General features: G+C 46.9%; 5 protein-coding genes across 5 annotated transcripts in view; 1 reads left to right on the top strand and 4 right to left on the bottom strand.

The window, feature by feature from the left end:
• The first annotated feature begins 20078 nt into the window (after window positions 1-20078).
• LOC124672194 (uncharacterized acetyltransferase At3g50280-like) lies at window positions 20079-21476 on the top strand. The gene has a single exon (XM_047208467.1). The coding sequence runs from the start codon at window positions 20079-20081 to the stop codon at window positions 21474-21476; it is 1398 nt and encodes a 465-aa protein (XP_047064423.1).
• A 4169-nt stretch (window positions 21477-25645) lies between these two features.
• On the bottom strand, window positions 25646-27230 carry LOC124674916 (60S ribosomal protein L35-2). Its single transcript, XM_047210969.1, has 4 exons — window positions 27163-27230; window positions 26934-27069; window positions 26686-26839; window positions 25646-25869 (listed from the first exon to the last, which is right to left on the bottom strand). The coding sequence occupies exons 1-4, from the start codon at window positions 27164-27166 to the stop codon at window positions 25795-25797; spliced, it is 369 nt and encodes a 122-aa protein (XP_047066925.1). The 5' UTR covers window positions 27167-27230; the 3' UTR covers window positions 25646-25794.
• Window positions 27231-27598: 368 nt separating this feature from the next.
• LOC124676111 lies at window positions 27599-31589 on the bottom strand. The gene is made up of 4 exons (XM_047212192.1): window positions 31469-31589; window positions 31227-31340; window positions 30086-30190; window positions 27599-28231 (listed from the first exon to the last, which is right to left on the bottom strand). Exons 1-4 carry the CDS (start codon window positions 31572-31574, stop codon window positions 27960-27962), a joined length of 597 nt encoding a protein of 198 aa, XP_047068148.1. The 5' UTR covers window positions 31575-31589; the 3' UTR covers window positions 27599-27959.
• Window positions 31590-35568: 3979 nt separating this feature from the next.
• LOC124675648 (3-oxoacyl-[acyl-carrier-protein] reductase 4) lies at window positions 35569-39646 on the bottom strand. The gene is made up of 11 exons (XM_047211709.1): window positions 39466-39646; window positions 38711-38853; window positions 38508-38561; window positions 37665-37745; window positions 37519-37564; window positions 37338-37432; window positions 37216-37248; window positions 36293-36427; window positions 36120-36213; window positions 35864-35946; window positions 35569-35765 (listed from the first exon to the last, which is right to left on the bottom strand). The coding sequence occupies exons 1-11, from the start codon at window positions 39629-39631 to the stop codon at window positions 35733-35735; spliced, it is 963 nt and encodes a 320-aa protein (XP_047067665.1). The 5' UTR covers window positions 39632-39646; the 3' UTR covers window positions 35569-35732.
• Window positions 39647-70473: 30827 nt separating this feature from the next.
• Window positions 70474-70954, bottom strand: part of LOC124672193 (nod factor hydrolase protein 1-like) — a 1490-nt gene continuing 1009 nt past the window's right edge. Inside the window, exons 1-2 of the mRNA XM_047208465.1 lie at window positions 70799-70954; window positions 70474-70706 (exon numbers count right to left, since the gene is read on the bottom strand). The exon at window positions 70799-70954 is cut by the window's right edge and continues 1009 nt beyond it. Of these exons, the coding sequence (XP_047064421.1) occupies window positions 70477-70706; window positions 70799-70954 (386 nt within the window). The 3' untranslated portion in view covers window positions 70474-70476. The remainder of the gene's footprint in view (window positions 70707-70798) is intronic.

The following is a 70954-nucleotide window of genomic DNA, read 5'->3' as shown; positions in this document are numbered from 1 at the left end:
TTGAATATTTGCTAAGGTCTCATGTGTGATGAATTTTGATCAATTTTTGTGATGTATGTGTTCTAAATGATGTTGTGCAGCAATGTGTGGCATTGGTTTGAGATTTGGAAAGGATTTGTGACAATTCTAAAATTTGAGGGAATCTAGAATCTGTTTCAACATAGCATCTTGGCTTGACTATTTTGAGCAATGGTCAATGATCTGGTCAAAGTGGTCAACACCAATGTTGTTCAACTTTATGAGTTCTTGGATGAGGTGCAAAGAGTTGGGGTAGTTTAGTTTAAGAATCTCTTAATAAAATGGCTCAAAGTGGGTAAGATATTAAAAATGGCTCAAGTGACCATTAGTGTATGTGGGTTGGTTTTTGATTTTTCTTTATTTGATTTGGTTTTTCTTGGTTCAAAATTTATTCTTATTTATTTAGGAAAATTTCCAAACCATTGAAACCATTCCAAAAGGCCTAGTTCAAATATTTTCAAAAATGGCCATAAACACATAAGAGGTGATATTCCAATTTTTCTTTTCTTCTATTTTGTTCCTCTTGCTTTACTTGGGCATGGTCTAGGGTCCCTTTAGGGTTAGGTGATGTTTATTGTTGGTTTCAAACCCTTTGGGCAAGGTAGTGGTGCTTAGGTCAAGTTTTGGTAATATGGCTATGTGCCACATATGCCTCTATGCATATGTTTATTTTATTTTTATTTCTCACTTGATTTGGTTGGTAAGTACTAGGTTAGGTTTGTTGATGTTTTCAAAACCTCTAAACGAGATAGAAAAGCCTAGGTAAAAGTTTTACCAAAAATAGCCATAGGCACATAGGCCCTTTTCTTAATTAATTTCTTTTTATTTTGTTTTTATCTTGGATGGTGAAAAGAGGGGTGAGGTTTAGGGTTTAAGATCATTTCAAAATACTTCAACAAACAATCATGGAAATCACACAAGACTTAGGCATGAGTACTATGCATAGCATCATATATAATAAATTTTTTTGTTGGTTCTCATTTTTGGAAAAAGGAAATTCATTTTCTTCTTTGTTTGAAATTTTGGGATGTTACAGCATTCAAGACCAAACTTGGTCTCTATGAATGGCTTGTCATGCCATTTGGTCTTTCAAATGCTCCATCTACTTTCATGCGTCTCATGAATCACATCTTTCGACCTCTCATTGGCAAGAGTGTGGTTGTCTACTTTGATGATATTCTCATTTATAGCAAAAATCTCGAGGACCAAGTGCAACATGTGAGAGAAGTCTTATGCATCTTGCGCCGTGAAAAACTCTTTCCAAATCTTCCCAAGTGCACCTTTGCACAAAGAAAGTTGGTTTTTCTTGGATTTGTGGTTTCCGCCAATGGGATTGAAGTTGATTCTTCCAAGGTTGAGGCCATCCACAATTGGCCCACTCCTACAAACGTTGGTCAAGTTCGAAGTTTTCATGGACTTGCCGGTTTCTATAGACGTTTTGTGAAAAAAATTAGCACCATTGCTTTCCCTTTAAATGAGCTTACTAAAAAGAATGTTCCGTTTGTTTTGGGCAAGGCACAACAAAACGGTTTTGATGAATTGAAAAACAAACTCACCGAGGCACCACTACTCGTTCTTCCCGATTTTGCAAAAACTTTTGAGATAGAATGTGATGCGAGTGGACTTGGAATTGGTGGTGTCCTTATGCAAAATGGAAAACCCGTGGCATACTATAGCGAGAAGTTGGATGGCGCACGCCTCAACTATCCTATATATGAGAAGGAACTTTATGCTTTGGTTCGTGTTCTTGAAGTTTGGCAACATTATCTTTGGCCAAAAGAGTTTGTCATCCACTCTGACCATGAGTCTTTGAAGTATTTGAAAATTCAACACAATTTGAACAAAAGACATGCAAAATGGGTTGAGTTCATTGAGTCCTTTCCATATGTAATCAAATACAAGAAGGGCAAGCACAATGTAGTTGCGGATGCTCTTTCCCGCAAGCTCACCCTTTTACTCACTCGTTTGGATTTCCATGTTTTGGGTCTTGATGAAATCAAAGACCTATATGCCTCTGATACCTTCTTTGGCCCAATCTTTGCAAAGTGTTCTAGTGATAAGGGCATCGATGATTTCTATTAGCACCAAGGATTCTTGTTCAAGGGAAACAAACTTTGTATTCCCATGTCTTCGCTTCGCCTTTTGCTCTTACAAGAATCGCATGGTGGTGGTCTTATGGGACACTTTGGACGAGAGAATACATATGCCATGCTTTCAACTCACTACTATTGGCCAAGAATGTACCGCGACGTGCAACGCCTTTGCCGACGGTGTACAACATGCTTACAAGCTAAGTCCACTTCCAACCCCTATGGCCTTTATACACCGTTGCCTATTCCTTATGCTCCTTGGTCCGATATAAGCATGGATTTCATACTAGGATTGCCTCGAACCAAATATGGTCATGATTCAATTTTTGTAGTGGTTGATCGATTCTCTAAAATGGCTCATTTCATACCATGCTCCCGAACGGATGATGTTTCACATATTGCCTCCTTGTTTTTAGGGAAATTGTGAGACTCCACGGTGTACCAAGAAGCATTGTTTCGGACCGAGATGTCAAACTCATGAGCTACCTTTGGAAGACACTAATGGCCAAGTTCAACGTCAAGCTTTTGTTCTCATCATCCTCACACCCACAAACCGATGGGCAAACCGAAGTGGTGAACCGAAGCCTCTCCACACTACTCCGAGTTCTTGTCAAGAAGAATTTGAAAGCGTGGGAAGATTGCATCCCGCATGCGGAGTTTGCCTACAACCGCGCCAAGCACTCTACAACAATGAGAAGTCCATTCATGGTCGTCTACGGGTTTGAACCACCTACGGCGATTGACCTCCTTCCTCTTCCGCTACATGAGCAAGTAAACATGAACATCGACAAGCGAGCCCAATACATGAAGAAGCTACATGAAGATACAAGGGCAACGATCGAGCAATAAGTTCTTCGTCAAGCCACTAGACTCAACATGAAGAAAAAGGCACGGATCTTCAATGAAGGAGACCTAGTGTGGATACACCTTCGCAAGGACCGCTTCCCTCAAGAAAGAAACTCCAAGCTCAAGCCCCGAGGTGATGGTCCCTTCAAGGTCCTCAAGCGCATCAACGACAACTCCTACGTCATCGACATACCAACATCCAAGTACTTGGTGAGCAACACATTCAATGTGTCCGACCTCTCACCCTATCATGGCGATGAGGAGAACATAGAGTCGAGGACGACTCTTTCCCAAGGGGGGGAGATGATACGGGGTGGCCTTTGGACACCGCCTCCTCAAGACCGACAAGCCCTCCTCGTGGTCCAATGACACGAGCTCGTTCCCAAGCCCTACACCAAGAGGTGAACTCGCTCCTTTCCACGTATACATTTGATACATCATTGGATGGCATGCTACTTCATGTGAATACCCTATGTTCAATCAGGTACATCGACCAAGACACAAGCCATGGAGACCAAGCCAATGGAGAGGGAGCTGGAAATGAAGAAGATGGAGCTACAGCGCCCCAGCCGGAACTTCCGCCCCCCAGGACCGGAACTTCCGGCCAGATGCCTCCCAGATGCCTTCCATCGCCCAGGAAAAAGGATCCAGCCGGAACTTCCGCCCCGAGCGACCGGAACTTCCAGCCACCGGAACTTCCGCCCAAGTTCCGCCCTAGTTCCGAAAATGCGCCAAAACAACCCTAGATGTTACTGCGAGAAAATTAGCCGTTTCCGGAACTAGACCGGAAGTTGGCCGGAACTTCCGCCCCACCGGAACTTCCGCCCAGATACCTCCAAGATGCTGTCCAGCCCCCAGTGAAGGGAATCCAGCCGGAACTTCCGCCCAGGACGACCGGAACTTCCGCCTGCTCGACTTTCAGCACAAACAGCACTTTTCAGCATGTAACTTACCCCTTCGCCCCACCAACTATAAATAGCCTTGTTGGCTCAGATCTGAGATTAGACTTGATGTGAAATTAAACCTGAGCTTTGCTCTTGCCCCAAGAGGGAAACCCTACCATAGATCTTAGATCTTGTATCACTCGATCTCCTTGTCGAACCTTTGTGATCTCTTTGGTGACTTCTACCGATTGTTGGTCTTTTGCTTGCACTTCTACCGTTTGGTCTTTTGCTTGCACTTCTATCAACCTTCCGGTCTTTTCACCCTTCTAGATCTCCCGGGTTCGATTCGTCGATCTCTTTGCGGGACTTCTACCGGAAGGTCTTTTCTCGCAACCTCTATCGAGTTGGTGGTTCGGGCCAACGAGGACAAACCGATTTGTGTGTGTGTGAGTTTGTATCCCACGATTCCCCTCCGCGTTCTTCGTGTTCATCGCGTTCTTCCACCTCCCCCACGAATTCCACCCAAATCCGTGAAGATCGGGCACACCCTTGGGCTTAACCCTTAGCTGAACTTCTGGTGATGTTCTGGTGGTGTTGAGACTGTTGTTTTAAGGAGTGGATCACTGTAGCGAGACTTTTTTTTGTAATTTTTCTTTCTATTTTGGATGTGTGCATCGTAATGCCGCTAGGGCAATACGTTATTGCAGAGGCTGGGTGTAATTGGTATCTTCGCGATATTAATATATGCTCCTTATCAAAAATATGGAAAAAGACAAGAATACAATCCGACTATATGCAATTAAGTTTAATGGTTCCCCTCCTTCAGCCGGCTTCGTCGGCGTTGGGAGGAGTGGGAAACCCAATCTATGCGTGGCATTTTCATTAAAAGTACTATTTTCAGTAGTCTATGTTAGGGTTTTGGTAGCCGTTTTCTTGTTGGTTTCCCCTCAATGGAGATGGCATCATCTGCAATAAGTGATCTTTGGCCTTTTCGTTCGATGATGAGATCTCCTTCCCGACGTTAATGGTGATGTTGAAAGATTACAATTATCTAGGTATGGGGGTTCAGATCTTGCTTCGCCAGATCGATTTTGGATCTTTTCTCATTTTTCGCAAGGAGGATTATCCTCGCAGTTTTTGTCTCAGTTTCTACATCCTCGACAATGGTAATTCATACTCTCGGCTCTCCATCGATGTTGCAAGGCTGATCGGTTGTTATTCTCTATCATACTGGTATTGGTACTCTTGCCGATGTTGATTGACTACTTTAATAGTTGCGCGCGTGAACGTAGCCTTGGCATTGTGGGTCAAATTGAAATTATGGGAGACCCTCTTTGGCTGTTTTTAGGAAAGTACAAGATTGTGTCTTGAAAGAAGAAAGAGTTTGAAGACCTCGAAGCTTTTTTTTAGTATCTTTTGAACTTTATTTTGTTATCGTTGGAGACAGCTCGTGTATCTCTGTCATGTATTATTTGTTATTACGAATATATGTGGTTTGATTGTCAAAATAAAATTAACGGTATATATAGAGCATGATTGGTTGTCTCGCCAAACTTTGAAACTCCTAGGGGCAGGTGATGGCGCCATGTCCAACGAGAAATGTGATTTGAGTCATATTCTTCACTTCGTTTGTTAGGCTGGCTTGCATCGGTGGGTATCTAGGTGTCTTTGTTTGCTTTCATACGACCTCAGCTTTATCCTCACCTCTTGTCCACATGGTGATCTTATCACTCACCTCCCACCTACCACAATATGCCCCACACCACCATCTAGGAAGCCAGGCACCACGCGAGCGCACAGAAACGACACTATGCCGCCGTCCCTGACGGTGACCGAGGAGGTTACGCCACCTACGTACAAGACACCTCTCACACTAGAGAACCTAAATTACTAGACAACCTCAGAGTTTCTAAAATGTGAATAAACAAAAACTTGAGGTTTGACCTAAATTGTGGGTAAACTAAAACTTGAGAACCTAAATTGTTTGTTTTGAGTGTGAAAACTTTGTGTGATAATAACCTTAACCCAAATCAACACAATTTCTAAGTTTTTGAATTCAAAGTTGAGGCCCGACCTTGGTCAAATTTAATTGAAATTATTTGAATCAAAAACCTAAATATTTGATTTAAATATTCCTAAATAACCATCTCATGCTATAATACACATTCTCAAACTTGAACTCAGTCATGATCGAATAGAACACTCGCAAAAATGAGTTTGGAAAAATTCTAATTACCTATTCGGAGGTGCGGGTGAGAATGACCTGGAGGTCTCGACCCATTTATAGAAACCTTCCCTTGTAGCGTTTTATGAAGGCTTGGAATTTTCTACCGCACTAGCTTTGGTAGTATCAAAAGAAACACATACTTGTATAAATGCAGGTCTCTGTAAGTCTCTCAACTCACATGTTCGGTTGCACCGCACACCTAGAAATATTTGTGTTCCCCTATTCTTCCTCTTTTTCTTAATGTTGGTAGCTTGGGAGCATTTTTATTTCCCTAGAACTTGTGGGAATTTTTTGCACCATGTTGGAGGCGGAATCTCCCTTGGTCCTATAGTGTGTTATCTTGTTCACATGCGTTCTTTTCAATGTCTAGAGATCCAATGAGACACTCTTAACAAATAACTTATGGCTCTTGTGTTTCAGAGAAGTAAAAAAAAGTTCATACATGAGGAAGCTTGGACATAATGCATCCCATGAAGAACTTGATTGTCAGTACACACTTAAGGAACTTGAGTTCCTTAGCCATAATCTATATCTCATGAACATGTTGTACGAAAACTCTATTGACAACAATCTTGTAGTCAATCAACTTCTCGTAGCATACAGTTCACCACCAACATCAGTTGCACCAAACTAGGAGTCTAGTGCATCAAATAATTCTTTGGGATCACAAATATACATGTATACATCAACCGACATGTCTCCAAGCACACTTAGAATAGCACCCACAACGACTATTGGCCTACATAAACACGTTACCATGTTCATGAGTAAGTGGACCTCTGGAAGTGACATTTGTGACCGAGTGCATGTTCGTAGCCGTGAGCTACATAATGGTTTTGGCCTTACATCTCTTAAAGTGAGCACCCTTAAACAATCTCAGTTTCAGAGCATCGGTTTCGCCAAACAACAACAAAAATCTTAATGAAATAAGGTTTTGGATTGTTAGAATATTAACAACTTCCATGTGAGTCTAATTAGCGAACACGAATCCACAGATCCACTAGTAAATTTAATCACATATAACAAACTAGGAATATCTAGCGGATCTGCATATGGACTAAATAGTAAATACTAATGCAAACAAACAAATGAGAAACACATATGTGTTGACCATGAATACCACCACCACAACATCACTATTGTTTTTGTCGGCCATGTTGATGAAGAGGTTGTATCCATATGTCAGATTCATAGAAGAAGTAATCATATAGTTGATGCAAATCTAGTCAAACAAAACCAAGAAGTCATGCTGAGACGCTAGCAAAAAGACCCCCATGCGAGACCTCAGGGGCGGGGTTTTAGATGGTCGTGCCAGGGTCGCTAGGACGGGGAAGTGTGGAAGCATCACATGAAAAGGAATTTGACATATGGAGAAAGAGAGAGTGAGTTGTGAAGTCCTGGATCCATCATCTGAACTATATAGTCCGGTACATGCACAGAACACAAGTGTGAAAGAACGAGATGTCACCTAGAAGGGGAATAGGCGTTTTAAAAATAATTATGGATTAGCTTTGTAAGAATGCAGCATTAAATTAATGTTTATTTTATAGGCACAAAACCTAAATAAGCTCGGCTCAACTAAGTTCACCGAGAACAACTTAAGCAAGATAGCACAAGATATACATCACACGTGACAAACAAGATATAAGTACTTCAAACACAAGGGCTTTCACAAGGAATTAAACTCGGATATATAGATAACCGACGCACGTGGATACAAAGATGTATCCCGATGATGACTTACACGAAGTAAGCTAATCATCTTTAGAGAAATGCAGGTTGCCACGATAGCTCACCTTCTTCTCCAAGCCCCCTCACGAAGATAAGGTCAATTTCCTTATGGTAGCTTTTTTTCTCTCCGGAGATGACAAGCTCTCCAATCACTTCACAAATCCCACGAAGGGGAAAGCCGTGGCCTCTTCACAATTCTCCACGAAGAGTTCATTACAGCACCAACTAACAAGCCAACTAAGAATTCACCTTCTAATAGTAACAAGTCATGATTGCTCACTCGAATAAATCGTAATGGAGAGCTCAACATTGTTCAAGGATACTGAAAGGCCAGTAATTCCGCCTAAAGGAGATGGTGAATAGGTGGTTTAAAAACATTTTTACTTTAGTAGCTTGAGCAAGTGCGGAATAAAACTAATGTTTAACTTGATAAGCACAAAACCTACAAACTAGGGTTCATCTATGTGCAGCAACAATTTATTCTAAACAAGACAAGCAACAAGGTCATATCAAGATATAGAACTTCAAGAACGAAGAATATCATAAAGTAAAGGCATAAGTAAAGAAGCTCGGTTTAAAGAATAACCAGTGCACGTGGAGAGGACGATGTATCATGATGTTCAAACCCCTGCGGGTGCTACTCTCCCTTGGAGCGGTGTTAATTGTAAAGACACTGTTGTGGGTATACTTCATGGGTGTACCATCGACAGTGCCTAGATCCGGCAAGCCCGGGTGGCCCACAGACGGTGATGAGGCATGTGGCCCATCGGGCGGCCCAGTTGATGTTGATCATGAAGGAAGAAGTCCAGCCCAGGATCAGTAAGCCGGATCCGTACCGACATAGGAGTAACCCGGATCCATGGAGGCCCAAGAGGGACCCGGATCCAGTACGACGTATATGGAAGGCGGGTCCGTGACGTGCACGGCAAGATATTGTACCGTAGTTAGGATATCTGTAATCCGGCTAGGACTCTCCATGTAAACCCTAGATCCGTGCGCCTTTATAAGCCGGATCCCGGGAGCCCTAGAGGCACAACCACAACTCATTGTAACAACGCGAAAGCGCCCGGATAATTCCGGACAAGCGGCGGTAGGCCCTGTCATCGTGCAGGTGTTCCGAAGCTGGGTAACTCGCGTACCACCGTCCCGTGTGCACTCCGCCCTATGGCCCCTACTTCTTCTCCCCTCGTGAGGATCCCTCCTCCGAGGTACCGTCGATCAGGCAACGACGGTTGGCGCCCACCGTGGGACCTGCGGCGTCCGGAGGCCGGAACCGGGAGGGTTCCGCCATGGGAAGCTACGACGACACCATCGCCGTAGGGCGTGTCCTTTACGCTGGAAATCTGCCGATCGTCCCTCCGGATGAGTGTTGGATTCCGGCTAAAACCGACCCCGTCAAGCTCTCCATCGTCCCGGTTGGCGGCATACACATCTTCATCGGGGAAACCGTCGATTCCGACGGAAACCCACCGGTAAGTAGCGCCGACGCGACCGCCGCTGAGCGGGACGCGAGTCGCGAAGATCCGATCCGAGACGCCGGAACTTCCTAGCAAAGATTCCGCCTTAGATCCGGAAAAATCAAAACCCACCCAATCCGCCCCCGAGCAGAAGTAACGGTGGAAGACCAATGCAGATCCGCCTGGGTCTCCCAGGTGTTAGAGAAGCAAAGGTGTCACTTCGTACACTTCTTGGCCTATACCGCCGGAACCGCCCCTCATGGAGCCGGAGCTGGTCCCGAGCAGGTCGCGGCCCCGGAAAACAATGCTGCTCCGGATCAGCAAGAGGCTGTCGGAGAAAGCGAAACTCCGGTTGAAGAGTCGATCTTGGGAAATCTAAGCCCAATCTCCGGAGACACCCAGTCCATGGACACTGCAGAGTTTGATCGCAAGGTGACGGAACTCGGATACGGTGAACAGCCCGAAGTCGATTCCGTCCAGCCAAAGCAGGTACTTGCAACTGTAGCGGCGCTCGGAGAAGACGGATCCGAAGCGGCAGACACTCAATCCGACCCCCAGCCATCCCACCACGGATCTCCGATGTCGCGGGAACGGCCCCGTAGGGATCCTTCCTCGGAGAGCCTTCTGTCGCCTGAAGAGATAGTTGCACAAGCTCGCATGGATTTGGTCGCAAAGTCAGACGTCCTCAACAAGCCAATAACTCCTGGCGATGCCGCAGATCCGGAGGCTTTAGAAGCTACTAGAAAGGAGATGCTGGCCACAGCCAAAAAGTTTGCTAACACCGCAGCTGCTATATTGGATGAGAGGGAAGAAGCTGCACTGATCATGGATCGCTTTGAAAGACAGGATCGCGAAGTCACCGCAACGCTCGAGCAAGTCAAGAGTATGAGAGCGGAGTGGGAGGTGAAAATGACCTACGCACAGGCGGAGGCTGATAGAATCGTCAGAGAAGCAATCCCTCCCCGCAGGATCAACTTCGCAACCCCTGCCGAACAGCAGCCGCTCGCTACCCCAAAGGACAATTTGGCAAGAGCTGCAGAAATTCTGAAGAAAAGTGACGAGGAGGTTGACATCAACTACTTGCGCACGCTCGTCGCTTCAGCGGTTAAACAGCAGAGCAAGGCAGATACTTCGCGCAAGTTGGAATCTAACCCGGAGCATTGCGTCTCCACTGCGCGAAGGACGCCCACAACAATCGCCATCGAGATGACGAGTCGCGAACCGGATCCTCGGAACGCGGAAGGAAAGCCGGGGAACACCCAAATCCGATCCCCGTACCATCAAAGACGCCACCGTCGGATCCGAGAAAGGGAAAGGATGCAATGTACTACGGACGAGACAAGTACCGCAACGCCTCTCCTCCGCCTAATGGTTACCCGCGTCCCCCTCGTCGCCGTAGTCCAGCCGGAAACACCAGGCCTCAAGGGCATGGTGGAATTTTTATCCGCGACATCGTGATGCCTTCCGGAAACCGGAACAGGGAGCGCACGCCGGAGCCTCGCCGGAATCAGAACAATGATCGTGAGCCCGAGCCTAGGAGGAGCCGGAATGAGGAGCGCGACCCGGAGCCCCGCAGGAGCCGGAACGACCGGGGCAGCCGGCGCCACGGCGAAGGCAGCCACGGGAGCCGGAGCCGGCACCGGGAGGGCCGGGGAGAATCTGTAGGAGGAAGCGAGGAGGTCGGATCGGCCCCCTCGCGAGTCTCCTCACCACCACCTAGCGGTGGCGGCGGAGGTGGAGGCGGAGGCGGCGGCCGGAGATCTCGCTCTCGCTCACGGTCCCCCGTCACGGCTCGCGCGACGCGCGGGAACGCCTCAACGAATACGAACCGACTACATCGGACCGAAGTGCTTTGGCGAGGATGATTCGAGAGGAACCAAAGCCAAGGAGCTCCCTCAAGTTACCCGGAAACCCGAAGCATTATGATGGCACCGAAAGGCCGGATACCCGGATCGAGGATTACTACAATGCGAGTAACCTTCGCCGGAGGAACCCCTAATATCGCCTGCCGCATGCTCCAGCTTGTACCTTGTAGGACCAGCCCGGATCCGGCTCGGCGACCTCGAGAAAAACTCCATCTTTTGCTGGTTCGACCCGAAGACCGCTTTTGAGAAACACTTCAGAGGCACCTACAAAAGACCTGCCACGGCAAGCGACTTACAAGCTTGTATCCAGAAGAAGGGAGAAACCTCAAGAAACTTCCTCACACGATGGTTGGCATGCAGGAACGAGTGCGAAAACGTCGACCACACCACTGCCATGTACGCCTTCATTGGTGGACTGCAGAGAGGAGGACTGCTGAGGCATAAGCTTACCTGTTTGGCTAACGCCAACAAACTGACTTTGGATGAGATGATCTCCATTGCCAGTGATCACACTGCCGCCGATGACGACGCGAGCGGTGATATCGCAGCTACGGCAATCCCCCTGCACCAACAAAAGAAGAACCGTGATAACGGTAACAACAGCGGCCACAAACGCAAAAACCCTGATGACCAGAAGAGTGGCGGATCCGACATGGTCGCCATGGCGTTCCAACGCGGAGGTTCAGGAGGCGGAAGAGGACGCGGCCGTGGAGGCGGAGCCGGCAGGGGTCAGCGGCATGGCACTGAGGTCACCGCCGGCGGATCCCGCGCCCCGCAAACTTACGAGGAGTACGAGAGACATGCCCTGCCCGGCCCACTTGGATCCGGCTACAGGGAAGTCCACTCACACCAACCGCAACTGCAAGTGGGTCAACGACCTAAAGAACGACCCGGAGGCAGGATACAAGCGGGCCCGGAAACACCGCCCACGCGGCAAAGGAGGCAAGGGCAAGAACAAGGACAAGGAGGAGGACAGTTCCGAGGCGATGGACGAGGATGATAACTCGCCGGATCCCAAAGCCGGATCCGCAGGTAAATCCAACCCCTTCGAGAAAAAGAGCGTGGGGGCTTACCACACCTTCCTCGGAACCCCCACGATCCGCGCTACAAAATCAGCTACCCGGATCCCGAACGCCACGGTTCCGGCTGTGCCGCGATATGTCAGGTGGTCGGAAGTTCCGTGCACATTTGACAGGGAGGATCATCCCGCCATTGTGCCAAAAGAATACTACGCCTTGGTTGTGAGTCCCCGCATAGACGGGTATGACTTCTCCAAGTGCCTCATGGATGGTGGAGCCAGCTTGAACATCATGTACCCGGAGACTGCGGAGCGGATGAACCTCACCAAGGAACAGCTCAAACACGAGCACCACCGAGTTTCACGGCGTGGTTCCGGGTAAGAAGGCGAACTCCCTCGGCAGCATCACACTTCCCGTGGCTTTCGGCGATGTTCATAATTTCCGCGAAGAAAAGATCACGTTTGAAGTTGTGCCCTTCAAGAGCTCCTACCACGTCATCTTCGGCAGGCCCACCTACCACAAGTTCCACGCAAGAGCGTGCTATATCTACAACAAGCTCAAGATGCCGGGTCCCAATGGTATGATCACCATAACCGGAGACTACAAAAAGGCTCACGAGTGCGAGTTGGGCGAAGCCGCCTTCGCGAGTCCGTCATATCCGGAGAAGAGCCGAAAGGCTACAGGGCCGCGGTGGATCCGGCCGAGATGCAAACCACCAAGAAGCGAGATCTCCGAACGAGAAAAACTCCTTCAGGGCCGCGATAGAGACCAAGAAAATCAGCTTCAAGGAAGATGACCCTAGCAAGCAAGTCTCGATCGGAGCCAACATGGACCCCAAATAGGAAAGCGCGCTCGTCGAGTTCCTCCGCGCTAACATGGACATCTTCGCATGGCAACCTTCGACATGTCCGGAGTACCTAGGGAACTCGCCGAGCACTACCTCAACATAAATCCGGGGCTAAACCGGTGAAGCAAGCTATGCGACGCTTTGGAGATAAGAAGCGCCGTGCCATAGGAATGGAACTAGCAAAGTTACTAGAAGCAGGTTTTGTAATAGAAGTTATCCACACCGATTGGGTCGCGAATCCCGTCCTTGTACCCAAAAAGAACACTGAAATACTAAGAATGTGCATCGATTACTCCGGCTTGAACAAACATTGCTCGAAGGATCCGTTCCCCCTGCCGCGCATTGACCAAGTCATTGATTCGACGGCGGGGGCGGAACTTCTGTGTTTTCTTGATGCGTATTCCGGGTACCATCAGATCCGGATGAAGGAATCCGACCAAAAGGCGACTTCATTCATTACCCCGTTTGGCACTTACTGCTACGTTACTATGCCTTTTGGTTTGAAAAACGCAGGTGCCACCTACCAACGTACGATGCAGCGATGCTTGAAGAACCAAATTGGCCGGAACGTGCACGCCTACGTTGACGACATCGCGGTCATGACCCGGAAAGGATCCGACTTGATCAGCGACCTCACAGAAACCTTTGAGAATCTCCGTCGGTACAAGATGATGTTGAATCCGCTGAAGTGCGTCTTTGGCGTGCCAGCCGGAAAACTCCTTGGCTTCATAGTCTCTCACAGAGGCATTGAGGTTAACCCGGAAAAGATCAAGGCAATCCTGTGTATCAAACGGCCAACTTGTCTCAAAGATGTGCAACGACTAACCGGTTGTGTCGCAGCAATCAGTAGGTTTGTTAGCCGTCTTGGCGAGAAGGCGCTACCTCTGTACAAGTTGTTGAAGAGAAAAATTTGTCTGGGACGACGCAGCTGACGCAGCTCTTCGAGGGTTGAAGGAAATACTTACCTCCCCACCTATCCTGGCAGCCCCGACGAGTCGAGCCAATGCTCCTTTATCCGGCAGCTACCAACAAAGTCATCGGCCTCGTCATCGTGGTGGAGCGAAAGGAAGAAGGTCATGAATATGACGTCCAAAGACCTGTCTACTACATAAGCGAGGTGCTGACGGAGTCAAAGCAAAGATACCCTCACTTTAGAAGCTAGCTTATGGAGTTTTCCTAGGCAGCCGGAAGCTGAGACACTACTTCCAAGAGCACCCAGTAACAGTTGTGAGCAAAGCTCCGCTGTCAACAATTCTCAACAACGCTGACGCAACAGGACGGACAGCTAAATGGGGCATTGAATTATCCGCTTTCGACATCGCTTACAAGCCAAGGACTGCGGTAAAATCCCAAGTCTTGGCAGATTTCGTTGCAGATTGGACAGAAGCTCCGGATGCAAGTCTGGAGCCGGAACCAGAAACATGGGTCATGCACTTCGACGGATCCAAGCAGCATCAAGGCTCAGGAGCCGGAGTCACCCTGAAGTCCCCTACCGGGAGAAGAGCTGCGAGTACGTTCGCAGATCCACTTCGAAGCTACAAACAACATGGCGGAGTACGAGGCCCTACTACACGGATTGCGCATCGCTAAGGAAATTGGGATCAAGCACATCATATGCTGTGGAGATTCCGACTTGGTGGCACAACAAGTATCCGGAACCTGGAACGCCAGAAATTCCGTCATGGCAGCCTACAGAGACGAAGTTGACGAGCTCGCCAAGTGCTTCCTCGGATACGAAGTCAAGTACGTCAGGAGAGACGATAACATAGCGGCAGACATGCTATCCAAGCTCGGATCCGGCGAAAGCCAATTCCGCCCGGAATTTTCCTAGAGCATCTCCGGATACCCTCGGTGAAGGGCGCTAACCCGGAAAACCCGAAGTGGCAGTGTCTCCGGCTAGAGAGGTATTGGCTACCATTCCGGCTTGGACACAGCCTTTCCTGGACTACCTCATCGATCAGAAGTTGCCGGAGGACGAGGTCCTCGCACGCCAGATCATCAGACGAGCACGATCCTACACAATTGTCGATGGACAGCTCTACAAACGAAGCGCAACAGGGGTATTTCTCAAATGCGTCTCCAATCAAGATGGCATTGAAATCCTCAGAGAGATCCACGCAGGGGACTGCGGGCACCATGCCGCTCCCAGGTCACTCGTTGCAAAAGCTTTTCGGCTAGGCTTTTATTGGCTCACAGCTAAAGAAGATGCTGACAAGATAGTCAAGACCTGCCGAGGTTGTCAATACTACGCTACTCAACCAAACGCTCCAGCCCAAGAGCTGAAGACCATACCTATCACCTGGCCATTTGCGGTCTGGGGGCTCGATATGGTTGGTAAGTTAAAAAGATCATCTCCTGGTGGTTGTGAATACCTTCTGGTCGCTGTTGACAAGTTCGGCAAGTGGATCGAGGCCAAGCCAGTGAGAAAAGCCGACGGTGCTACGGCACTAAAATTTGTCTGCAGCCTCGTGATGAGATTCGGCATCCCACACAGCATCATAACAGATAATGGCACAAACTTCGCTCAGGGAGAATTAAAGGATTATTGTGAGACAATGGGGATTCGATTGGACCTTGCATCTGTGGCCCACCCACAATCGAATGGTCAAGTTGAAAGAGCTAACGGTCTAATATTATCAGGAATCAAGCCACGCCTTGAAGAACCGCTGCGACGAGCAGCTGGAGCTTGGGCCGACGAACTAGACGGCTGTCTTGTGGAGTTTGCGAACTACCCCTAACGAGTCAACGGGGTTTACCCCTTTCTTCCTGGTATACGGATCCGAAGCCGTGATTCCCTCCGACATCATCCACGATTCACCGCGAGTTTCCGCCTATAATGAAGAAACAGTCGACGAGGCCGGACAGCTATCCGTGGACCTCGATCGAAGAAGCTCGGAACCTAGCTGACCAGCGCTCCGCCATCTACCAGCAAAAGCTCCGACGTTATCACAGTCGTCGAGTACGGAATCTTTTGCTTACAAATGAGCTTGTCGAAGAACTGGCCGACATCCTTCTTAAAATCTTGGATCTCCGATGTCGCGGCATCAGGTTTCCCCCAGGCGTTGTTCAGCATGGCGTTGGGCAGGTCTTGTTCAAGCTCCCATTTCTCCGCCTCGGACAGCTTGTTGAAAAACTTGGTAGCATACGCCTTGGGGGTGGAAGTGATGTCAGCCGGATCTCCAAAGTTCTTCGGAAAAACGACGATATCGCCAGCGCCATCTCCGGCCTTCTCAGAAGAAGTGACTTCAGCTTCTCCGTGGTCTTGATCTCCTGCATCTTCTTGGGCAGGGCCTTTGGCCTTAGAATCTTCTCCACCTACCTTGTCGCTGCTGACCGGAATTATTTCCGGTGGAGTGTTTGTGGCAGGAGGCGGAGACGGGTCAGCCTGAGGGGGAGATGGCTGAGGAGTACGGTGAGAGGCACTTGGCGGAGCCGGAGTAGCTGGACCGACTGCCGGAGATTTCTTCATATATTTGGTAATGGGCTCCTGGCTGGCGGTCCGTGTGGCAGCGGTTTTCGGGTTCCTGCAAACAAGTGAAAGGGTTTAGACAAGAGATAATTTCGCCAAGATAAAGTTGCATCATGTTCGGAAACTTACGGGGCGCCGGGGATGATGGGGCGCGTGCCTTGGCCAGCCGTTGAGAGCATCCTTATACGCGCACGCTCCGCTTTCCTTGAGTCTAGCGGAGGTGGTTTTGCTGTTTTCGGTTTCTTGGCGGAGGCCTCGCCGCTAGCTCCGGCCTCAGAGCCGGAAGCCTTGGCGCGGGGACGCTTTGTAGGTCGAGGGGCCGCCTTGCGAGGTGCCTGTTCCTCTTCCTCCTCGTCGTCATCCGGAACCTCCTCCGCCGTGTCGTCGGTGACGGGGACGCGAAGAATGGTGCGAAAGTTTTCCTCCGCCAAAGTGTTGAGCTGGAAGGAAGATGAATAAAAATTAAGTTAAAACGTCCAAAAGCTTGTGAAGTTTGAAGCAGCGAAAAGAACAAAGCTTACCGGAGGACACTGGTCGTTTGTGTAAATGTCTTTGGTCAGTTCCGGGACCTGTTGGCCCCTCGGAATCTTCACCAACGTCTTGATCCTTCTCTTCAGAGAGTCGGCCGGAAGATCATGGCGGGTAACCCGGAGAAGATCATCCGCCCCGGTATAAGCGCACATTAGGCGCGCGTTGTAGCGTAGAGGCTGGATTCTCCGGGAGAACCAGCAAAGTGTGAGCTGGGCTCCGGTTAGTCCGTCGTGGACTAGCCAGGAGATTCTCCGCGCAGCCTTCTCCAGGATTGGGGTCTGGGCGAGCGAAGGGACGAAGCTCCAGCTTGCAAGTTCTTCCGGAGGTTCGTTGACGAACTGAGGCAGACCATCATGGACTTTCGGAACTGAGGCATTCTTCTCATAGAACCATCCGGCATTCCAGTACCGGACGGATTCGTGCGAGTCATGGGGAGGGTACATGCGGCTAGGGCGGAGCATAAATGTCATGCTTCCGCAGTTCACCATTGCTTTCTCCTTGGTTTCTTTCTTCACCCGGAAAAAGAATTGCCACAACTTGACATCTGGCCGGATCCCAAGATGTCCTTCGCGAAGAGTCACGAAGTTGGACAAGAGAAGGTATGAATTTGGGCAGATGTTGTGGGGCTGGAGCCCGTAGGTGTTGAGGATAGAGAGAAAAAACTCCGAACAGGGAAGTGAAAGTCCGCGTTCCACCCAAGCCTTGGTCATAACTATTTCTCCGGCTTCTGGCTTGGGGACGACGGAATCACGAGTGAAACTCCAATGTGAGGAGATCATTCCTTCGTTCGGAGCTCCCTAAGCTCCACGTCGGTAGTTTCGCAAGGCCACCATTGACCCCGTTCTCCTTCGCGGATCCGGGCCTTGGACGCCTTCTTGTTTTCCACCTCCTGCACCTTCGCTGCCATCCGAGCTTGCCCTTCGAGTTCTTCCTGGAGCTCTTGGAGGGAAGGGATCCGGCCTGGAACGGTGCTGGAAGATGCGGAAAAAGGTTGGGCTAGTCTGATGTCGGAAATATATGGTGGCAGGAATGATATGGGATCCGGGCATATGGGTTCTATTTGGTTGGGATCCGGGCTACTCGGAGAGCTACCAGTACAATGCGACGATTCGAGTGGCATGCTTCCGGCTGCACCCATACAAAGTATTTGAGTACCCGGATCACTAAGGCTATCTTCTACACTAAGTTATCTTCTACAAGGCCGGCGTACTTACCGCTAATGGCGCGGTGGCTCGACGGAGCTCCGGCGAAGATGAGGTCGCCGAACTTGAAGGAAATCGTCCCGCGTGACCACGAATCGGCGGCGGAGCGAATTTCTCGTTCAAACGCGGGAATCTTGGCACGAGGGAAGCCTTGGTTTGGCGGCGCGCGGGGTTCACCGTGGCAAAGCTCGCCGGAGTCAAGATTTGACGGGCGGCGCGGCGCAAGGAGGAAGACGAGGTGGTAAGGAGAGGTGAAAGAATGGATTTTCTACCAGGCCGCGGGGTATTTATAGGCCACGCGCGGAGATTCGGGATCCGGATCCAACGGTGGAAACTGAACGGTCACGCCGTTAGATGGATGACACGTGTTTAGGTCAACTGCGGTAAAACGACGTGGAGGTAACTGAACCATGCACTCCCGAAAATTCCGGCTGAAGATTTGCATCTGCGAAAATTTAGCGCGGGAAATGAGGAAGTTGTGCGCGGGAAATGTGGAACTTCCGTTGATAAGTATGATCTGAAAGTGAAAGATTTCCGGAACTGTTTGAGTCTTTTAAGATTCCGGGTAATTCCGTGAGGATAAGTTGGCTCTCGTTTGAGCAGGGGGTAACCCGGAAATGTTCTTTGGAACGTCGATGGATGAAGTCCCGCGGGATGGGAGCATTTTCCGGCTATAAGTTGGAAAAAAAAGAAGAAAATGCAAAGTTGGAGCTCTTCAAGTTTCTCCGCGTTACCAACGTTTGCCGGAGATTGTGTTGATCGGCAAGGCGGAAACTGCAGGCGAAACTCGGAGAACTCTGGGGGCTACTGTTGTGGGTATACTTCATGGGTGTACCATCGACAGTGCCTAGATCCGGCAAGCCCGGGTGGCCCACAGACGGTGATGAGGCATGTGGCCCATCGGGCGGCCCAGTTGCTGTTGATAATGAAGGAAGAAGTCCAGCCCAGGATCAGTAAGCCGGATCCGTACCGACATAGGAGTAACCCGGATCCATGGAGGCCCAAGAGGGACCCGGATCCAGTACGACGTATATGGAAGGCGGGTCCGTGACGTGCACGGCAAGATATTGTACCGTAGTTAGGATATCTGTAATCCGGCTAGGACTCTCCATGTAAACCCTAGATCCGTGCGCCTTTATAAGCCGGATCCCGGGAGCCCTAGAGGCACAACCACAACTCATTGTAACAACGCGAAAGCGCCCGGATAATTCCGGACAAGCAGCGGTAGGCCCCGTCATCGTGCGGGTGTTCCGAGCTGGGTAACTCGCGTACCACCGTCCCGTGTGCACTCCGCCCTATGGCCCCTACTTCTTCTCCCCCTCGTGAGGATCCCTCCTCCGAGGTACCGTCGATTAGGCAACGACAGACACAAGGCACTTTGAATGCCATAATGGCACATTGTATTCTCCTCGACCCTTCCCACCAAAAACGAAATCATCGATCCACAACCGGTTGTAGCTACTGCCAACTGGTAAATAGAGTTTTCCAGCAAAAAAATAGACAAAAACAACGAGATCAGCGTGAATCTCTGCATAAGGTCTAACTTTGACCGAGATTTAACCAACTCCCAGTCAATTGAAAGTTAGCAAATCCGATAAACAAATTGTGTGTCAGTTTCAAAACGGTGTAGAGCAAGATGGTAAGCACCTTTTTTTCGTCTCCATCTGTCCCAACTTGTGTAGATAAAAAAGAATACAGGACGGTGAATAATGTAAAGAAAAATACAAGGCCACGAATCACGATTCACGAGTTAGCTTAAAAAAAGTACCAGTTCTAATCTCAGTCCCATATGACGCGGGTATACGGTATTAAAAATGGCAAGATCTACATGAGCGAGTGTGTTCATTTGAGCAGCAGCTCTGCTCATACAACTCCCAAGAAAGCAGATCGAGATGGGCAGCAATGAGCAGACGGGAGCAGGCGGCGCGGACCCTGTCCGGATCATCTCTCGGCGCATGATCAAGCCGCCGCCGTCGCCGTCGGACTCGGGGGAGGCTGTGAACATCCACCTCACGCCCTGGGACCTCCGCCTCATCACCATTGACTACATCCAGAAGGGCATACTCCTGCCCAAGCCTCCTGCCGGCGGAGTTGGAGAGCGGTTCGTCGACACCCTCGCGTCCTCTTTCGAGCGCGCCCTGTGCAAGTTCTACCCCTTCGCCGGCCGGCTCGTTGTGGAGCCTCACGACGGCGGGACCGTCGCCGTCCTGTTGCGGTGCACGGGAGAAGGCGCCGAGTTCATCCACGCGGTGGCGCCCGGCGTCGCCGTCGCGGACATCGTTGGGTCATTACACATCCCTTCGGTTGTGTGGGAGTTCTTCCCGCTCAACTATGTGCTCGGTGCGGACGCCGCCACGGAGTCGCTTCCTGTGCTGTCAGCGCAGGTCACCGAGCTCGCCGACGGCGTCTTCATCGGCATGTCGATGAACCACTCCGCAGGCGACGGCACCGCCTTCTGGGAGTTCTTCAACACCTGGTCAGAGATCAACCGAGGTGGAGCTACCGGCGTTGACCTGCGCGAGCTATCGACGGCGGCACCGGTGCCCCAGAGGTTTTTCCTCGATACCTGCCCCGTACCGGTCCGCCTGCCGTTCAGCAAACTGCGGGACGTCGTCCGGCGGTTCGAGCGCCGGCCGGTGGAGGAATGCTTCTTCACCTTCTCCGCAGCGAGCATCCAGAAGCTCAAGGCCAGGGCGAACAGCGAAACGGCCGCCACCGTCACAATCTCCTCGCTCCAGGCTTTGCTGGCGCACGTTTGGCGGGCGGTGTCCCGCGCTCGGCGCCTCCCGCCAGAGCAGGAGACGTCTTATTCTCTGATGATCGGATGCCGGGGACGTGTGAAGGGCATAACACGAGGATACATGGGCAACGCCGTTGTGCTCGCCAAGGCGAGCTCCACCGCCGGCGAGATCCTAGACAAGGGGGTAGGCTGGACGGCGTGGCAGCTGAACCGCGTGGTGGCGTCATTCGACGAGGCTGCCATGGTGGAGTGGCTGGATCGCTGGACCCGGGAGCCGGATTTCCTCTACGTGGGGAACCTATCGTCGAGAGGGGCATCAGTTGTGACTGGGAGTTCACCACGTTTCGACGTGTTTGGGAACAACTTCGGGTGGGGGGCGCCGGTTGCCGTGAGAAGCGGCCCCGGCAACAAGGTGGACGGGAAGCTGACGGTGTTTGAGGGACCCGAGCGGGGAGGGAGCATGTCCATGGAGGTTTGCATCGCGCCGGAAGCGCTCGAGAGGCTTATCGCCGATGATGAGTTCATGGACGCCGTGAGTGTGCCCATGTGAGATCAGCTCAGAAACTAGTCCTATGAGCCATACATCTGTATAAGGTGAATTCTCATAAAGGCGGAATATTCATTCAGTGGAAGATGACATTTTCGTCGACAGTGAGACGTCTGTGGTGACTTCGTCAATTTCAAGATTCAATCCGCCGGCTCAGTCTTTTAGAGGTGCTCATAGGGGTAGGGTGTGTGTGTGTGTATTCATAGGGGTGAGTGTATGCGCGTGTATGTGAGCGTCTACGTTTGTACTATGTTTTTAAAAAAAATCATGGTTACGTCCCTCCTCATATTTCGTTTATTTCATATTGATATGACATATCTTTGAATTCTATTCGATTTATGAAATCTTTATTTTAGAAACATTCTTCATAGATGCCATACATATTTGGATAATTTCAATGTTTTTCAATCAAATTACAGTTAAACTCGGATGGTAAAGAAGTTACAAAATTTTATTATGGTTTCCTATGAATATCAACGGCTTGCTATGTCGATGTGAAACAAGCCATACATGACGAATCACAAGGGAACTTGAACGGTAGTACTATTGCGTTTTACAGGTAGATAGAGGTTCTGCTAGAAATGCATTTCGTTCATTTGAATCAATGTATTCATGCATCCTCTGTGATTTCATTTTTACCTTGCCGAAATTTTGGCCGAGCGCGCTTTTGACAATAAAAAATAAAGGTGTGCTATCTGATTTCTGCACATGATTCGTGTTCCACTATAGAGTGGAGTCCCGCCCTGTTGTGTGTGAGCGCTGGGTTGGGCCTTTTGTTTCCGTTATCACGCACTTTGTTTGTGGCTTCGGCTTATGTAAGCAGAGTTGCACGCATAAGGTGTGTCCATGATGCACATATATAGTAGTAGTGGGGTCTTGTTTTCAGGATCTTCTTGAAAGTAACACATTGGTCCAAATGATTCTGTGTTACGGATGCTCTATTTAGATGCCATATAGTTTAGCTTCTCTCGGCATTGTAGTAATTAAATTTTTATGTTGCAATTGACTCATTTCTAGTTTTGCCAAATGTATTTTTATTGCCATGTCGATGGCTTTGCACAACCTTTTTTTTTTTCTTGTTGTGCAATGTTTCTCTTCTTGCTGCAGAAAGCTTTTTATAGCGGTATCAGAAATTCAATCCGGCTCTTAGGTGCATATGCCCCCACTACCCAAAAAATATTTTTTAAATTGTTAAAAGATTCTATGATATTGTCTTCATGCATACCTAGACCAATTAACCCATGCTACTTTGTCGCACAAAGTAGCACAAAAAAAAAGGTTTATTGACCAAAGCCATGCATGAGCAAATTTATCGGAGCACTATCTTATTAGACCTTGTTTGACACAATAATTTTTTTGGATATTAACCCCACAAAATCCCAAATTTTCACTTATTAGTAAAAGCGTGTTTGTTTCTAGTGTATTGGTTTGTTTAATCTCCACTTTTTTCCCACTTTTCTAGTGTATTTTTCATAATCCCTAATGCACTACCCCTACTTAGTGGATTGGGCTTTTATGGGATTTTAAGGTGATTGGGTGAGTGTTGTGGTTTCGCCTAATCCGCATAGAGACTATTATCCCCTCTAATACCAAACAAGGCCTTAAGATCTTACTTAATAGGTTTGTATCAAAGTATCTAGCAAAGCTCTAGATTGTCCGCCACTGACACCTCAGTTCCTTCCTTTCACTTCCGCAAAGGGCTAGTGGTACCCCTCGTCTGCCACCGTCTTCGATTCCAGCATCTCCTAGAAGTCGGCGGCGGTGGCGTCGCATGGCTGGCACACTAAATTGCATTGCAAGGATACAGATCCGTATCCAGACGGTACAGATACAGAAATATGGCATCTTGAATATCCACGGATACGTTTTAATTTTTAAAAACAGAAAATAAATATATGTAATAGCTGGGAGCTACAAATAGCAGATTTATCTTGTTCCCTTGCATTGCTCAGCCATTATTAGATATTAATGTACAAAATGAAAAGAGAGAGAGCGCGAGGGGGAGTGAGCTATGAGCTGCAATAATAATAATACAATGCAGAATCAACACTGAAGAGAGGATCAGAGGAGGGAGGAGACTGCTACCTGCAGCTACTAGAGACTAGAGAGGAGGAATCGAGGAATGAAGCGACGAGCTGCTACTGGCCTGCTTCTCGCAGGTGAGGCGGCGAGCTGCTGCTCCTAGCTCCTACCGGCGAGGCGGAAAGGTGGCCAGGTCGCTGTTGGCTGCTTGATGTAGATCGAGTAGCGCCGGCGCCGGCTCAAGATGGACGAGGCGGCTGTGTCGGAGGAGGATGGGGACTGGGAAACAGACATGTTATTCTAGTTTCGTATAAGTGGCATCTCTTGTGAGTTACACACAACGAGGTGCCAAAAAAAATATTAAGCAGAATTGCAACTTTGCATAATTTTCTTTTGAATTAGCATGTGAAACTACTCAATAGAAACAGGCAGCAAACTGCAAAATATATGATGTTTGGTGAACTCATTTTGTGCCTTGTCCTTTTTATTATCGTTATTATGTCTTTGGTATCTGCATCTGGTCTGGACTCTTGACTTGTTAGATGAAAATTTAGGAAAATATAGTATGCTTGGTAAAAAAAATTCCCGCTAGACGAAAATCTGTGAATTTTATGAGACATGGTATTAGTTATGTCAGTTGAGTTGCAGTGTGATCCGTGTATCATTGCTTGCTTTCACTTTTAACAATGTTGCGTGTACTTATTTCCTATGCACTTGCAGTACCAATACAGCAATGTCATTGCCACAACCGGCGAGCCCCGGTGATACCGCCGTCATACATGGATTACGAGTCGACGAGTTGTTCTTGGGCAGCTACTCAGAGACTAGTCGTGACTAGTTAAGACTCATGTCAACTTGTCAAGACTAATGTCTAATACTAATATGTAAACATGTAATATGATATAAGGCTGGGGACATGAGAGTGGGAGAAAGCCTGGGCGATTTCATACAATGGCGAAGGCCTTCCTCTACATTTTTGGATTTACTGAGCATCTTTTTTCAATCGCACTACTCAAATACCTTGACTAGTCCAGACTAGTTGAATGAGTCAGGGTTTTAGGGTTAGGGTTGAGTTGAGACATCAAGTCGACCTTTCAATTGTGACTCATAAACTAGTCACTCGACTCAACATCCATGCTGTGATATCTTGCCCATCGCCACCGACTCACACGATACCACTCCAAGGAGGCGGCTACAAGCCAAACATGTCACCGCGAGCAACATCGACATGCAAATGATGGCCCTTGCCCTAGCACCCAGCTACAACAAGAAGCTCCAAAACAACCATCTTGTTGCGTGCAATGACTCCGTCTTCTTCTGGGAGTCAGGTGTGGTGGTACACCACCCCGAGCCACCAGCGGTGTGGCGATTGGGATGCAGGACCTGAATGGCATGCTCGGGCGGTGCACTAGGACATGCTCAGGCGGTGTACTAGTCAAGCAGCAGCACCAGCTGAAGGAGGAGCACCTGCAAGGCTAGGAAGAGGCTCTTCGGGGCACTTAGCATGTTCGCAATGCTCATGGAAGGCTCAGGGAGCAGCTACGTGCTGTACGCAGATTGTTTCTCGCAAGTATCAGATACGTCTAGATCCAAATAGTATTTCGGTAATGAGTATCAATATTATGTAAAATATGATGGTCTGTGTTGTGTTTGGAAGAGTTGTGGTGATTGGGTTGTGTAGTTAAGCCAGACCCCTTCATGTGTTATTTCCTATGGGCATCAGCTCCATAGCAACCGAGCTAGGCCTTAAGCAGCTCTGGCTAAAGGGTAATATAACCCCAGCATTCTAAGGATCATAGGATTATCGGACAAGTTGGAACTACACTGAACTTGTTATCACAAGCGCCCCAAATAAGAGCAATGCACAAGGCTAGAGGGCAGGAGGGACATGCAGCCACATCTATGGAGAGGAGTCAGGAACTCACCAGCAGACAGACACAGGTTCAAGTTAGCTGTCAAGCAGGAAAATGCATATTCCCTGTATACAGCCTTAAAAGAAAGGCCATACTGTCAAAGCTCAAAAAACCTAGGTACTCATACTATATTAACACCAGATGAAAAAACAGTAGAACCCTAATTCCACAATCAGATTAACAGAAACTGAGTAAGTACTGCAATAACAATCATACGCCAAAATCGACAAGCAGATATAACCAGAACATAGAGTTAATAAGCAAACGTTGACATCTCATAGAGTAGATCAAATACATTGTACTTAGGTGATGGTGCAGTCCGCACAGAACATAAAATTCAGGCAACTTCTGGGCAAAACTTAACCAGTGACGCATACTCTTATAACCTAAGCCTTGATAGCATACTTCCTCATCGGGAAGTACTTCTCACGCTTCTTCTCCCTCTCGGTCTTCAAAGAGAGCTGCAGAACACACAAATGCAAATCAGTACAAACAACAGGAGAAGGATGGTTGAATGAGCATGATAGAATAATGCAAAGCACAAGCATTGATGAGAACATGGATTTTATGCGCTAACTAGTTAGCAGAGCATCACATCAGATTTTAAAAAGAGTGAAAGTAAATAAATGTTCTTCCAGGGGAGCAGAAATCAGTATACATCATGCAGTTAAACGACACAAGTATTACCAAGAGAACAGGAACGAAAAAGGCTAAAGGCAATTAAAACCTAACATGACAACCACCAAAACAACTGGTCCTCGAAGAGAAATAGTAGATAACAGAAAGTAAACAAGCATCAGGGCAAAGGACTACCAATTGCACTAAAGTATGGTGGATTTCAGCACTAAAAATTATTACACTAGATACTCTTCTACCTTACAGTATTATCACAGCAACATGAAGCCTTAAACGTGACCAGAAAACCTATACTATTACTACCCTACAGCTTCACAGCAACTATAACTTCAGGCATAGCAATGACAATTCACCCAACAAGGGCAGAAAGATTTCGCAAACTAACTACCACCAAACGACGATTAGGCATACTATATGAAATACAGTCTATCACTACAATCGTTGCAAGTTAATCTAAGAACATATTTTAGTAGACATATTAAAGGCGTCTTACAAACGAACATGTAAATAACAGCAGTTATTTGATTAATCTAAGCATCAAACACAATACAATTTGAGGATTGATTTAACATAACAAAGAGCTCGACCATGTAACTAATAGCAACATGTGTAGATAGACAGGAAAGGAAAAAAGGTTCTACCTGGTGCTTGGTCAGACGCCTGCGGATGGCGCGGGTCTTCTTGGGGCGGAGGTCGAGCGGGAGCCGCTTGTTCTTGTAGGCCTCACGCAGCGCAGACTTCTGCTTCTGCGAGATCACCGTGTGCACCCTCGCGATGGAGGTGCGGACCACCTTGCTGCGGCACAAGGAAATAAGAACACGTGAGCACGAACGAAGCCTGGGCACGGTCTAAGTTACGCGGGACAGAAAGGGAGGAGGGAGGCACGTACATCTTGGAGAGCTTGTTGGGGGCGCCACCGGTGACCTTGGCGACGCGGAGGAGGGAGAGCTCCGCCTTGAGGTCCTTGAGCTGACCCTGGAGGTCCGCCTTGTTCTTCCCCCGCAGCTCGTGCACCTTGATGCGGGCTGCCGGAATCGATCATGGTAATGTCAGATCCGGGAGATAGCGGAGAATCAAATCAATCAGAGACGGCGGCGGAAAAATCCTCGGCGGCTTACCCATTGCGGTCGGCGAGCTGGTCTAGCGGCGGTGGCAGCGGCGGCGGCGGGGGAAAGAGGAAAATGAGGCTCTGAGGAGAGAGGGGGACGGCTGCGTGCGAGTTATATATGGTCGCGAGATAAAACCCCGTGAGACGGAGCAAACCCTAGAACTATGGTGGGCTTTTGGGCCTTTTGGGCCTTTTCGGGCTTACTCTGTGATTACCGATAGCTGGGCCAAACAAAACATTTGGAAGTCAGTTTTGGAACGTAGGAATCTAGGTGTACAGTAAAATGGACAGAAAACGCAGACGGGAAGAAAAAAATGGATCTGCTCACACGCCCTTGTGCATTCTGACAAAAATGCAGAAATTTCGATACTGGATGTTGCAAGATTAGAAACAGAAGTTGAAAAGAACTACTAGGATATTATACGTACATGGGAAACTCAAAGGTATTTGTAACACAAGATTATAACTCTTGCTAGCATTCCTCCAAAATAAAATTCATCTTAATCAATCCAAAAATCTCCTGTCCGAACTTCTACTTTCGATTAGATTCTCCAAAACTTATTTCTTCCAGGGAGGCCCACAAAGAGTCATTGGCGTTTTACAGACAGGAGCAGTACTATAAGCACCAACGCAGATATTTTAAACACTCCAGTACTACATGGTTTTCCATGAACATTTTACAAAGCTCAGGGTAGAAAGAGAGCTACAACTCTGTGACGTTTCTGACACTATGGATGGGGAGACATACAACGCCCTGACAAAGCCATCAAACCTATATCAACTATGCAGTTCTCCGAAGCACGGCAGCTAAGGTTCTTCCTCTTTGAGTTTACTGAGTGCTCGTAATCGTTCTCGCTGACCAAACACCATCTCTTCTCGCTCTCGTTTCTTCGCCAACGCCTCCTCATCCAGCACTTGGATAGGTGACCAGTCGGGTACAATAAACCATTCTTTCATACTTGCCGATAAATGCTCTTTCCAATCACGCCATTGAGGGTTTAGCTTCATTGCAGCATAGTCCATTGCAGTACCAGCAACAGCTAGGGTGACTGCATATTTCACCGCTCCAAAGTGGCCACCTGCAGTTACGATCAGTTAGGGTAAAAAGAAATGGTGAGTTGTAGATGTGCTTAGGCCTTTAGGGCATATAGCCATATACATACAAGAAAATAAAACTTTCTCCATTTTTTCCAGACAATAGAGCAGAAAGCCTTGAAACATTCTTTGTTCGAATATTCAAGAACCTTAATGCTCACAATGTGCACATGCCAGTAAAAATGATCAGACTGGCCAGCACACTTTTAACTATAGGTACATCTAAAGAGGTCTGGACTTTAAATCCCCAAAATGAATTCCCCATAGTAAAAGTTACATAGTAGTACCGATGGACAAATAAAGGTACACAAATAAAGTTGTGCAGGGGCAATTGATCTGACAGTCTAAGATATGAAACTTAAACCCCATACAATAAAAACTACGGAGTACCTGATTTCGTTTTGAGGTTAAAATTTTGTTTCAGCTAACCCAATCTGGGCCTCTCTAGTGATGCGTTGATTTCATGGGCATGGGATAGGAGGAAGGAAGAGTAGTGTTTAGGCCAACAATAATGAATTGGTAAGACCCAATTAATTCAACGTGGGAGGAGCACGTTTGATCTACCGAAATGAAAATGAATACAACAGCACCTCTCTCCAGTCGTATCAAACTGAACATATTAAAATTGAGATTGTTTATCCATAAGTTGCTCGACTTTTTCTAAAGCCATTGGATCAACATCCAATCTTCCTTGTGACATTATAGGATTGATCTAAATTTAAATATGTCATGGCATTTAAGAAATTGATTAAGCCTTTCTGAAACAGAAAATACAGATGATAATCTAAGTCAAAAAAGGACTGAAGAGGATGAACCCTCACTGAAACTGAGGAATGCAGTAACTTTGTACTAAATATTGCACATACTTGGAATACAATTTTTAGGTTTAATATTTTGTAGTTTGAGATGATTGATATTAATACACATTTGAGGCATCTGAAAATTACCAAAGCCGAATGAAATTTGCACTATATCACTGACTAATCCCAAATGCCAATGAGAAACCATGGTAAAATATCTTTAGATATTGAACTAGAGTAGAGTTAGAATGGTTGTAGACTTGCAGATAAATCAGAAAAGATATGACAAAAAGGCCAAAAAAATCATATACTGTTGAGGCTTGGGAAGTGACAGATTTATTTAAAACTTTTTTGAATTCAGATCAGAAGATCCCATGGAGATTCCAGAGATATACAAAATAAATAAGTGGCATCTCACTAAATATGGGAGTACAGAACTACAGACAAATCTGGTAATAGTGAACTTGCTAGCTGCTACTAGCCTACTACCCCCATGGGCACACATGCCCCATGATTATAGTAAATTTGTGAATAAAAATAACAAGATATCCCTAAAGTGTTGTTTGAATTCAACCTGCCATATCTGGACATGGATGCATTTCTATAGCTGAAAAAACATTGTGTCTGTGTGAAAGTAAAAGGGCCTTAATTACACTAGAAGGTCATGAGCCAAGAAAAAATGATCATGCCTGAAATTGACAGTTGGCACGGTACCTAGCTTCCAAGCACTTACACAAGCTCTACCCGAATACACACGACTGACCAAAAGCACACGTTTCCATGAACTCCAACCTGTAATTTAATTTAATGTGTGTCTTGGATCTGCTAGTATGTGTGTAAGTGTGTTATCATCAACATAATTTATCCTGATAAAAAAAATTGCTCGTGCACTATCTGGTAACCAAATCCATAAGAACAATGGGATTGAGCACTACAGTCAAATTCGACTTGAGGAAAACTGTAGGTGCGCTAGTTCTATTAAAATATGCTAAGTGCATAAAGAAAAAGAAAATGCGATTGTGCAATATAATTACCAACCTTGTATTCGGCCAAGAACAGCTCCACTTGCTAGCCCACCAACAACAGAATTCATGAGATCATCAGTTGTTGTAGCTCGAGCATCTCTTGCAAGTTCACGTGCCCCTAAGTATCAAATAAATATGTTACCTTGATTCATTCACATGAGCAAACTAACATTTCAAAAGAAGAGAAAAGAAGACACGGTACTGTGGAAGCATGCATGACCACAAAAGTTGGCTATGAGTATGGTCACTGTTTGCTATTTAAATTAGCCTTTAGCTATATGTTAAACTTACGTCCTTAAATGGAAATCCATTATCAAGCTAGCAGGTGAAACTTGTACACCCAACTAAAGATCAAGACATCAACCATCTTCAGTGCCTTGAAAGCAAGCATGTTCATTCATGCCAAACAATGGAAGCTGAGCCCGTGAAAAGTACACTATTCCAAAACACACATCTGCATCCTATTTCAGCATCTAACCAGTAAGTTACGCAAATCTCAGTGATATTGAGCAGTAAATTCCTGGACGCATTCTTTTACTAGTCAAGTGATGGCAGTAACAATAACATCCTGTTATGAGCAATGTGTTGCAAGGTTATAGCTGCCAGACAGCCAGACTGTATATGTCATTACCAACGAGAGAAGACCATAAATCTCATGATCAAAATATTGGAGAACGTTCTAATGAAATATGGCATACGCTTCACAAGGATGATTTGATATGGAAGATTTCAATTTACTTTACAAGCAAATTAACAAATGATACGGAAGTGAATAACATGCTAGAAACCAAATACTACTTGTGCACTCCTAATATATGAAAGTTTTTGGTGAATTTGAGCTTTTGCTATGGTTAGGACACAGCATTTTCCAAATCGTCCATAGCACGAGCAGTCGAGCAGGCACCGCACCACATTCAATTCCCACCATAAATGACCAGAAAATTCATCAAAACCAAAATCCACTTAATTTAATGGTAAAAGGATGTATATCCAGTATCTCAAATGGTACACCAAAAACATGAAACATTTACAGTTTCCACCGCCACATCACGGTACCAACTAAACTGAATGTGTTCCACGCAGCAAATAGATTAAGTTCATGCAGAGTCACAGACTAGGCAACAAATCTGATGCATCCGTGTTAGAGAACTCACCTCCGTAGCATCCCGCGACGATGGAGAGGTTGGCCGCATAGGTGGCAGCAGCGCGGAAGGCGCCGAGGCGCGCCCTGTGCCGCGAGAGAAGCCCGAACCCAGCTCCGACAACACCTGCGAAGCAACCAGGTCAACGAACTCAACGGATCAGAGTTGTCCCCCGAAACTTAGAGAAAGCCACGACGAGTTGCTGACTCCACCGAGGCGGGGGAGGAATAGGGGGACAGGTGAGGCAGGCTCACCAGCGGCCGCGACGGGGACCAAGATCCGCTCCTTCCAGTCGGCGGAGAATGGCGCCGCTGCTTCCGGCGTCCCTGCGCCGGCCGCCTCGCCGGCCGGAGTAGACATGCTCGTGGTGACGGTGGTTGGGCCTCGCGTCCCGGTGACTGAGCACGGCTCGGGCTGAGGACAAGATTGGCCGCATTGCGTTGTTGAGAAGGGCCCTTTCGGTTGCTGGGCTCTTGGGCTTGGTGTATTTCGTAGCCCGGGTGACCTCAAATATTCCCATCTTAACCTAGATTATATGTTGTTTGTTTTTCTCAACAACAAAAAAACACTTTGTTTTTAGAGTCTAACACGTTCCCACGGATAAGTGTGGTGAATTTAAAGGAAACTATCTCGGTGACTTGCTGGTACCTTTGGTGGATGCGTAGGAGACGTACACATAATGAGGATGTCCCACTTATGTACAAATAAAAGCTTTCGATTTTGGGTATTACGGCGAACACAACCAAAACTAATCAGAATATGGCCAACCCGGGAACTACTAAATGATCTAGACCGAGCCCTCGCTTTGTGAAACTGAATGTGGATGCGGCATTCCAAGCTGATTCGTTATCTCGTGCAGCGGGAGCAATTCTTAGGGATTACAATGGAAACTTTATTACTGCCTCAAATGTGGTTATCCCATGTATCTCGTCGGTTGCTCTAGCAGAGGCTATGGCGATGAAAGAGGGTTTGCGCTTAGCTGAAAGTATGGGATGTAACAAAATTATTGCGGAATCCAATTCTTTGGAAACTACCGAAGCCCTCTCGGGGGAGGCAATGTGGTGGAGTGAATCGTGTGTTGTCTTTGCACATTGTGTAGATCTGGCATATACCATTGGAAGTGTTGAGTTTCAACATTGTCCAAGGGAGGCAAACCAAGTTGCACATGAATTAGCTCGCTATAGTATTATTAATTCTAGTTCTTGTATTTGGGTCGATGAACCCCCTAGTTTCCTCCTGGACAAGATCCTGAACGATGTAATTCTCTTGTAACTGGGAGCCAGCAAGTTTCTTACGCACTCTTTTCCTTCCAGGGTACCTAAGGGGGCTGGAAGGTTTTTAATGAGGCGGCTTGCTGGTGGTATTAATATATATATATATATATATATATATATATATATATATATATATATATATATGTGATTTAAAAAAACACTATTTGTCGTTTGTTAGCCTAGGTCGGTCTAGCTCGGCACTGCTGAGTTCGTACCCAGAAAAAGTCTCTCAACCAGATCGGGATGAGAAGCTCTAATTGAGCTTCGCAAGTCGCCCAGGTTGAGCTCGCCTCGCAAAAGACTGTAGCAGGCCACCTACCCCTACCAGACCCCTACCCCCTCTCCTCATTCCCCCCACCATCCTCATCTCGCTCCCTCTACCCGTTGTGGCCCTCCTCCTGGAGCGCCACCACCGCCTCCTCCCTCTACGCTCCTGCAACCTCCTCCTCCATGCCTGGACGCGTCGGTGGCCTCCTCTGGCTTGAGTGCCACGGAGACAAGGCTCACGAGGGTGGAACGATGCATAGCCACCCACGGATCATTGGTTGCTCCTTGAGTGACGAGCATGTAGGTTTGAGCTTCTAAAATGTCTGCTTGTTGGGTTTTATGTTTCCCCTTTAGTCCACTGACATGAAGGACAGATTAAGATCTCTCACCAAATTTTTCCTTTTGTTTCGGGGATGGCACTCAACCGAGAGCCGGCCCTCCTCGGTCGTCCACCTACTCTGGCACTTGTGTTTCATGTAGAACTTAACTGCGCCCATCGAAGACTCGACTCATCAGCTTATCTCTTTTGCTCGTCGAGTTGTCGCTTCATCTTTATCAATTAACGCTTATGTCGATGGAGTAGGTACTGGTATGACATAAGCTCTTCTCAAGTTGTGTTTGCTGCCATAGGAACCGCGCCGCTCATGGCTTGCCTCGCCTTGTCCCAGGCTTCTTGCAGGATCCGAACTTGGATCCGATTTTCGTTGCGTGGGCCACTAGTTTCACGATTTCCCCTAGGGTTGCCTTCGGCTTCACGATCCTCGCTGCGATTGCCTTCGGGTGGGATAAATCGCCCCTACCTCTGTTCATGGCGATGCATTCAGGGTTCACCAAGGGGTGCTAAGGGAATTGTATTCTTATGATGCTTCGGATGCACCCGCGATGATTGCGCATACCTATTGACGTGCTTTGTGGAAGTTATTACTGCAAAAATCAGGGTACGAGTCAACTTTACTGATCCTAGAGTCGATGGTGTCATCGAGTTCGTTGTCGATGACATCCATCGAGTCTACATCTTGAAGTGCTGAAGCCGATGGCATCCCTCTTTCATAGCCAGAGGAGACATCGTCAAAAAAATTGGCGAGATCCCCCAACTTGTGGCAAAATCGCAGTTGTTCATGGTGGTTGGGGTCGAGTTTGCCTCGCTTGGGGAGCGGGCAGAGGATGTCGACGTTGCAGCTGGTGTAGAGCTCGCCACCGACGGAGACAAACATATCGGATCCGAGAGGCGTAGAGTACCTCGTGACCCGACCCGAAAGTTGACACTTCTGATCATCAGAACCATCACCCATCAGAGGTTGTCGAACACCGTGAGAAGGGCGGGTGGTGTGGAAGAAAATCGATGGAGCCAAAACGGATATGGCCACCGATGATCGTCGAGTTGTTGCTTGGTGAAGGAGGAGCCTTTGAATTCATGACTCCAGCGCCTAGTTCCCGCAGACAGCGCCAATTGACGAGGGGTGACCTCGGCAACGTCCATGGTAATGTACTTGGGTTTCAGGTAAAGAGTTGAGGTGGTTATTTCGTCAGCTTATCAGACAAACAAGGGAGTCTGATGTTATTGATGGAGGAGAACAAAGTCGCCAGATTACCAGAATCAATCTAGGGTTACAATGATTATGCTACGAGTTGATCTCTCCCTCCCCGTTGAATCCTCCCAGCCTTTATATGAGAGACTGGGTCCCAGAGTCCAATCCGGATCGGTTACAATGACATAGATAAGCCTACGTCAATGTCGGCTACTTGATGGGTCTTTACTTGCTCTTCATGTCTGGTTCCTGGACTTTGGATGCTTCCAAGTCCTCTGTTTTATTATGGAATTCATGGGCTTCTTCCTGGATCCATACCAGGGACGCCAATCGTGTGGACCTACTAAGTCACCCCCATGTCACCGGCCAGCCCGTACAAGTCTGGCAGGCCAGACTGACCCGGTCAAGCGAGGATTTCCCTTTTGGTGGGAAGCCAAGAGGAGAATAAGTGAGGCATTTGTTGCATCTGGAGTGCTTTGGAACCTCCACATCGCTCCAACGGAGAGTAGCACTCGCAAGAGTGTGAACTTCAAGTTGTGTTGCTCCTTGTTTTGTGTGTATTACCCAAGAGTTCACTAAGACTCCTTTTTAGGGTTTTAATCATTCATTTAAAATTCTTTAATCCTAAATTTAAATGAATGGTATTTTTTCACAATCTTATAAGATGACAATTATATTCCAATATTTATAAAACCACGTTAAATGATTTTCCTGTTCTTTCGAATATTTAAAAAATAAAAATGTACTCTTTAAAGCTACTTCGAATTTTCATTAATCATTCATATTTTTAAAAATCACCCAAAATAGTATTTGTAATCCTTCAGATATGTAGTATCTGGTTAGGTCAACCACCTGGTCTTGTTGAACCAGACCGGTCCGATCCAACCGACCTCTCCCTCCCTCCCTCCCTCCCTCGTGGCCGGAAGTAGTCTACAGTTCTAGTGACGGGAATCAGCAGAGGGTAGACCCTTCTTGGATTGGATGTAAAAAGTGTGCACTGGTATTTAATTCAACTTGGAGCTAAACATCTTGCTTTGAGATAACGCATGTTCCCTTCTTGGATTGGATGTAAAAAGTGTGCACTGGCATTTAATTCAACTTGGAGCTAAACATCTTGCTTTGAGATAACGCATGTTCCCTTCTTGGATTGGATGTAAAAAGTGTGCACTGGCATTTAATTCAACTTGGAGCTAAACATCTTGCTTTGAGATAACGCATGTTCCCTTCTATCTCTGGCAAATTGAAATAGGATCGATGGAACACAGTTTAAGAAAAACCGCTGGAGACAGAGCACAGATCTAAACTTCCTCCACATGATTTATTCCGCATTGGATTACAAAGCACGAAAGAGAAACTAAATCTAAAGCCAAAATTGTTCGGTGCACAATACATAAAACATGACGCTAGGTGGAGCAAATATCAACCTCCACCAAGGTTGCTCAACCGCTTTACATCACCATCCCGCCATCAATGGTAAGCACCTGCAAATGATGGTTGTGGCCGGAGAGATAGTTCAATAACTAACCTATAAAGCTCAGATAACTAAAAGGAACAAACAGTTGTCAAAAGTTACACGAACCTGTCCGGTGATGTAGCTGGCAGCAGGATTCAGGGCCAGGAACTCAACCAACCCAGCAACTTCCTCTGGCTGGCCATATCTCCCTGTGAAGTTGAACGAAGAATTAGTGCCAACTGAAAACATTCACTTGGTAGATATAGTGCAGATAAGCACAGATACGCATGACATTATAGTAATGCGCAGTTTTCCTGAACAGTTTTTTTTCCGTTACACCTAGGATCTGTCAAATGATAGTGTAGAAATGAATAATGCATACCCAAGGGTATAGTCGACAAGATTTTCTTCTCAATTTCCGGTCCAAGTTCAGCCGTCATGTCTGATGCGATGAATCCAGGTGCGATTGCATTCACCTGAGTATTCAGAACTGTTCAGAAGTTGGACTATGGATTTAAGTTTTGTGAGCTAACAATGAAAAGACAGAGGGTGCACATTAATATTCCTGCTTGCATATTCCCTAGCAACTGTTTTCGTGAAGCCAATGACCCCAGCCTTGGCAGCACTGTAATTAGCTTGGCCAGCATTGCCAGTAAGACCAACAACTGACGCTATGTTAATAACTCTTCCCTGCATTCAAACATAAATAAGCATCTTATAGCCAATAACAGCAAATATGACCAGGTGATTTGTGAACAGAGCTTATTTTATGTCAGAGCAAGGCAAATAGTATCCTAAATGAAACAAACAACTAGCACTTTGCAATTGTAGGTCTCTTTGCAGGCCTACACCGCTCATGGTAATGCTTATGAACTAGTAACATGGTAAGGCCTTGTAAATTTTTCACTTTCAGCTCTATGTAATTTCAGAAACACAATTAAATCAATGTAAGAGGCATTTTTTTGTCCTTCAGCTAGGAAGTGGAGAATCCTGAATCCTGAAGCTTGTAACTAAGGAGAGGGGTCTGCAAGTCGATGGAGACTCTAGCTATTATGAAACCTGACAGAACGCAAGGGTAGTAGATAGCTATTATTAAATTACTATGCTACATAACATACCTTTGTCATACTCCCTTTGTTCTATAAAATAGATGACACTTTATAAAGCATGCAGTCAAACTAATCTATCTTTGAAAACTATTAAAAAACTATTTAGGTTATATAGGTGGCAATGGTACCATTATATGTGACAATGTATTCTTTTTGTAATCTATTGCTTACATAGTCATATAGAAAGGGAAAAGTTGCATACTGGAGACTGCGCAAAGTAAAAAGTTCATCTTTTATGAATGGAAGAAGGATACCATATGTAATCGCAGTATAAGTTTAAATAGGACCAGTAGCTAATGCATACCTAATAAATTAAACTCCAATAAGTTATTAAGCAAACCAATTCAAGGAATGCAACATTTCTTTTACCTTTTTCTTCTTCATCATTATTTTAGTGGCAGCCTGTAAAAAATGTGTAGCTGTAAGATACACAAACATTCGAGTTGCAAATTTGCCAAAAAAAAAAGAACAATGAAGGGACGGAAACCTACCTGTGTACATAAGAAAACACCAGTAAGATTAAGGTCAATTACATCTTGCCACTGAGATTTCTTCATCCTCATCAACAATGTGTCTCGCGTTATCCCTGATTACAAAAAGTTATTTCACGTGCAGTAATAAATCAACAGAACATGAAGCTAAAAAATGGTGCAAACTAGTGTCAGCACCTACCTGCATTATTTACCAGGATGTCAATGGTTCCCCATTTATCAATAGCCTGGTTGAATCCATACACGAATCATAACCAAGTTCACATAATCTGATCGATATATAGGTGAAAAAAAACTATTTTCCTTCCATAAACAAACTGCACTTACTGCTTTCATCATAGCTTCTACATCATCTTCTTTTGAAACATCCCCCCCAAAGGTAATAGCCTGACCACCAGATGCTTCAATCTGCAAAATGTCATTATATTATGAACATATGAATGCTTGAGCATCTAGGCTAAGCAGGAAAAAACTTAAAAAACAGTGATTCACAAAATAAAAAGTAAACTAAATGCCTCACCAGAAACTAACAATGTTTTTGCATAATGGTACCAATATATTTCTAGGTAGATAAGTATCCCCAGTAATGTGAACTCAAATAACAATATTTTTTCATTCTACAAAAAGGAGATGTGGTGATATTGTTGTATCAACAACATCAGAAAGTTATATTTCCTTTCTTCAGCCTTTGTAAACTAGTATTGTTACTATGTAAATAGTCTAAAACACAAAGCTACAATGCACTGATGAAATTACCAAAGCTAATGCCAGATAGAGTAACACAATTCACATTACATTGATGACTTCTGAAACATAAGACAAAGGTGCTGTCTACTTGATCATAAATGGCAACACGAATGCAGTGTGTTGTAGCTTATTGAGATTGGATGTCAGAAATGATAACAGTTTACTCATTCCTGTACAAGGCTAACCATGAAAGAACAGTGCAGACTAAAATATCCAATGTTGCTAACAAAATCTCTGCAAAGCGTATATTTGCGATCTAGTGGCGATCAAAACAATTAGTTAATACTATTTATGGAAATGCACCATTACAGACTGTCTTTGTATTGTCCTCTTCTTGTAACTGTATGATGTGAACTGACAACCGGCAAAATAATAACAAACAACATATATCTACAAATATCATGTTATAATCAACCAGCTCACCTCTTTGGAGACTTCTTCAGCCTCTTTGGAGGACCGTGCATAGTTCACTAGGACCTGCAGGTAAAGTCAGAGTCAGGTTCCCGGGGTTTACATCTTCCAGAAATAAACAGCACCCAAAAAAAAAAGGAAAAAAAAACGGGCACACGCAGAAAGAAACAGACTCCAAAGAGCTAATGAATATTTCATGCAGATAAGTAGCTCACCTTGCAGCCAGCTTTTCCAAGAGCTAATGCAACGGCCTTGCCAATCCCTCTGGAAGCACCTGTAACAACGACAACTGGACCTTCCAGCTCGGCAGTAGCCTGCACAACTACTTGTTCAACAGCAGCAACATGGGTGCGCACACCTACAGAAAGCATCGTTTAGTACTACAAAAAAGTACACCCCAAAAACAGAATTTAGCCCTGAATTTCTGACCGACAGCCTCTACAATGCAAGGTGCTCGACGTGACCTTTGCCATTTCGTTACACACTGTATTAAAGTGTTGCCACCTCCAATGCTTAACAAAGTTATACAGGTGCTTAAAACGAACATCTACTTTAGCAGTCGCTTATGTAATGGTGCAAGAGCCTCCGTTTTGCATGCTCTTGTGTAAGAGCCTCTCCATTTACATGCTCGATACTGTAATTTTCAAGCCTGAGCTTAGTGTACAAGAGTAGCATTTTTTTTTCACGAAATTTAAGCGGACGGTACAGTCGATGTACAATTTATAAAGATGACAATGCACAGCAGTAGCCAGTAGTGTACTACTACCGTGACAATGTACAGCAGTAGCCAGTAGTGTACTACTACTGTTAGGATATGTCACATTAGATCCCGCAGATTTCACGAGCAAACAAAGAAACTACACCGCGACGGTAGACTGCTAACAGCGCCACCCTACAGCAGCTAGATCTCGGAATCCAGGCGCTCTAACCGAACCAGCACGACGAACAACCAACGGGAGAGGGATGTTACCGGAAGATAGGCCGCGTGCGGCGGCGCCGAGGCGGTCGGATCGGAGCGCGGCCGGGCGTGCGGCGGCCCCGGCGAAGGTGACGAACCCGCGTCGCGCCGCGCGCTGCGAGGGGGCGGCGACCGCCGGGGACGAGACGGCGGCTGCGGCGGCGGCGGCGGCGGCCATGAGGGACCGGAGGGGTTTGGATGCGGCGGAGAGGCGGGAAGCCAGAGGGGGCAGCGTGGCGTGCGAGGAGGAGGCTGGTATTTGTAGCAGCGGCGGCGGGCGGCGGGGGGGCGGGCTTTGGAAGCTCAACAAACAGCAAGGGCGCGTCGCGATCGAGGCGGAGCGCACGAGGAGGGAGGACGAGCTAACCGATGATGAAGAATGATGATGGACGGCTCGCCTCCGTCACCGTCATGTAGGGTCACACGGAGCGGTAACGGAGGGCCTGCTTGCAGTTGCAGGGCCATTTCTGGGCCACCTAGGCCTCCACAAAGTAGGAGCATGTGTCGAAACGGCGCCGCATACTGGGCCTGCCACATTTTTATCCGAGATACTCCTATGAGCACTGCTATATGTACGATCGGATTCGTCCGATAATTTGGTACGATCAGACTAAAATTAGCATGAGTCCTGCTATACATACGACAAACATCGTCCGATAATCGTACGATCCGGCTGCACTGCTACTCGAGAGGCAACGGGTGGTAAACACGATTTTGGGTTTGGGTAAGTATCGGCCCAGCTCTCTCTTTCTGGTAGGCCCAACCTGGCAAATAATCATTTTTTTTTACTTTGCCTTATTTATCTTTTTTGCGATCACACTTTGTCTTATCTCTTTGCTGCTTGGGCGGAGTGTGACAAAAGTTAGCTTCCCCTATTTCTTTTGTAGGAATCAGATAGCAATGCTCATTCGTGAATAGCATTTCATGCTTCCGCTACTTCGTCGGAGAGATCCATGGAAACAAAACAAAAAAAGCGGACGACATTGTTCATACGATAGCCGGAAAAGTAAGTTCTCCCGCCGGTAGTAGCGGACTAGCGGTAGCAACCAACTCGTGTAGAAATTTCACCAAGGTGAGCTCTACGTGAGATTGATTAGATAGGCTACCGACATCAGGCTCAGGGATTGAGCTTGAGACTGTAGCAAGGGAGATCAGAGCATCTCCACCCGCGAGTCAAATAGCGCCCCAACACCGATATGGGGGCTAGCGGCAAAATTGAAGTCACACCGGCACGCCTAATAAAGCGCTGGCGCCGTTTCGAGCCCAATAAAATCGCTGGCAGCCTCGTGCCGGTTCCACTGCGCGGGGTTCCGAATGGGCACGTCGGCGCCTCGAGCCACGTAGGAAAACGTCTGCGGGTCCGTCAGTCAGCGAGACATGGTGTCGGTTGCGTTAATAAATACGTGTAATGGCCGATGCGGCTAATTTAAAACCCCCGTCGACACCACCGTCTCCGCCCAAACCTAGCCACCGCCGTCTCCGCCCAACCCTAGCCACAGCTGTCTCGAACCATAGCGCACAACTACGAGGCCGGTGGAAGCGGCGCCGATGGCGAGCGCTTGCACCAGTTCACACCGGAGCTAGTTTACTATTTGTATTCCCCAAACGGAGGAAGGCGTGACGGCGTCCCCCATAATCGAGTGACGGCGCGGTTGTCAGTAGGAATGGCAACGGGTCTGCCCCCGCGCGGGGACTGCCTTTTCTTCCCCGTCCCCGCGTTTGTGAAATTCCCCCGTCCCCATCCCCATTCCCCACCTTGGGGACTATTTTTCCCCATCCCCATCACCCACCGGTTATAGCAGACCCACGGGTTCCCCATCCCCATCACAAACAGTAGACGAATCATGAAAATATCTCAAAAATTCAAGTTCAAAAATAACTTAATACGTGCAAAGTCACAGCAGCACACACTGACACACATAAGACATAACTGAGTACTTATGTTTGACTCACATAGTTCACACAACGACACCACCGAAGGGCGTGACACACAATTTAACTTTAAGAGTAGCAAAATAATTTATTCTAGAATCCGGACCATCGGCACAAGCAGAGGACCAACATCTTCTCCATTGTTCTTTCAATATCTGAAGTATATCTTCTTTATTCTTCTACCAGTATTTGATTAGCAGAAGGAAAGCAAGCATTAGTGATGGGCGTAAATGCGTGCTTAGCTGAAATTAAGTAGGGCAAGCTAAATTTGTGGGATATGACCCATACATACGGGGCTCCACGGGGTCCGGGTCTGGGGACTGCTGGAATACCCCCCCCCCGCCCCGCTCTCCCCGATGGGGAGCATATCTTGCCGCTAATACCTCCATGGGGATAAATTATATACCAGACCCGGCCCCTAATAGAGGAAAGCCCCGTCGGGTTTCGGGTAAACGGTCCCCATTGCCATCCCTAGTTGTCAGCGCCTATTTGGGGGCCACCAGTGGGGATGTTCTCAGCGACTATGTGATACGTTTCCAACGTATTTATAATTTCTGATGTTCCATGATTGTTTTATGACAATACCGACATGTTTTGTTCACACTTTATGTCATTATTATGCGTTTTCCGGAACTAACCTATTGACGAGATGCCGAAAGGCCAGTTGCTGTTTTCTGTTGTTTTTGGTTCCAGAAAGGCTGTTCGGGCAATATTCTCGGAATTGGACGAAATCAACGCCAAACCTCCTATTTTTCCCGGAAGGCTCCAGAACACCGAAGAAGAGTCGGAGAGGGGCCAGGGGGCCACCACACCATAAGGCGGCGCGGGCCAGACCCTGGCCGCGCCGGCCTAGGGTGAGGCCACCCTGTCAGCCCTCCTGCGCCGCCTCTTCGCATATATAACCCCTTTCGACCTAAAAACGCAGTACCTCTTGACGAAAACTCCAGAAAGACTCCAGGGGCGCCGCCACATCGCGAAACTCCAATTCGGGGGACAGAAGTCTCTGTTCCAGCACCCTGCCGGACGGGGAATTGCCCCGGAGTCATCTCCACCGCCGTCTCCACCGCCATCGCTGCCTCCATGATGAGGAGGGAGTAATTCACCCCGGGGCTGAGGGCTCCGCTGTAGCTATGTGGTTCATCTCTCTCTTTATGTGATCTAGTTGAATATCATCTATGTGCTACTCTAGTGATGTTATTAAAGTAGTCTATTCCTCCTACACGGTGTAATGGTGATAGTGTGTGCATCGTGTAGTACTTGGTGTGGGTTATGATTGTAATCTCTTGTAGATTATGAAGTTAACTATTGCTATGATAAGAATTGATGTGATTTATGCCTCCTTCATAGTGTGATGGTGACAGTGTGCATGCTATGTTAGTTCTTGGTGTGATTGTGTTGATCTATCTTACACTCTAAGGTTATTTAAATATGAACATTGAATACTCGTGGAGCTTGTTAACTCCGGCATTGAGGGTTCGTGTAATCCTACACAGTTAGTGGTGTTCATCATCCAACAAGAGGGTGTAGAGTAGTCCTATTATGTGATCATTGTTGAGAGTGTCCACTAGTGAAAGCAGGATCCCTGGGCCTTGCTTCCAAGCATCGAATCTCCGTTTGTTTACTGTTTTGTTGCATGTTTACTCGCTGCCATATTCTATTCAGATTGCTACTACCACTCGTACGCATCCATATTACTTGCATCTCACTATCTCTTTGCCGAACTAGTGCACCTATTAGGTGTGTTGGGGACACAAGAGACTTCTTGCATTGTGATCGCAGGGTTGCTCGAGAGGGATATCTTTGACCTCTTCCTCCCTGAGTTCGATAAACCTTGGGTGATCCACTTAAGGGAAACTTGCTGCTGTTCTACAAACCTCTCGCTCTTGGAGGCCCAACAACTGTCTACAAGAATAGAAGCACCCGTAGACATCAAGCTATTTTCTGGCGCCGTTACCGGGGAGGAAAGGTAAAAGGCACTCATACTCCGGTCCCAGGTAAAGTACTTTTCTGTTGCCGTTGTGTGTGTGCTCGAAGCTATTTCCTTTAGATCCTGCAATTGCATCTTTTTGTTTCTTGTTTACACTAGTAAGGCATAATGGAATACAACTGTGAGCTTTTTAATTTATTTCCTAAGTTAAGACATGAATTGTGTGATGCGAAAATTAAAGAACCTATGGAGCCTCAATTGCATGCTAGTAGCAATGTTATTAGTATGAACGCAATCACTTGCTAATGCTATGGATAAGTCTAAGCTTGGGGAAGCTAGTTTACGTGATCTTTTTAGCTTCCCATCCTTAGGGGAGAAAATTTGTTCGATAATGCTTTATCTCCCATATGCGATAACTCTAATGATGCTTGTGATATTTTAAATCCACCTACTGCAAGTCATTGCTTTCAAGATACCCATGAAAATTATTGAACGTGTTATTGATAACCGCTATGAAGGGGATGGAACTGTCCATCCCGGAGATCATTTACTTGTTTTTGCATGAATTATGCGGGTTATTCAAGTGTGCGAGGTATCTCTATGGATGAAGTGAGGAAGAAGCTATTCTCTTTTTCGCTGTCTGGTAAAGCGGCGCATTGGTATAAATTGTTGAAGAATAGTCATTCTCTTGGTTGGGAGGAAATTGTACCTCTCTTTTATTCTAAATTTTATCCTCCTCATGAAGTGCATATTGATAGGAATTACATTTATAACTTTTATCCTCGTGATGGAGAGAGTATTTCTCAAGCGTGGGGGAGATTGAAGTCACTAATGCTCAAATGTCCCATTCATGAGCTCCCCGTAATGTTATTGTTAACAATTTTTATGCGAGGCTTTCGGGACAACACAAGGACTATCCGGATGCCCGTTCGGAGGGATCTTTCACAAGCAAGGAGGTTGAAGCTAGGTGGGATCTTCTTGATCGGATTGAGGAGAACGCTTGAAGGATGGGAGAACAACAAAGGTGAAGAGTCGGGTATAAATTATGATTATGAATGCATTGAAGCTTTTATGGATACTCGATAAATTTCGAGATATGAGTGCTACTTATGGTCTTGACTCTCAAGTTGCTTGCAAATCTTTATAAAGCCTTTGCTTCTCATTTTGAATTGCCTAAAAAGAATTTTGATAAGTATCATGAACCTTTTAAAGACGCTTGCATGAAGGATGAAATTGTTGTTAATGATTGCAATAAGCATGCTCAAACTCCTAAGAATGCTATTTCCTATAAGCATGTTAATTTTTGTGGAATGCATAGACCTTGTGGAATTAATCAAATCAAAGATGAATATTGTATCCATCGTATTAATGAAAAAACTAGAAAGTGGGTTAGGGCTCTAGATGATCTTGGTAAAAAAGTTTGTGCCCTCTATCCTTTTATTTGTGAAGTTTGCCATGAAGTGGGTCATTTTAATTTTCAATGCTCCACCAATGATAATTTGAACCCAATGAGTGCTGCAAATTTGTATTGTGATGATGAAATTACTCCTAATCAGCATGATGAACTCACTTTATTTTTGTGGTGTGAAGAGTTATCAAGGAAAATTTCTTTGTTAGATATTAATGATCTTGATATTGATGATGTCCTGCATGGGTGTTTTTCTTATTGCATTGATAATAGCTATACAAATACTTACATACAAAATATTTTAGAAGATGAAACCTTGACAAATTATGATAGGACCACTTGTGTGTTTTGAACTAATTAATGAAAAGGAGGAATCCTCCCAAGTTTCTTCTATTGTTTCTGAAAGTAAATCAGGTTATGCGGACAAGCCACCCTTCAAGCCTCTTCCTCCTAAAGAAGGGAACGAGGAGAAGAAGGAGAAGAAGAAGAAGAAGAAGAAGGGAACGAAGAAGAAGAAGAATGAGAAGAAGGAGAATAAAGAGAAAGAGGTAACGGCATATCCCCGCGTGAATGAGATAACGCTAGGTAACCGTAAGTATGTTGCTCCTAATGATTATTATGATAATGAATCTGAATACGATGATCTTCCTATGCCCTTTACATACATTAGCGATCATGATTTGAATGAGCACACTACTTTTGATATTGCAAATCTCTGGGAAACTAATTCTGAAAATGATGATAATAATTGCCATAGTATCAGTGCTATCCATGCTTCCTCCCGTAATGATATAGAAAACTCTAAGCTTGGGGAAGAGGTGTTTGAAAATCCTTTTCCTACTGATCATTATGTGTTTGATACATCTCCTTCTAATAACAATGATGGTATGGACACAGATAAACCAACTGTGAAAGATAACTATTCTATTTCTTATGATGACACTGTGCCTCCGACCTTTGATGATTATTATAAAGAATGCTATGATATAGGTTATAACTATCCTTATGAAACTTGTCATAGTTATGATTGGATTACCAAAAACAATTCCCTTAGTATGCAACTTGTTTACCATGTTCAAATTCTTGATAATAATCTTGCTCCAATTACTATTAATGAGAATAACTCTTCTTATGCCAAATTTAATGATACTTCTATGCATATGAACCATGATAAGAATGTTTTAAGTGATGGGTATATTGTGGATTTCATCAATGATGCTACTGAAAGTTATTATGAGAGAGGAAATATGGTTATATGCATCTTAATAATATTAAGTTTCCCCTCTTTATGTTGAGAATCTTGAAGTCACTCGTATTTTATCCTCTTATGCTTGTCACTTTGTTCTTCATGAATTCATTTGTGTACAAGATGCCTCTTCATAGGAAGCATGTTAGACTTAAATGTGTTTTGAATTTGCCTCTTGATGCTCTCTTTTGCTTCAAATACTATTTCTTGCGAGTGCATCATCAAAACTGCTGAGCCCATCTTAACGGCTATAAAGAAAGAACTTCTTGGGAGATAACCCATGTGTTATTTTGCTACAGTACTTTGTTTTATATTTGTGTCTTAGAAGTTGTTTACTACTGTAGCAACCTCTCCTTATCTTAGTTTTGTGTTTTGTTGTGCCAAGTAAAGTCGTTGATAGAAAGGTTGATACTAGATTTGGATTACTGCGCAGAAACAGATTTCTTTGCTGTCACGAATCTGGGCAAAATTCTCTGTAGGTAACTCAGAAAATTATGCCAATTTACGTGAGTGATCCTCAGATATGTACGCAACTTTCATTCAATTTGAGCATTTTCATTTGAGCAAGTCTGGTGCCCTTTTAAAATTCGTCTTTACGGACTGTTCTGTTTTGACAGATTCTGCCTTTTATTTCGCATTGCTTCTTTTGCTATGTGGGATGGATTTCTTTGTTCCATTGACTTCCAGTAGCTTTGGGCAATGTCCAGAAGTGTTAAGAATGATTGTGTCACCTCTGAACATGTGAGTTTTTGATTATGCACTAACCCTCTAATGAGTTTGTTTCGAGTTTGGTGTGAAGGAAGTTTTCAAGGGTCAAGAGAGAAGGATGATATACTATGATCAAGGAGAGTGAAAGCTCTAAGAGCATCCCCACTCGTTGGCGCTCCCCACGCCCAAATCCGGCGAAATTTTCGTCCGGATTGGAGGAAGATTTGGCGTGGGGAGTAGTAGTTTCCCAGCCGCGTGCCCAGGCGAAGTCGACGATGCGAATTTAAAAAACGGAAACTTGACAAACTACGGCTAAAAACGGGTGAATATAGACTAAATTTAATGATATTTATTATATTACGGGCGGAGTTCATACATAGAGGCCGAATTCAACTATATTTCGAATTCGGCTAGGGAATTCAAACGCTAATTTTAAAACACGGCGCTCTACATGCCGAAATGGCGGTAGAACACCGTGTAGTCGCCGCCGTCGTCGTCGGAGCCGTCGTCGTTGGCCTTCGGCTGCGCGGCCTGGCTGCTCGCTGCCACGGCCGGCGTCTCCCCACCCCGGGGATGGCTTGTACCAGTCGTCATCGGAGGACTCGAGGTCGACGACGGGGACATCGACGCCGGATGGAGGTGTCGCAGGACGGCGGTACCGCGCGACATCGTCATTGGCGGTTGGAGCGGCGCGGGCGGCGAGTTGGCGTGCGGCGGCCGGGTCCGGCAGCCGCCGCTGCTGCTCCGCCTCCTCGCGCTCCCGGTCGCGCTCGGCCCAGTCCAGTGCGGCGTCGTCCACGCGCTTCTCCTCCTCCATGTCATGCAGCGACCTGGCGATCGCCTCCGCCATCGCGGCGTCCTCCGCGCGCTTCGCCTCCTCCTCGGCGAGCTAGCTTGCGGCGGCCTCTTCTTCGTCTTCTTCCGGCCGCTCTGCGGCGCGGAAGGCTGTTCGCGGATGACGAGGGCGCCGCTGCTGCGCCCTCTGGTCGTCGGCGGAGACGCCGGCTCCTTCTTGACGCGCACCGGCGTCGAAGGCGACGTCGCCTCCTCCCTCTTCACCGGCGCCAAGGATGACCTCGACGCCGATCCGGAAGACGACGAGCTGGCAGCCATGCGCCGTGGCTGCCAGACGTTTCCCCGACGGCGGCTCGCCGATGCCCTCGATGCCGATGGAGGGGGCATCGTGAGCACCGGGAAGTTGCCGCCCTCGATGTGCGCGAGGACGTTCGCCAGCGTCCTTTCCGGCGCGCTCCACCACCGTCGGCGGCCCGCGGCGTTGTTGCGCGGAGGCGGAGGCGGCGGGCCGTTGTAGGCCGCCAGCTCCCGCTCCCACCGCCGGAGGAAGTAGGAGTTCCACCGCGTGTAGTTCTCGGGGTGGTTGAAAGGATCGTATGCCGCACCTAGAGGGGGGGGGGTGAATAGGTGCTAACCAATTTTTAGTTCTTTTTCAATTTAGGCTTGACACGAAAGGTAAATTCTCTAGATATGCAACTATGTGAATTTACCTATATGACAAGGATATCAACTAAGCAAGGTATAGCTACGCAATAGGAGATAGAGTGGGATAGAGGTAACCGAGAGTGTAGCACGCGATGACACGGAGATGATTCCCGTAGTTCCCTTCCTTTGCAAGAAGGTACGTCTACGTTTGGAGGAGTGTGGTTGCTACGCAAGCCAAACCAACAGCCACGAAGGCTTCACTCCGATCTCCTGTGAGCAACGCCACGAAGGCCTAGCCCACTTCCACTAAGGGATTTCCTCGAGGCGGAAACCGGGCCTTTACAAAGTTCTTGGGGCACACATCCACAACCAAATTGGAGGCTCCCAAATCTGTAACAATACAACAATCAACAACAATACATCAACAACAAATCAACTAGGGAACCAAATAGGAACACTAGCATGAGATCCCTCAAACAAGAGAGGGGAAATGAAGAACGCTTCGGTGAGGATGTAGATCGGTGTCTTCTCCTTCGAATCCCCAAAGATCAAGAGCTTTGGTTGGGGGAGGAAGGAGATCTTGCAAATCTTGACTTTCTTGAGGTGGCTCTAATGGAGGTGGCTTGACAGATTTCTTGTGTAATGATTGAGCAAGCAACCAAGGTAGAAGAAGGGGGTATTTATACCCCTCTCGAAATTGAGCCGTTGATGCTTCCGGGGGGCCGGATAATCCGGTGTAAGTAGGGCCGGATAATCCGCCCCCCCGGATAATCCGGCCTACAGGACAAAAGTGTGACATTGTCCGGCCAATTATCCGGCCCATGTAGTGATTCACATTTCCTCCAGTCCTTAGCCAAAAACGAGGGGGCCGGATATTTCCAAAATATCCGGCCCGGATAATCCGGCCCTGGTACAATACGGGACATTATCCGGCCAAATGTCCGGCCCCCTACTTGAGCTGCTTTTCCTCGAAGACTTAGCCAAAATCGGGGGCCGGATATTTCAAGAATATCCGGCCCGGATTATCCGGCCTGGCCAAGCTTTTCCTGTTAACTTTTGACAGACCGACCAAATCCAACACACGCAAATATGAAACTATGTAATCCCTGTACCACTTAATCAAACATTAGTGTATCACATATATTGACATCAAACACACAAAACAAAATGCAAGAGATGTTCTTTCAATCTCCCCCTTTTGGTGTTTGATGACAATATACGGATTTGCCAAGGAATCACAAATAGAGACAAGCATGAAGGCAAGACATAGAGGCACTCCCCCTACATGTGTGCATATAAGTAATTTGCATTTGAATACAAATACACAACACATAGGAGTATGGTGCCTCAACATAAAAGATATCCAACATGAGCTCTAACAAAAGACATTGACACATATGAAGTTGAGATAGGAAGCAAGAAATCATACCCATGTGTAGATATATAATGCGGAGATATAGCATCACACACAATGTAATATCCTTGATCTCAACAAATAGAAATCCGAAAACCATAACAATGTCTCACACCACATAGCACATAGTTTTGAACGGCACACAAACAAACCAAATAGTTCAACTAAAAGGGGAACACAAGCAACATAAGAATGATAAACGCATATGCTTGTGCCCAAACCATGCAAATCCCGGAGAATCCTAATAGAACACTTCTCCCCCTTTGGCATCGAGACGCCAAAAAGGGGACAAGCGCGATGCTACACGTCCCATGGCAATCACTCGGAGGCATAATCATCATCAGACTCTGGCACCTCTTCTTCTTCTTCTTCCTCTTCATCAGTGTCAGGAGCATCCGGAGAGCGACGAGAGGTGTTGGACCTTTGAAGGCAATCATCAAGATCACTCCATGGAACTCTGTGCGGAGTGCCACCTAGTGTAACCCGGGTGAGCTGGGAGGCTGAGGCGGGGGACCTTGATCACCACCGAGCTTGTGTAGAATAACCGCTCGAGTATGCTTGATCTCAGAACGCTCACGGCTAGCTGCATAGTTCTCCTTGTGAATCTCAACGTTCATGCAAAGGATGTGACGCTGAAACCAACTAAGCCGAGTCACTTCCTTCCTCAGAGCCGGGGCATCAGGATGACGAGCAGGAGCAACACCACTAGAACGAGCATCATGCATGAAAGAGTCAGGTGCAGGTACAGCTGAAGAGACTGGCTTGAGCTTGTAGGCCTTCTTGACATGGTGCTGCACTAACGGATACCCACTCAAATCTTCACTCACGAGACACGAGTTGTTGATGAGAAGGCTGGATGTAGGGGGCATAAGGTATGGTGGTCCGGGAGACCATGGCATCACGGATCTCATGGAAGATAAAGTCCATGATATCAAGAGTGTAGTCCCGCACCTCATCACCATCACGAGCACACTTATAGCTGAGGTGCATAAGATCCACAAGAACTCCCCGGATAGCATCATTGTTACCACCACTTGGGCAAATGGTTGCCCGAAAGAACCGGAGCAAGCGATCGTATATGGAGAGCAGCCCCTTAGTATAACCAATCCTTCCAGCTGAGGTATAGAGATTAGCAAGAGCATTCTTGTCAGTCTGTTGAGGTCCATGAAGACGACGACCCTCATCAATAGAAACTCCAAGGATACCGACAAAGCGGCGCAGAGTGGCGGTGCGGTGTGTGGAGCCGGACATCCATTCCATAGTGCGTTCCTCATCGGTCTTGATTGCCAAAGTGGCAAAGAATTGCTTCACCAAATCCGGGCTATAGTTACATTGAATCTTCATGATATCTTTCAAGCCCATTCTTCCAACAACCCGAGATAGCATCTTCAAAATGATTGTTCTCAGCTAGAATGTCCACATCAATGGCTTGCATGGGTCTCAGATTCTTCATTGGTTCATAGATGTCCTTGTAGATGTACATTTGCTCCATGCACCAATATCTCCTGCCCTCTATCTCTTCATCCCTTGGAACGTCTTCATACCAGTTCTTCAAGCGGATAGCTGAATAAGAAATAGGATCCATGGCCTTGTAGTTCTCCCTCGCTTCCTTGTTCTTCCGCCTTGAGGAGACGGACTTGCGAGGTGCATTGGGTGCAAACTCGTCACTAGATCGATCATGCCTCTGGCGTCTCCGACCACCCCGAGAAGCACCACCTGTGAGAAGCAAAGGCGGGTAGCAAAGAGAAGGTAATGCTCATAAGTCATGTAAGATATAGTAAAATACTCGAGAAGCATGCAAATAAGTCGGTACAAATCTAGACATGACAGATTGAAGCAAACTGCAGCGGCGATGAAGCTCCAGGCCGGATAATCCGGGGTCCCCTAGGGGCGGATAATCCGGCCGGGCCGGATAATCCGGCCGGCTCGGGGGGCGGATAATCCGGCCCTTCGAGATGTGCAGATTTCCAATCAAAAACATGTCTAAGACTAGATCGGCCTCATAGCATGCAAGAGGAGTACACTACACACGATTTGGAACACCTAGACACCAATTCCACCAAGAAAATAGCACATATAAAACACAACATCTAGGGATAGAGATTGTGAATCATACCCACATCCATTGTGGAAACCGCTTGGAGGAGAAGGTAGCTAGGGAGGAGATCCACCCGATCCACCCAAGAACTCCGAGAGGGGCGGACGGAGTGGCTCCGGCGAGGAGGAGGAGCTCCGGCGGCTTGAGGAGGAAGAAGGGGGCGCGTGGGGGAACTGATTGGTGTGCCAACCGTTCACCCCGCGGCCTCCCTTAGTCTTCCCGCAAAACGCCCAGGCCGGATAATCCGGCCCAAAGTGAGGGCGGATAATCCGGCCCGGCCGGATATTCCGGGGTGCCAGGGGGGCGGATTATCCGGTGTTCGGAGGATTCCAGAATACCGTAAATCCAGCCTATCTTTAGTTGGATATTTGCGAAACCATATGTGATGTAATGAACTATCACGTCACATATGAGATGCATATTTACCAATAAGATGGGGCAACCTAGATCATCCGACCGAGAAACCTCAAACTCCAAGTTTTTACCAAACATGACAAATGAGCAAGATGGAAGTGGCTTATTGGAGAGAATAGGCTTAGGTTTAGAGGGTTCAAACTGTTAATGGTACATGATCACTCAAGTTTGCAAGATATGAGCAAATAAGGCCAAACTTGAGTGATTTCCCATAAGAACATGGAGTTGTCAAATAAGAGGCAATAAGATCCAAATAACTCCAACTCTTCACAAAGAAGAGTGTGGTGGCCTAGGCCACCATATATGAGTGTTGTGGCATGGCACCGCGAAGATATATCTTGGGTCCAAGCCACTACTCATCATTGAAGCTCACATATCAACATATGAGATAAGGAGAATGATTTCTTAATGTTGGCATTATGGGGGAGGGATAGCTCAATAATTTAAACCGCACTCCCCTATTTCCATGCCCACATCTAAACCAAATAAAGTTTTGAGACGAAAGTGTGTTTGCAAGATGGTCAAGCTATACTCCTTGAATCAATGATATTTAGCTCATTCCTCAAATAAGAGAACCTTGCTTCATCAAGAGGCTTCGTGAATATATCGGCAAGTTGATCTTTGGTAGGAACATAGATAAGCTCAATATCACCCCGGGCAACATGATCCCTAATGAAATGATTCCGGATCTCAATATGCTTCGTTCTTGAATGTTGCACCGGATTATAGGCAATCTTGATGGCACTTTCATTGTCACATAATAGAGGCACTTTGTCACAAATGACACCGTATTCCTTTAAAGTTTGCCTCATCCATAACAATTGAGTGCATCCACTTGCGGCGGCAACATATTCGGCTTCGGCGGTGGAGAGAGATATACAATTTTGCTTCTTAGAAGACCAACACACCAAGGACCTACCAAGGAATTGGCAAGCCCCGGAAGTTGATTTCCTATCATCCTTGTCTCCCGCCCAATCCGCATCGGTATAACCATTGAGAATAAAACTTGAGCCTTTGGGGTACCAAATACCATATCTTGGGGTATCAACCAAATATCGAAAGATTCTTTTGAGAGCCATCATGTGGCTCTCTTTAGGAGAAGCTTGATACCTTGCACACACACCAACACTCAACACTATGTCCGGTCTAGATGCACAAAGGTAAAGCAAGGATCCAATCATGGAGCGATATACCTTTTGATCCACCTCTTTACCATTGGGATCTAGTGCAAGATGACATTTGGTAACCATCGGAGTGGCCACACCCTTCATCTCGGTCATCTTGAACCTCTTGAGCATGTCTTGGAGATATTTTGCTTGGTTGATGAAGGTTCCTTCCCTCAATTGCTTGATCTCAAAACCAAGGAAGAACTTCATCTCTCCCATCATAGACATCTCAAACCTATCGGTCATAAGCTTTGAAAATTCATCATTGAAAGCTTTGTTAGTAGATCCAAATATAATATCATCAACATATAATTGGCAAACGAAAAGCTCCCCATTGACCCTCTTAGTAAAAAGAGTGGGGTCGATTAGCCCAACATCAAACCCACGGTCTACCAACAATTCCTTAAGGTGCTCGTACCAAGCTCTAGGAGCTTGTTTGAGACCATAAAGTGCTTTATCAAGCTTGTAGACATGGTTAGGAAAGTTGAGATCCTCGAACCCCGGGGGTTGCTTAACATAAACCTCTTCATGTAAAGGACCATTAAGAAAAGCACTTTTCACATCCATTTGTTGTAACTTAAAGTTATGATGCGAAGCATAAGCAAGAAGGATACGAATGGACTCAAGGCGAGCCACGGGAGCATAGGTTTCTCCAAAGTCAATACCCTCCACTTGAGAGAACCCTTGAGCCACCAATCTTGCCTTGTTCCTCACAACATTTCCAAACTCATCTTGCTTGTTCTTGAAAATCCATTTAGTGCCTATAACATTGCGGCACTCCTTAGGCTTCTTTACTAGAGTCCACACTTTGTTGCGCTTGAAGTTGTTGAGTTCTTCATGCATAGCTTCCAACCAATCCGAATCTTCAAGGGCTTCAAATACTTTCTTGGGTTCCACTAAGGAGATATAAGCATGATGATGGCTAAAGTTCGCCAATTGCCTTCTTGTGGAAACCTTTGCCCTAACATCACCAAGAACCTTGTCATGAGTGTGTCCACGTAGCTCGAGGTTCCTATCTCTTCTTGCTAGACGACGGGCCTCGATCTCCTCCTTGGTCTTTCTAGGCCTTGGAGGTGTCACTTGATCAACTTGATCATTTGGGTCCCCGTCTTGACCTTGAACTTGAGCTTCCTCAATTGCTTGGGGTTGCTCAATCTCATGTGCTTGATCTTGAACAATGTTCGGAGAAGGGCAAGAGTTGATTGGTTCCTCATTGGAGGCATTGTGAGTGATAGGTTGATCTTGACCTTGATCTTGTCCTTGATCTTGCACATAAGAGGGAGAGTCTTGTTCTTGTTCTTGGGTTGGTGCATCATTTGCTTCACTAGGTAAGGTTTGTTGATGTTGAGAAGATGAGGGCTCCACCGTGGTAGAGCATAGTTCTTCCCGAGACGCCACACCGTGTCCCTCAATGGGGCGGAAAAATCCCACACCCATTCTTACTATGGCATCTTGAGGTATTTCATCACCTGCACAAACATCAACTTGCCCCACTTGGGAGCCATCATTTTCTTCGAACTTCACACTACAAGATTCAATGATAATCTTGGAAGATACATCAAAGATTCTATAAGTGTGAGATTCGGCACCGTAACCAACAAATATACCCTCCAAAGCTTTAGGAGCGAATTTAGATAAACGAACTCCTTTGATTTTGTAGAAACACTTACACCCGAACACCTTGAAGTATGAGATATTAGGCTTGTTCCCGGTGAGTATTTCATATGGAGTCTTGTTCAAGCCCTTGCGGAGATAGAGCCGGTTGGAGGAGTGACAAGCGGTGGAGATGGCTTCGGCCCAAAAGTTATAGCGGGATTTATACTCCGCCATCATAGATCTTGCCATATCCATAAGAGTCCGGTTCTTCCTCTCCGCAACACCATTTTGTTGAGGGGTGTAAGCAGCGGAATATTGATGACGAATCCCCTCATCACTAAGAAAATCATTGAGTGTGTAGTTCTTGAACTCGGAGCCGTTGTCACTTCTTATTGCCATAATGAGGAGGTTGTGTTGGCGTTGCACCTCGGTAGCAAAGTCAATGAATATTTGTTGAGTCTCATCTTTCGTCTTGAGAAAGTAGACCCAAGTGTATCTTGAGTAGTCATCGACAATCACCAAGCAATGTTTCTTCGCACCAAGACTTGCATGAGTAACGGGACCAAAGAGATCCACATGAAGGAGCTCCAAGATCCTCTTGGAAGAGATAATGGTCTTGCTTGGATGCGGAGAGTCATGCATTTTGCCTTCAACACAAGCCCTACAAACACGATCTTTGGCAAAAGACACATTTTCCATTAGTCCCACAATATGGTTCCCCTTGTGAAGACTTTGCAAAGTTCTCATGTTGACATGGGCTAGGCGGCGATGCCACAACCAACCCACGTCCGCCTTTCCGAATAGGCACATCGCACTTGACGTGGTGGCCCCCGAAAAGTCCACCACATACAAGTTGTGTTCGCGATACCCAACGAATGCGACTTTTAGAGTCTTGCTCCACAAGAGGACCACAATATCATTATCAATAAAGACGGCGAAACCCATCTTAGCAAGGGCGGAAACGGAAAGCAAATTGTAACCAAGGGTTTTGACAAGCATGACATCCACAAGAGTAATGTTGTGTGCAACCACAACCTTGCCAAAACCCAATACCTCGGATGTAGAATTATCGCCAAAGGAGACGGTGATATCATTAATGTTAGGCCTCAACTCCTTGACGAGGTTCTTGCCGCCGGTCATATGACTTGTACATCCACTATCAAGTACCCATTTTGAACCTCCGGCGGCATAGTCCTACATGAGATCAATTCTTGGATTTAGGTACCCATTTTGCAATGGGTCCTCTTTTGTTAGCAACAAGGGTCTTTGGGACCCAAATAGACCAAGCAACATAACCATCATATGGGCCAACATATTTAGCATAAACATCACCATAATAATCTTTAAATAAAACATAGTGAGGGTTAGCAATTCCCGCATCATCATCATTCATGGTTTTGCCCTTGGAGGCTTCACCATTAGTGACGACTTTCTTATTTTCTTGTGCGGGCTTGGCCTTTTGCTTGTTTGCCTTCTTTGCCTTGGCATTAAAACCAAGGCCCTCCTTCCCATTGTTTGATCTTTGCTTACTCAAAAGATCATCCAAAGAAAGTTTACTTTGGGGAGAGGAGGCCTTAGCAAGTTCATCCTTCAACCTAGCATTTTCCTCAACAATGTTTGCATGATCACATAGAGGAGTAGAGGAACTAGGCACATCATATGAAGCAAGCCTAATTTGAAGTTGCTCAAACGACTTGGATAGGAGAGTGTATTCACTCTTCAAAGCTTTGTGAGCTTTGTCTAGTTCATCTAGATCCTTCACAAGTTTCTCATGATCAACCCCAAATTGGGCCTTTTCCTTTGTAAACACTTTATTCTTAGCCCTAGCAAGATCTCTAGCTTTAGTGAGCTTGTTAATTTTATCTTGAGGCTCTTCAATATTTTCTAACCTCTCTTCAAGAGAAGATATGGTTTCTTGACATTCCTCAAGAGCATTTTTAAGAGCATGGATTTCGAGAGAGTCTTCTCTCTCTATTTGACCCTTTTTCTCAAGCATAGCACTTTGTTGAGCTAAACGAATCATGAGGTTTGAAACATGCTTTTTAGTGTTACCTTGTAGGTTGAGAATGAAATCATCAAAATCTAGCATTTCTTGTTTCACTTTTAGACTAGCATCATCAACCCCTAGTTCACTAGATATGTTAGGCATAGAGGGGTTAGGAGATGATACCTCGGAGGATTTAGCCATGAGGCAACTTTCTTCCTCCACAAGGATGACCTCATTGGGGGATTCACTTGGTGATGAAGAGTTAGTGGAGAGGAGGCAAGAGCAACCAATCCATTGGAAGATGCATCTTCTTCATCATCAACATCATCATCTCCGGAGGTATACTCTTCTTGAGTTGATAGCACGATAGATGTGTCCAAGGAGGACCTTGCCATGAAGCAATGTGCATTCTTGATAGGAGGGTTCTCATTGGGAGATTCAAAGAGAGATGAAGAGGGTATGTTGGTGGTGACAATGGCGGCCAATTCCTTTGAGCTTTCTTCATCTTCTTCACCACTTGAACTTTCAACTTCATCGGAAGAATATTCTTCCCTTGTTACTAGCACAACTCTTGAGGGCCTCTTGCCCTTCTTGGTCTTGTTGTTGTAGAACTTCTTGTTGGGGGCTTTTGAATACTTGCCCTTGGTATCCTTGCTCTTGTCCTTGGGAATGAGCCTTCCATTATGAAGCTCTCTATTTTCATAGGGGCATTCGGCAATGAAGTGGCGCTTGTCATCACAATTGTAGCAAGATCTTGTCTTTGGACCAAAGCTAGTGAAACCACTTTTGTTGTTCCTCTTGATGTTGTCTTCCTTGGCCTTGGAGGGATCAACCCAAAAGGATTTTGCATGGAAGGCCATGTGATCATGGTAGTGGCATTGCAAATCTTCCGGATAGGACATGCTCCAAGATGCCCTATAAGATTCTTGAGGAGTCACTTCATCGACAGAGTTGACCACCAAGGCAAGATTGGAACCTTTTGCCATCCCAAGAGCACGATTGCGAGAATCATGAGAGGTTTCCTCAAGCACCTTGAGAGCTTGCATCTCGTGCACGACTTGTTGAGAGGTGAGAGAGGAATAGCATTCCCTCCCCACAAGAGTCTTGACATCGATGGGTACAAATGGCATCATGCATTCAATGTACTTCTCCTTGATCCAAGAGTCATTTATGTGGGTGGCACCAATAAGCCGGAAGGCATTGGCAACGGTGAGAAGTCTTCCATACATGAGTTCATGATCTTCATCCGGTAGCCTCAAGAATCCTTCGGCTTTATTCTTAAGAGCATTATACTTGTTCCTCCTTGTGCTCTCACTTCCAATGCAACTAGCGGCCAAGCCGTCCCAAGCTTCCTTGGCGGTGGTGAAGTCCGGACCCGATGCAATTCCGGAGTCCCCACACTAGTTTGAATCATGTGAAGGGCGGTGTTGTTGAGTTGACTATCAACGACTTCTCTTCTAGTCAACTTGTCGGGGTTGTATGGCTTGAAGCCCTCCATGATGATTCTCCATAGTTCATTTGAGGAACTACAAACATGAGAGCGGAACTCAAATTGCCAAGTATCGAAATTATCAACGGAAAACTTAGGTGGGTCACCCCTAATGTTCAAATGAGGCATGGGAACCGGTATATCGAGTGATTGGAAAGGTGGAGGTACTCGATTGTAGCTCCCACTTTCACTAGTTCCCTTGGGAGATGCACTTGTAGCTTTGATAGTGTTTAAGTTGTCACCTTCTACGGGTTTGGTATATGAGGGTAAGTCCGAAGCCTCTCCCTCATTTAACGCACCCGTGTCTTTTACCTCTAGACTAGGAGCCTTGGGAAGGACCGGAGCCAAAAGCTCGGCTATCATCTTTTTCATGCTTTCCATTTGGGCTTCCATGGAGGACTTCAACGAATTGAAGTCTTCCATGGAGACCGTCGTGGCGGCCCCTTCCGAGGGCTCCTCGTTCGGCATACTCTTAGGCGGTTAAGCCCGAAATAAGAGCCGATGCTCTGATACCAATTGAAAGGATCGTATGCCGCACCTAGAGGGGGGGGTGAATAGGTGCTAACCAATTTTTAGTTCTTTTTCAATTTAGGCTTGACACGAAAGGTAAATTCTCTAGATATGCAACTATGTGAATTTACCTATATGACAAGGATATCAACTAAGCAAGGTATAACTACGCAATAGGAGATAGAGTGGGATAGAGGTAACCGAGAGTGTAGCACGCGATGACACGGAGATGATTCCCGTAGTTCCCTTCCTTTGCAAGAAGGTACGTCTACGTTTGGAGGAGTGTGGTTGCTACGCAAGCCAAACCAACAGCCACGAAGGCTTCACTCGGATCTCCCGTGAGCAACGCCACGAAGGCCTAGCCCACTTCCACTAAGGGATTTCCTCGAGGCGGAAACCGGGCCTTTACAAAGTTCTTGGGGCACACATCCACAACCAAATTGGAGGCTCCCAAATCTGTAACAATACAACAATCAACAACAATACATCAACAACAAATCAACTAGGGAACCAAATAGGAACACTAGCATGAGATCCCTCAAACAAGAGAGGGGGAAATGAAGAACGCTTCGGTGAGGATGTAGATCGGTGTCTTCTCCTTCGAATCCCCAAAGATCAAGAGCTTTGGTTGGGGGAGGAAGGAGATCTTGCAAATCTTGACTTTCTTGAGGTGGCTCTAATGGAGGTGGCTTGACAGATTTCTTGTGTAATGATTGAGCAAGCAACCAAGGTAGAAGAAGGGGGTATTTATACCCCCTCTCGAAATTGAGCCGTTGATGCTTCCGGGGGGCCGGATAATCCGGTGTAAGTAGGGCCGGATAATCCGCCCCCCCCGGATAATCCGGCCTACAGGACAAAAGTGTGACATTGTCCGGCCAATTATCCGGCCCATGTACTGATTCACATTTCCTCCAGTCCTTAGCCAAAAACGAGGGGGCCGGATATTTCCAAAATATCCGGCCCGGATAATCCGGCCCTGGTACAATACCGGGACATTATCCGGCCAAATGTCCGGCCCCCCTACTGAGCTGCTTTTCCTCGAAGACTTAGCCAAAATCAGGGGCCGGATATTTCAAGAATATCCGGCCCGGATTATCCGGCCCGGCCAAGCTTTTCCTGTTAACTTTTGACAGACCGACCAAATCCAACACACGCAAATATGAAACTATGTAATCCCTGTACCACTTAATCAAACATTAGTGTATCACATATATTGACATCAAACACACAAAACAAAATGCAAGAGATGTTCTTTCAGTGGTGGCGCGGGTCGGCGCGCTCCTCGTCGGTCATGGTCATCCTCGCCTCCTCGATGGCGACGTCGAGGGCCTGGCCCCGCGGCGGCGGCGGGATTGGAACGCCGCCAGCACTTAGCCGCCGGCCGCCTCGGGAGGCCTCGTGTCCGGCGGGCAGGGGTACCCCGCCTGGTGGAGGAGGTGCCCCTCCCACGCGTGGAGCGACCGGCGGGGGAAGCCGTTGTTGGTTGCGCCGTCGTCGTCGTAGAACGCCATCTGGAGAGTAGAGGGAGAGTGGAGGGAGAGTGGAGCACGGGGTACGCCTCGCGGCGAGCGGACCGGCGTATATAGGCGTGGCTGGCGCGGGGGATTAAATGCCGCGTGGAATGCGACGCGTCCGCGGCGAGCTGACCGGCGGCAGCCTTTAGTGCGCGCGGAAGACGATGCGTGCGCGGAAGACGACGACATTAACTCGCCGCGTGGCCGGCGAATGCAGACCGGCGGCAGGCTTTTACAGCGCGCGGAAGACGATGCGATGAGGACGACGATCGGTTTCTCTCGCCGACAAGTTGGGGCCACCAGACGCGCGGGTAGTTTCCTCGCCATTTCGCGCGCTTTCGTTTCGTCCGGAGTCCCCGAGCGCTCCCCGGGGGGCCGGGGATGGCGTGGGATCGCCGGATGAATTTAGGCCCAAATCCGGACGAAAACGAGGAACCGGGGGCGCGACTGGGCCGAATTACGCCGTCCGGATGGAAAAAAGGCTCGCCGGGGGCCTCGTCGGGGGGACGAGTGGAGATGCTCTAAGCTTGGGGATGCCCCGGTGGTTCATCCCTGCATATTTCAAGAAGACTCAAGCATCTAAGCTTGGGGATGCCCAAGGCATCCCCTTCTTCATCGACAAATTATCAGGTTCCTTCTCTTGAAACTATATTTTTATTCGGTCACATCTTATGTACTTTACTTGGAGCGTCTGTATGTTTCTTGTTTTTGTTTTTGTTTGAATAAATGCCTGTGTGGGAGAGAGACACGCTCCGCTGGTTCGTATGAACACATGTGTTCTTAGCTTTTAATTTTCATGGCGAAGGATGAAACTGCTTCGTTAATTGTTATATGGTTGGAAACGGAAAATGCTACATGTAGTAACTGGTATGATGTCTTGAATAACTTGATACTTGGCAATTGTTGTGCTCATGTTTAAGCAATTGCATCATATACTTTGCACCTATTAGTGAAGAAATACATAGAGCTTGTTAAAATTTGGTTTGCATGAGTGGTTTCTCTAGAGTCTAGATATTTTCTAGTGAGGTGTTTGAACAACAGGGAAGACAATGTATAGTCTTATAATGCTTGTAATATGTCTTTTATGTAAGTTTTGATGTACTAGTTTATGCTTGTGTTTGCTTCAAACAACCTTGCTAGCCTAAGCCTTGTATCGAGAGGGAGTACTTCTCATGCATCCAAAATCCTTGAGCCAACCACTATGCCATTTGTGTCCACCATACCTACCTACTACATGGTATTTCTCCGCCATTCCAAAGTAATTTGCTTGAAGTGCTACCTTTAAATTTCTATCCTCTACCTTTACAATATATAGCTCATGGGACAAATAGCTTAAAAACTATTGTGGTATTGAATATGTACTTATGCATTTTATTTCTTATAAGTTGCTTGTTGTGCGATAACCATGTTCCTGGGGACGCCATCAACTACTCTTTGTTGAAAATCATGTGAGTTGCTATGCATGTTCGTCTTGTACGAAGTAAGGGCGATCTACCACTTTATGGTTAGAGCGTGCATATTGTTATAGAAGAGCATTGGGCCGCTAACTAAAGCCATGATCCATGGTGGAAGTTTCAGTTTTGGACATATATCCTCAATCTCATATGAGAAAATTAATTGTTGCTACACGCTTATGCATAAAAGAGGAGTCCATTATCTGTTGTCTATGTTGTCCCGGTATGGATGTCTAAGTTGAGAATAATCAATAGCGAGAAATCCAATGCGAGCTTTCTCCTTAGACCTTTGTACGAGGCGGCATAGAGGTACCCCTTTGTGACACTTGGTTAAAACATGTGCATTGCGATAATCCCGGTAGTCCAAGCTAATTAGGACAAGGTGCGGGCACTATTAGTATACTATGCATGATGCTTGCAACTTGTAGGATATAATTTACATGATACATATGCTTTATTACTACCGTTGACAAAATTGTTTCTTGCTTTCAAAACCAAAGCTCTAGCACAAATATAGCAATCAATGCTTCCCTACTGCGAAGGGCCATTCTTTTACTTTTATGTTGAGTCAGTTTACCCATTTCTCTCTATCTTAGAAGCAAACACTTGTGATTAAGCTGTGCATTGATTCTTACATACTTGCATATTATACTTGTTATATTGCTTTGCATTGACAATTATCCATGAGATATACATGTTACAAGTTGAAAGCAACCGCTGAAACTTAATCTTCCATTGTGTTGCTTCAATGTCTTTACTTTGAATTTATTGCTTTATGAGTTAACTCTTATGCAAGACTTATTGATGCCTGTCTTGAAAGTACTATTCATGAAAAGTCTTTGCTATATGATTCAATTGTTTACTCATTGCATTAACATTGCTTCGAATCGCTGCATTCATCTCATATGCTTTACAATAGTATGATTAAGATTATGTTGGTAGCATGTCACTTCAGAAATTATCTTTTATCGTTTACCTACTCGAGGACGAGTAGGAACTAAGCTTGGGGATGCTGATACGTCTCCAACGTATCTATAATTTCTGATGTTCCATGATTGTTTTATGACAATACCGACATGTTTTGTTCACACTTTATGTCATTATTATGCGTTTTCCGGAACTAACCTATTGACGAGATGCCGAAAGGCCAGTTGCTGTTTTCTGCTGTTTTTGGTTCCAAAAAGGCTGTTCGGGCAATATTCTCGGAATTGGACGAAATCAACGCCAAACCTCCTATTTTTCCCGGAAGGCTCCAGAACACCGAAGAAGAGTCGGAGAGGGGCCAGGGGGCCACCACACCATAAGGCGGCGCGGGCCGGACCACGGCCGCGCCGGCCTAGGGTGAGGCCACCCTGTCAGCCCTCCTGCGCCGCCTCTTCGCCTATATAACCCCTTTCGACCTAAAAACGCAGTACCTCTTGACGAAAACTCCAGAAAGACTCCAGGGACGCCGCCACATCGCGAAACTCCAATTCGGGGGAAAGAAGTCTCTATTCCGGCACCCTGCCGGGACGGGGAATTGCCCCCGGAGTCATCTCCACCGCCGTCTCCACCGCCATCTTCACCGCCATCGCTGCCTCCATGATGAGGAGGGAGTAATTCACCCCCGGGGCTGAGGGCTCCGCTGTAGCTATGTGGTGCATCTCTCTCTTTATGTGATCTAGTTGAATATCATCTATGTGCTACTCTAGTGATGTTATTAAAGTAGTCTATTCCTCCTACACGGTGTAATGGTGATAGTGTGTGCATCGTGTAGTACTTGGTGTGGGTTATGATTGTAATCTCTTGTAGATTATGAAGTTAACTATTGCTATGATAAGAATTGATGTGATTTATGCCTCCTTCATAGTGTGATGGTGACAGTGTGCATGCTATGTTAGTTCTTGGTGTGATTGTGTTGATCTATCTTACACTCTAAGGTTATTTAAATATGAACATTGAATACTCGTGGAGCTTGTTAACTCCGGCATTGAGGGTTCGTGTAATCCTACACGGTTAGTGGTGTTCATCATCCAACAAGAGGGTGTAGAGTAGTCCTATTATGTGATCATTGTTGAGACTGTCCACTAGTGAAAGCGAGGATCCCCGGGCCTTGCTTCCAAGCATCGAATCTCCGTTTGTTTACTCGTTTTGTTGCATGTTTACTCGCTGCCATATTCTATTCAGATTGCTACTACCACTCATACTCATCCATATTACTTGCATCTCACTATCTCTTCGCCGAACTAGTGCACCTATTAGGTGTGTTGGGGACACAAGAGACTTCTTGCATTGTGATCGCAGGGTTGCTCGAGAGGGATATCTTTGACCTCTTCCTCCCTGAGTTCGATAAACCTTGGGTGATCCACTTAAGGGAAACTTGCTGCTGTTCTACAAACCTCTGCTCTTGGAGGCCCAACACTGTCTACAAGAATAGAAGCACCCGTAGACATCACTATGCTCGTCGGTGGCATAAATCAGATTGCGCTAGCTGCCTGGATGCAGCTTGTAGGGACAAGTGGAGCTCGCAATTTCGATGGCTCGACATGAAATTTAGAGATGGAGCAGGGCCGACGCAATTTTTACCTAACAGTGTCAAGGCCCCATTGAGGCTTGCCGCTGGCGATAACCGCTTCCCTCTAGGGGCAGCGGTTCCCGTGTACGACCAATAGATTGGTGCGTTTCGATGTCGTTTTGCGCGTGTGGGAAGCGACTGGCGCGCGGTCAGTGTTTCCCGCCCCGCCATGATAATATATGGTCGACGCCGGTGGACGAGAAGGCACAACTGAACCCACTAACCATAGAAATCATCCATGGCCGACCACGACCGCACCTGGGCTCGCCTTGTTGAGATGGCCCGCTGCGCCTACCCGTATGATCTGAACCTTACCGCCATCCACGCGACAGAGGCGTTCGCGGAGGAACAGACGGCTGCGTACATCCGCCAGGCCGAGCAGCTGGAGGCAGAGACGTTTCAGCGGGCATGCCGTCCACTATACGTCGGGCTGCTGAGTCTGGATGCAAACACATATTACGACAGATTGCACGATAAAAAATGGTCGCTCCGTGTTCATTTACGTCAGGCCGTTGGAGATGCGCTAGTGTGAGTGACAGACTGCTAGTTATTCTACACTCACTTTGAAGAGGAGGGAGAGGTGGAGTCGGACATATTTTGATGGGCTTCGGCAGTATTGTGGGTTCGGGCTAGATTTAGCTTAGAAGTAACTAGCACGAGATGGAGGAAGTGTCGTACAAGGATCGGACATGAATTATCGTGTGTGAAGCCATTCCGAATTAGCATTGGTCAGAAGGTGAGCCAGTCATGGGAAGCATCGACGTGAGTCTAGTCGTACAGGGATCGTACACCTTACATCGTACGTGAGGCAATTCCGTACTCCTATTTCGTTTTGACAACTTGACTCAAAAAAAGAAAAAAATTCTTTTTGACATTAAATGTCATCAATATCACATTAGGTGACAGTAAAACTCAACCACTTAGGAGCCTTTCTAGCGTTTTGACGTCCTGGTTCATCTGATTCGACTGTCGAACATCTCAAATCGTTTGCTCGCATCTTTGCCCCCTTTACCACGCCACACATCCATCTTAATCGTCCCATCGTTACAGGGTTGCATCTCCCAAAGTTGACCAAGGAGATCTCTGATTAACTAGGCCAACTAGGCCTCTCGTGTTAGATGTGAGGAGGGGTCGTTTCCGGGTTGTGCTTGCCTCTTCGTTGCCAGCCGGTATATGACTGATTGGACGGGCGATGTGACGGCCAACGGGGCAAAGAAGGATGCACTCGGCCTCCCAACCCTAGACGTGCTCGGGTGGCGACGGCGGGAGTGGTGGTGTCGATGAAGTTCCTCCTTCTTGCAGGTTAACTCTGAGGCAACACTCGATCGGTCTCGTTTCCCCTCTCTATCTTCCACTTTCCCCGCAGCTGGCGGTGATCAAGCTTGAACTTTGGCGATTATGATAAAGAGGAGGAGGATGCGTCGGCGGTTTCAGCAACGGTGCTCATTAGGGCCCTGAGTCCATGGCAACAATAGAGGAGTTTCTGTCCAATCTCTTCGCAGCTGGCACGTCTCCACCATGGCAACCACACTTTCTAGAGGTCACACAAGCCATGAGGTGCTAGAGGTTGGCAAACCGGTTTTTATGCCCACTACAACTCATTGACTTATTGGTGCTTCAGATAGAGCAATAGCTTCCCATCCATTGGTGTTGTTGAAAGAGTATGCTGACCCACCAGTAAGGAAACTAAGACTGTTGTTCTCCAGAGCTCACTTCACCCAAAACATCTTCAGCCAGTAGGAAAGTCGTGGCATCATCAGACACCCATACACAGTGCACAACTAACTCACTCTAGTGGAGTCGATATGACAATGTGAGAAATTGTTGCTTCCTTGTGGAGGAAGCCCGACGAGAGAATATCCAGGGACATCCGACATGTCAAGCCATTTTGCAACCCACACAAATAGCAACTTATGTGTTCTCATGTGCTCAACTATAATACTGAGTTTGAGCTCCTTGCATGCTTTGAAGGGCTGCGCATAACGGAGACTAAGTGCCGAGGTCCGGGAATCCTGGAGTCCGACTGTGCTAATGTCATAGCAGCGTTACAAGCGAAACGAGAGACGCACTCTACCCTTTGGTGTGTGATAAAGGAGACACTTGCAGTCTTACGAGGTAGGCCTGATATCGAGCTTCGGAAGATCAACCGGTCGAGTAATAAGGTGGAACATAGTTTAGCGCAGTTAGGCAAACGTGAATGCGGTGTGTTAGATGAAGCCGGTCCGCCATGTGTGGCGACTTTGCTCATAGATGATTGTATAAACATTGTTCCACCTTGATTCAATAAAGCTCACTAGCTGAGACTGCATTTTCAGAACCGGCAGACACCTGCTCCCGGCGGAACTCCAAATCTTATTGGTCCACGTCAGGGTGCAAGTGGGACAACAAGCGGGGGCCCGAATATGTGCCGCATGGGCCCGCAATTGATAAACAGGATGCCGCAACAGCCTGCAACAACTGAACGCATTAAAGTGGGCCCCCGCCTAGAGCCCGCAAACCGTGCGCACATCTGAAGGATCTTGCCGAACTCCTCCTCGGCGTTGACGCCCTCGTGTATGAGCAGCGTGGCGTCGCCGACGATGAGGTCGGGGCCACCGCCCTCGCCCTAGTCGAGGCCGCGTTCCGGGAGGGAGCCCGAGATCTGGGAGCTGGGAGCCCTTGAAGGGCTGCGCGGGGCCGAACTCGGCGTGGCAGGCCATGAGGCCAGGCATCTCGACCTCAGCGAGGCTGAGCTCGAGGTGGCCGAAGTTGGCCTGGGAGAGATGCTTGACCTTGTACTCCCGCCCCAACGAGGTCTTCTCCACGGAGAGCGCCATGGCTGGGAAGGGGTTGGTAGCTCCACCATATCTGCAGGACATGCGGGCTCGTAAGTGGGCCTTTTGACTCGCCGCTTAATCCAACTTAATTAATCTTATCTACTGCGGGCGTCTGCGCACGGTTATTTGAGGAGCCGGCTGTGGGCCGCCGCAGACAGCCCACGTCCGTTTGCACCCTGAGGTCCACGTCAGAGTGGGGTCAAAATAATGGCAGGGTATTTTTTTAGGTAAAGTTGAAAATTAATGGGTATAGATACCTGGCCACATGCAGGTGACATAAAAACCACCCATGACCCACGTCCTTTACCCGTACCCCCACATCCTCTCCCACCTACCACCGCGGCAGCGCGGGACGGAGGTGGCGGCTGCGTGCAGCGGCGACGGTCAGAGCTCGGCCGAGAAGGTGTCGGGCGGCAGCGCGGCGGCGGCGCCCGGGACTGGGCCGCACGAGTGAGCTGAGGCAGACGGCGAGCCCCGATGCCCGCTCGCGAGCACGCACGCCATGACCGCAACATCGTCGTCGCCGCGCCGTTTGCGAGCACGCCTGCATGCGTTCGCCACGCCACCCCTCCCAGCGCGCCCGCCGCGACCGCCATGGCCACCGCGACATCGTTGCCGCGCGCTATTCGTGAGCACGCCCGCGAGCACGCACGCCATGGCTGCCGCGTCATCGTCGCATGTGCAGAAGTTTCGACATCCTTTTTCGACTTCGGAATATAGACAAATTTCGACATCCTTTTTCGAAATTTAGAACCGGCGCCCTGACATGGTGCAGAGGCGGCGGCAGGCGATGCAACATGGCAGAATATGCGGCAGAATGGCTGGGATGCAGTCTCTGTGAGCAACGGGAGAAGCGGCACCACTGTGGCTCCAGATGCGCCCATGACGGAAAAGAAGGCCATGTCGGTACGCAACAGGTTGAGACTCGTTGAGTGCGCGGCCACCTTCGCCGGCGGAACCTTCCTACAGCGGGCGGAATACCCGTTAGGGCATGTACATTAGTTCCGTCGGCTGCTGTCTATAGCAATTCTCCACGTCATTTACAAACAGCGGTATAGACACCTCTTTCAGATACGAGTAACGAAGCAGTTAGCCTTTGTATCCGTGATTTGTGGAAACCGCTGTATGGGAATTTCCTTTAGGGCCACAGCTATACCGACGCCATCTCATACAATGGCTAAATAGTCGTCTGTAAGTAGCGAATTTTTAGGCTATCGATCGTCTGTAGGATTACAGACACCTTCGTTCTCTCTCCACAATCTCTCTCTTCCACCTCACAAAAATTCAGACGTGGAACGTGTTACAGACGGCTGACTCAATACTGTTGTACATGCCCTTACGCCACCCGGGTTTCATTCACCTGCCGTCCAATACAGCGCTGCCGCCCCGGCTCCTTGCGCTGGCCGACCAGACAAGGAAGCCGCATTCACCAACGCCCGCTGGGATCGATGGAGTTTACAGGAGAGAGAAGAAAACGATTTGAAGAAGACAGCCGGAAGGAGAGAGAGAAAAATGATTTGGGGAAGACGTCTGACACTTTAACCTGCTTTAACTTCCTCTGTCCCGATGGATCCCACTCTGTGTATTCATACCTGTATTTGTTGATTGCCCTTAAACAAAATGCCACCGCTGTTGCAGGGCCCACTCTCCCTCAGCCAATGAGAAAACGATTTCAGCCCGGTGCATGTGCCGCCCGGTTCATCTCAGCGTTTTCGTCACTAGTACCCCTAAGAAAAAACTATAATACTGAGGTTGGTATACTATTATCTGAATGTTTACTACCTTAATAGAGTTTCTTGAGGTTTATAACGTCTTGCAATCGTAATTTTGAAGGGTTGTAAATAGTTAGGAATGATCCTTCTATGTGTTGATCATAATAATCTAGAAAAGTTGTGATTTTATTTTTTAGAATGCACTAATTGAGCATAATATTCTTTACAGTGGGAATGGTATCTTAAACTCTTACAATAGTATTACGTGCTGTCATATCAGGTGATGCGTTTAATTCTAAATTATCAATGCGTCATAGTTTATGATGTTACCATATTTGTGTGGTAATTATGTTTAAATTTTATTTTTAGATCCTTATCATGTTGCTTACTAAAAAATGTACACCCACCTTCCTGAAGATAGATAGGTGCGGCAACGCGCACTTTCACGATCTAGTATATCTAAAGAGCCTGACTAGTTCTTAGTCTACTGAGAATTAATTTCATTCTAAGTTGATATCATCGAATCTCAGTTGTAACCCATATTGCAACTTACCATTAGCATGGAAAATAGGGCAAACCTAACGGCTGGGGAATATTTTTCCAACTGAAAGTTTCAGTTGCAACCAACTTGCAACTGAATAAACTAAGTTGCAACCCCAATCGTAACTCAAGTGCACGAATGACGATGCAAATTCAATGTTGTAGGAGTCTACTGAGTACAAGCTTTATTCTCAGCTGAGAACTAGCAATTTCAATATCAAAAATCTCTTTTGCTAGTTCTAGATTAACCGAGAATTAAGTTAGTACTAGATTGGCTCTAGATCTGTTAGATTTTCATTGGGATTTGTGCAAATTAGAATTGCACATCGGTGCAATTGCACATCTTTTTTCACAGTTTCACATGAATTAGACATAAAATCGTGTGATCAAGAATTAAGTTAGTTCTAGATCAACCGAAAATTAGTCAATAATACATGTTAGAGATACATGAGCTGAGGTGCCTCGAGCGATTATAAAATGAAATTTAAAATAAACGAGCAATACTTGAAGGCCTTCAAACTCTTTATTGTAGTTTCTTGTATCCTCTTTTAGGGGGCGCACTCATGGCTCGTTCTGTTTGACTGCTTTGTGTGTTGTCTCGTTTGGCTTTTCTAGTTTCAGTTTCCGACGGTTTTTAATTTTCTTTATCTATCTTTGCCTCCTTTCTTTTATTTTTTACTTCCTTTTTATTCTTTTTCTTTCTCATTTTTGTTTCCTTCTTATGTTTGTTTTCACGTTAAATTTGTTTACGTAGTTTAAAAAGATTCGAGGTTTTAAAAATGTTTATGAATCGAAAAAATAGGTTTGGGAATGTGATAAAATATTCAGGAGGTTTAAAATTTTGTTCATGGGGTTAAATAGTTACATAGCAAAGAGAAACCATTTCATTTGTGCATAATGCTGTCACTGGGAAGACATTGGCTACACAGAGCAAATCTGACAACTGCAAAGTGATTTACAACGTTGTGTTGCCTTGTTGATGTGAATTCTCCACTTTCTGAACTAAAATCCTATCGAAAACTTGGAGCTGCTCCTACGCTACACCTAATGGGGATCACAACACAAACATGTGAGATCCTTACTCCATCGATGTCGGAACTATTGCTGCTGATGTAATAGGAGAACTAGGACAGCCAAATGCAGGCGCGGATCAAGCTTGTTCCTGCACAGCCACGAGAAGGACGCAGACGTCGGCACGGGCACCGGCGCTGATGCTGGTGCGGTTGAACGGAGAGCCGGCGGCAGCTCAAGTGGCGCCTTCCCTTGCCGGACGCCGGTGGTGTTCCTCAAATCCGACGAAACTCTGCTCTGCTCCCAGACCTCTGACGCTGAAATGGACATAACCAGTGGTTCAGTAATCAGTACACTCACACGCCGATGCAACAGTAATCGGAATGTGACAACAAGTGAGGTGACTGACCTCTCCTGGACACCGTGAGGTTGGCATCGTCGTAGTTCACCGGCCACAGGAAGTAGCCGAGCAGGCCGCGCCGCGCGGCGAAACCCAGCTTCTCGGCGACCACGGCCGCGCCGTCGAAGGCGACCCAGACGTCGCCCACCGCCAGGTATGACGACA

This window comes from Lolium rigidum, chromosome 7, assembly GCF_022539505.1.
Source record: "Lolium rigidum isolate FL_2022 chromosome 7, APGP_CSIRO_Lrig_0.1, whole genome shotgun sequence".
Lineage (NCBI taxonomy): Eukaryota > Viridiplantae > Streptophyta > Magnoliopsida > Poales > Poaceae > Lolium > Lolium rigidum.
Note: the sequence above shows the minus strand (reverse complement) of the source record. Positions and strands in the feature narration are given on the sequence as shown.

What these genes read in the sequence shown, in the direction of transcription:
- LOC124672194 (XM_047208467.1), top strand. Translation starts at nt 20,079, where the DNA reads ATGGGCAGCAATGAGCAGACGGGAGCAGGCGGCGCGGACCCTGTCCGG.
- LOC124674916 (XM_047210969.1), bottom strand. An exon ending in CCCAACAAGCTCTCCAAGAT is followed by an intron (nt 26,840 to 26,933) that starts GTACGTGCCTCC and finishes CTTGTGCCGCAG; the next exon opens with CAAGGTGGTCCGCACCTCCA. An exon ending in GGCGTCTGACCAAGCACCAG is followed by an intron (nt 25,870 to 26,685) that starts GTAGAACCTTTT and finishes TGTGTTCTGCAG; the next exon opens with CTCTCTTTGAAGACCGAGAG.
- LOC124676111 (XM_047212192.1), bottom strand. Translation starts at nt 31,574, where the DNA reads ATGTCTACTCCGGCCGGCGAGGCGGCCGGCGCAGGGACGCCGGAAGCA. An exon ending in GGTCCCCGTCGCGGCCGCTG is followed by an intron (nt 31,341 to 31,468) that starts GTGAGCCTGCCT and finishes GTTGCTTCGCAG; the next exon opens with GTGTTGTCGGAGCTGGGTTC. An exon ending in CGTCGCGGGATGCTACGGAG is followed by an intron (nt 30,191 to 31,226) that starts GTGAGTTCTCTA and finishes TTTGATACTTAG; the next exon opens with GGGCACGTGAACTTGCAAGA.
- LOC124675648 (XM_047211709.1), bottom strand. Translation starts at nt 39,631, where the DNA reads ATGGCCGCCGCCGCCGCCGCCGCAGCCGCCGTCTCGTCCCCGGCGGTC. An exon ending in TTGGAAAAGCTGGCTGCAAG is followed by an intron (nt 38,562 to 38,710) that starts GTGAGCTACTTA and finishes CTTTACCTGCAG; the next exon opens with GTCCTAGTGAACTATGCACG. An exon ending in TAATGATGAAGAAGAAAAAG is followed by an intron (nt 36,428 to 37,215) that starts GTAAAAGAAATG and finishes GTTTGAATGCAG; the next exon opens with GGAAGAGTTATTAACATAGC.